Below are 72,089 nucleotides of genomic sequence, written 5' to 3'. Positions count from 1 at the left end.
ATAGTGGTCATTATATTCTCTGCCAATCTGAAATAAAACACCCTAACTGGAGGTCCACCACTGGAGGCTTACCCCCATTCACCAGTGGTGTGGCCTGGCTGAAATGAATGCTGTACTAACCAACATTTGATAAGCCAGATTGATTTATCCATGGAAATTTCTTTCTGAAATGGTGCTTCTCTGTTCATTTGGCACCTCTATTTCTGTGTTTGTTAGCAGACTACAAATACAAGTTGTACTTTTACCAGCACTGTGTGAAAATTTCCGTTGCTCTTTACCTACACAGTTTGTTGAGTCTTTATTTTTAGCTTTATTTCAAGGGATGCACACATGTATATGGCATTGCATTTTTAATTTGCATTTTGCTGATGACAAATGACCTTGAACTTTTCTTATATGTTTACTGATCGTTTGGGTACCATCTACCATGCTTGTATGTTCATGATGCTTGCGTTTTTTTTTTTTTTTTTTGGTATTGGGTTTTTAGTCATATAGACCTATAGAGTTCTTCTTTCCTTTTTTTTTTTACAAAAAGTATATTCTGGATGTTAGCACATTAGTCTTCATGTATCAAAGGTGTTTTCCCTACACATTGGCTTGCCTTTTCACTCTCATCTAGGTTGTTAGGATGAACAGAACTTTAATTTTAATTTCCACCAATATATCAATATTTATTTTGATTAATCCTGCTTCTGTCATGCTTAAAGTATATTTCCTTATCCCAAGGCCATGAGGATATTCTCCTTCCTATATTATGTCTAGGAGCTTTATTGTTTTACTTGTCACATTTAGATATACAATGAACCTGGAACTGATTTATGTTTATAGTTGAATGTTGAATTTTTAAAAAATTGATATTAAATAAAAAGGACTTTTATGGTCTTTTTAGTCTGTAACTTTAGACTACTTGTCTCTGTGTTAATACCATGATATTTTATTTATTATAGTTCTTTAATAAGTTAATATCTGGTAGATATTTTCCACCTAACTTGTTTTCTTTCAGAGTGTGTTGGCTCTTGGCTTTTCATATTTCCATACAAAGATTAGGAGCTCCTTGTTAATTATCATAAAAATATTTTTCTGGGACTTCAGTTGTGAGTGTTTTTTTTGTTTGTTTGTTTTTTGCGGTATTCGGGCCTCCCATTGTTGTGGCCCCTCCTGTTGCGGAGCACAGGCTCCGGATGCACAGGCTCAGCGGCCATGGCTCACGGGCCTAGCCGCTCCGCGGCATGTGGGATCTTCCCAGACTAGGGCACGAACCCGTGTAGCCTGCATCGGCAGGCGGACCCTCAACCACTGCGCCACCAGGGAAGCCCTGTGAGTGTTTTTTTAACCTTTGGACTAATTTGGGGAAAAATTATATTTTCAGGATAGTAAATCTTATAATCCATAAACATGATGTGTCTCTATTAATTTAGGATTTTTCAATTTCTCACTTCAGTGTTTTGTAGTCTTTGGTGTGTAAGTCCTGAACTTTTTTCAATTGATTTATAGCTAGATATTTGATATATTGATGTATTATTAAATTGTACCTTTGAAATTTTTATGTTCCTAATGATTGATTCTAATAAATAGAAAAATTTATTTTTGTAAATTGAAGTTATATCAAGAACACTCCTGAACCCTCTTATAAATAATAATCCTTATTTGGGAGGTATATTACAATATTTCACTGTGATTGTGTTTTGTCTGTAGCTCTTTTATTCAGTCTCTATTTCTTTATACTTTCTGAGGCTGAGTTATTAACAGCATAAGAAGTTAGGATTTTTATAATACACTGGTGAATTAAAACTCTCACCCACCACTCTAAAATATCTCTCTGTATTCTGTGTTTTCTTTGAAGTCTGTTTTATGAAATAGTAATATAGCTACTGCATCTTTCTTTTGGTTAGTTTTTGTCAGTTGTTTTTTCTCATCCTTTTACACTTTACATTTCTCTGCTTTATATTTAAGGTGTATCTCTCCAAAGCAGCATATATTTGGTCTTTTAAAAATTCCAATCTAGCATTCTTAATTGCAATATTTAATTTGTTCTCATTTATTTACATTTAATATAATTATTGATATATTTGGGTTTAAATTTACCATGTTACTATTTTTTCTATTTGTATTGCCTTTTTTTATATTTTCTTTTTTCTTTTCAGCTTTTTGTTTAGACTATGTATTTTTAACAATTTTGTTTTCCCCTTCCATTACCATAGTTATTACATATTTCTTTACCATTTTAATAGTGAGTAGACTACTTGAATCATATTTCATATCCAGTAGCACCTATGCTACTATAGTCATATTATCTTCATTCTGTTTTCAAAATTTTTTTTTAGCTCAAAATTAATGATTATTATAGTCTGGATAGTCAGCATTGATTTATATTTACTCACTTATTTACCATTTTCTTGCTTTTCATTCCTACAAACAGCTCTGCTGGTGCCAGTTATCAATTCCTTGCCTCTCAGCTCCAAATCCATTCATCATTGCCTGTTCTGTGGCCATGGAGGTGGACTTTGTAAATGTGGCTTTGCAGGCTGACGTGATGCTAAACTTTGTCAGCAGAGGGCGCAGAGCAGACAGTGAGGAACAGCTAGTGTTCTCTTCCTGGTTCCAAGGTGCCCTTATCACCAGCATTTGCCTCGTGCAGATCTTCTAGTGCTTGGCTCTTGCAGCAAGCGCAGCTTCTCCCCTAACCCATCTCCCCCAGCACCCCATTGAGTGACGTCACAGGAGAGTGTTGCTGGTGAACACCTCTCTGCTAATGACTCCCCCCCTCTCTGATGGCTTAGCTGTGACACCTCCCTCTGAACAGCTTCCCCCAACATTCCTGAGGGTAGATTTCTAGCCAGTTCCACTAGCACTAAACCACAAAAACTTGACTACCTGTGAGCCAAAGCCTCACCCTCTCTAGTGAGGCTTTGATCTCAGTATGGGGAGGAGGGTCTCTTACTTGCTACTCTATAGTGGCTGCTCCTTATATCTGCTCTGTCTTTTTAATAATTCTCTTTACTTCTTCTTAGCCAACTTCTCGTGTCCCCAATCCCCATTGCCATTAATTATTACCTATATTTAACATTCTCTATTCAAATTATTAAGTAGTTCCTGTGTCTCAGAACTGATTGATAACTGACTTTCTATCTGTGATCTTTCTTTAAAATATTTTTAAAAACAAGAGTTTTGGTTTTTAGAGGAGTTTTAGGTTCACAGCAAAATTGAGCAGTAAGTACAGAGCTTTCCCATGCACTGCCCCCTCCCACACATGCATAGCCTTCCACATTAATCTCCCACACTAGTACATTTGTTACAGTGGATGAACTGACATTGACACATTGTTATCACCTGAAGTCAACAGTTTACATCTGGGTTCACTCTTGATGTTGTACATTCTATGGGTTTTGACAAACACGTGAGGACGTGTATCTAACTCTGTAGAGTCACACAGAATAGTTTAACTGTCCTAAAAATTTCCTGTGCTCTGCCTATTTATTCTTACCTTCCCCCAAATCCCTGGTAACCACTGATCTCTTTACTGTCTCCATAGTTTTGCCTTTTCCAGAATGTCATATAGTTGGAATCATACTGTATGTAGCCTTTTCAGATTGGCTTCTTCCACTTGGCCATATAAATTTAAGATTCCTCCACATCTTTTTGTAGTTTGATAGCTCATTTATTTTTAGTACTAAATACAATTCCATGTCTGGATTTACCATAGTTTATTTATCCTTACCTACTCTCCTATAAACATCTGTATATAGGTTTTTGTGTGAACATAAGTTTTCAGTTCCTTTGTGTAAATACCAAGGAGTATGATTGCTGAATAGTAGGTAAGAGAATGTTTAGTTTTGTAAGATAATGGCAAACTGTGTCTTCCAAAGTGGCAGTACCATTTTTCATTCCCACCAAAAGTTACTGATGGTTTCTCTTGCTCCACATCCTTGCTAACATTTGGTGTCATCAATGTTTTGGATTTTAGCCTTTGTAATAGGTGTGTAGTAGTATCTCGTTGTATTTTGCAAATCCTTGATGACATATGATGTTGAATATCTTTCCATATGCTTATTTGTCATCTGTATTTGGTGAGTTGTCTGTTGAGAACTTTTGCTCATTTTTTAATTGGGTTGTTCTTTTTTTTTTTTTTTTTTTGTGGTACACGGGCCTCTCACTGTTGTGGCCTCTCCCATTGCGGAGCAGAGGCTCAGTGGCCATGGCTCAGGGGCCCAGCTGCTCCATGGCATGTGGGATCTTCCCGCACCGGGGCACGAACCCGTGTCCCCTGCATCAGCAGGCGGACCCTCAACCACTGCGCCACCAGGGAAGCCCTCATTTTTTTATTGTGAGTTATTTGCATGGTTTGGGTAACAATCTTTTATCAGACACGTCTTTTGCAAACATTTCCTCTCAGTCAGTGCCTTTTCTTCTCATTCTTTTGATAGTGCCTTACTGAGCAGAAATTCTAAATTTTAATGAAGTCCAACTTAATTATTTCTTTCATGGATTATGCCTCCGGGGTTCTATCTGAAAGTCATAGCCAATCTTAATATCGTCTAGTTTTTCCCTGTGTTATCTTTTAAGCTTTAATATTTTTGCATTTTATGTTTAATTCTGTGATCCATTTTGATTTACTTTTTGTGAAAGGTATATTTGAGATCATTCTTCATCTCTCTGAAGAATATTTATTAATTTTTGTATTACATTTGATTTGCTACTGTTGGTTTGTCTCAGTTTTTGTTTGCCCAAATATGTTTGTATCTCATTTTTATTCTTGATGGATCTTTTTCCTGAGGATAGCTTTCTATATACAGTTATTTAACGTTAAGACTTTGAGAATATTGCTCCTCTTTAACGTCTGGTTTCCCTTATTTCTGTTTAGTAGTTAGCTGCCAGTTTGATGCTTTACTGAAGGAAATGTGGGGTTTCTTTTCAACATCAATTTTTTTTAGACTTTTTTTTCTTTGTCTTTGATTTTCAACTGTTCTACTATGACACAATTAGATTGACTTCTTAAATGATTCTTGCTTGAGGTGTACAGAACTATCAACTTTTCCTTAGCTTTGGAAAATTCTCAGTTGTTATTGCCTCAAATATTTTGTATCTCCTGCTTTCTCTCTCCCATGCTTTTGGTATTTCAATTAAAATAAGCATTAGAACATGTTACTGTATTCTTTACTCTCAACTTTTAAAAGAAATTTCCATTATTTTTATCTCTTCAACTTTCAATCCGGGTATTTTCTTCTGATTCAACTTTCAGGTTAATAATTTTGTCTTCATCTCTGTTTAATCTGCTGTTAAATCTACCCATGAATGTTCACTTTTTTCCATTTTTTTTCAGTCCTAGAATTTCCATTTGATATCTGTAATTTTCAATTTTCTGCCAATACAGTTTTTTATCTTTTGGAGGATGTTGAATATAATTAGTAAAGTTTGTGTCCAGTATCTTAATTTTCTGTGTCATTTGTTGGTTTATTTCTATTGACTTTTTTTCTGCTACCTGTTGATCCTATTATTATCATAACTTTTCAAGTGTCTAGTTATTTTTAATTGAGTTGTAGAAAGTTTATATCAAAAATTTTCAAGATAATTTGAGAGTTAAATACTGTTTTCTGCTCCTAGGGAGGGTTTATTTTTCCTCTAATCTGAGGCTAAAGAGCTGGTAATTTCAAATGTTCTTAATTCAGTTTCTGGGATTGAGGCATCTAGAAGCTAGGGTTCACTTTATTTCTAGCTCACCCTTACCCCTTACTACTGGGTATATGCCTTCAGAGTGCAAACTGTGAGATTGGTTTATCAAGCATCTCCTCCATTAGTGTCCTACATTCCATTTCTGTCCCTATAGCTCCTTAAAGGTATGACAAATGCTACTTAGTATTTGAGCAAAGCCAGGCTTGAAGTTCAAACAGGAAGAGACCCCAAAATGTCAAATTTCTCTCTCTAGGATTTCTTTTTTTCATGGATCTTAGTCACATAATATTTTACTGCCTTGTAGCCTTTTCCATGACTTCAGGCAGATGATTTCTATACTATTTATATCTTTTCTAAATGTTCTCAGAGGTTTTCTGAATTACCTAGTCCACCATTATTGCATAATGGACCTATTTTTCTTCCTAAGAATAAACAAACAAACAAACAAAAAACTCTAGAAGTAAAAAGAAAAAAAATCAAAATAAGATTGACCTTAGATTTCTGTTTTACAACATTAAAATCCAGCAGATGAGCAAGCAACATCTCCACAGAATTAAATATAAGATTAAATAAATGTAAATAAGCTTATGAAATTTTAAAAGAAAAAAGCTTTAGAAAACATTAAAAGACAGTTATTTTAAAAAAATTTATTTTATTGAAGTCTAGTTGATTTACAATGTTGTATTAATTTCTCCTGTACAGCCAAGTGATTCAGTTATACATATATATATTATATATAGAATATCTATATATATTTATATTTATTATATATTTATATATATTAAATATATAGAATATTTATATATTATATATATAATATTTAATAGAATATAAATATATAGAATATTTAATATTCTATATTAAATATATAGAATATTTATATATATTAAATATATAGAATATTTCATATTCTTTTCCATTATGGTTTATCACAGGATATTGAATATAGTTCCCTATGCTATAGAATGGGACCTTGTTGTTTACCCATTCTATATATAATAGTTTGCGTCTTTTGGCACTTAAATTTATATTGTCTTAATTTTAGCAAATCACTATCATCTAATATAATTAATCGTTTTTAAAATATACTCTTTTGTATAGTTTTATTTGAATGTCAATCATCTCAAAAAAAATCTCATTCTTAAAATTTTATTTTTATTCAAAGACTCTTTTCTAAAATACCATATTACTTAGTGATTATCCATAACTATCAGGAGAGTAGAATCCATACTTCAATATTCAAATGCACTGGCTCTGAGATCAAGTACAGCTTACTGATTTAAATCTAAACGTGGAAAAATTTTCCACTATTATTTTGTTATTTATAAAATTGGCCAAGATCTTAATGAGACAGGATTTTATCATTATGCCTCACTAAAATTTTACACTCAATATTTTACTTGAGTAAGTGGAAATAAACAAGGTTTTCATATTATTTTAGGTGACTAAAAAGCTTGACAGACATATGTTAGATTTATAGGAAAACGAATGTTATTAAAAACGCATATGGGTATCAAATATTGAATATTTACTTCTGCCTTATTTGTACATGTTGATGTTAACTTGTGATGTGATTTACGGCATATTGTATACCCAAAAAAAAGAATTTAAAGATTTTCATTTACAATATGCTTTCAAACCAGAAGAAAAAGTTTTACTGATTCTATGATTTATCTGTAAAGAATAATACAAGATGCTATTGAGAACTGTAAAAGAACACTTTAATACATTTGTTCTTGTGAAAAGTGAAATTGTAAAGACATGAGTTTTTATAAGTATTTTATAAGTTTAATGCACTTTGAATCAATATGCTCTGGATCCATACAGAGCATACATTTCTCACTCCACCTATACACTTGCCTAGTTAATGAGTGTTTGAAAGTTAGTATGTGCAATGTTGTAGCTTCTTTTACCTAGCCTCACAAAACCTTAATCTTCTCAATTTATCATATTAATATCTATCCAACTAGCCACACCAACTCCCAAAGCACAGTCTGTATCTGTTTTGTGTTTCTCACTGTGCCTGCTAAGGAATCACCAAGTTTCACTGTATCTGATTCTAAATTATTCTCCAATGCATCCATTTCTTTCTGTCTCCACTGCCAATACACCATCATTTTTGCTGGATTACTGCTACAGCATTTTGATGATCTCTTTACCTCTTGTCTTATTTTTCTCTGATTTATTTTCTTTAATGCCGGCCTTAATGACCTCTCTAGAAAAAAAAAAGATGATTGTGTCATTCTCCTAGTTCATAAAACTTAATTGTTTTCTTTGAGTGTTAAAATAAAACCCAAAGTTCTTAACATGTTTTGTAAGTCTAGAAATATCTGACCCTTGTTTACATCTCTAGTATAATCACTTAGATACTTCTCCATATAGTCTAGTTTTAACTCTACAGGGTTTTTCTGTTTCTTGGAGGACTAACGCTTTTTCTTGCACCCTATGCTTTGCAATAGTTTCAGTACTTTATTGAGATATAATTCACATATCATACAATTCACCCATTTAAATTGTACAATTCAATGGCTTTTAGTGTATTCACCGAATTGTGCAATCATCAACATAATCAATTTAAGAACACTTTCATCACTCTTAAAAGAAACCCCATAGCCATTAGCAGCCATTCCCTACCTCAATCTGGTCCTCTCCTCTCCTCTCCACCCTACCCTCCTGCAACCCTAGGCAACCACTAATCTACTTCTGTCAACTTAGATTTGCCTCCTGTGGACATGTCATAATGGGATCTTACACTTATGATTTGTGTCTGTGTTCTTTTACCTAACATAATAGTTTCAATACTCAACTGTGTTGTAGCATGAATAAGTACTTCATTTCTTTTTGTTGCCAAATAATAATCCATTGTATGGATATTACAGCACTTTTATTTATCTATTTATCATTTGATGGACTTCTGGATTGTTTCTACTTTTTCACTATTAGAAGTAGTGCTCCTATGAACATTTGTGCATATGTTTTTGTGTGGACATATATTTTCAGGTCTCTTGAATGGATAATTTTCAGTGGAACTACTGAGTCATATGGTAACTCTATTTCACCTTTTAAAAAACTGCCAGGTGCTTTTCCAAAGCCGCTGCACCATTTTACATTTCCACCAGTAGTGTAGAAGTGTTCCAGTTTCTCCATATCCTCGTCAGTACTGATTATTTTTTATCTTTGCAATAGTTTCTTTTTATGTTTTCCTGGAACACATCTCCTTTTACGCTAGTCTCCTTCTCTCCTTACGCTAGTCTCCTTCTCTCTTTTCCAGAGGGCAGTGATGCATCCTTTCATTCTAAGTTTAATGTTACTTCCTCAGGAATTTGTCCCTGAAACCCTCAAACATTAGGTGTTTTTATATTGCTGATTGACATGGCACCATATATTTATCAAAACTTATTATAATTAATAGTCTGATCATCTGTCATGCCAGTCACACTCTAGCCTCTTTGAAGCACCATGACTTTTTTTTGCCATTAATCTGAGCATCTTGAACATACCTAATACCTAATAGAAGCCCCAAATATTTGTTAAATGATTGACGATATGAAAATCTGACTCTAAAATCTATTTTTCAAAAAAACTTTTTTTAACCAAACTTTTAAGCTTTAGTTTATTAAAGAGGATCACAATTCCTTCCCCCAGTTACTAACACCCAGATTGTTTAAAACTCCCTAAAGGGAAGTCCAAAATATCATGCTGTAGAATTTCTTATGCGTTAGCTTCTACAGTATTTTTCTGCAAAGGAGCCAGGATAACCCCAACATTCCTCTCTTCACTCTCGGAGCTATACAAAGTATGCTTTTCAATATATTCTTTTTTTTTTTTTTTTCTTGCGGTATGCAGGCCTCTCACCGTTGTGGCCTCTCCCTTTGCAGAGCACAGGCTCCGGACACGCAGGCCCAGCGGCCATGGCTCACGAGCCCAGCCGCTCCGCGGCATGTGGGATCTTCCCAGACTGGGGCACGAACCCGTGTCCTCTGCATCGGCAGGCAGACTCTCAACCACTGCGCCACCATGGAAGCCCCTCAATATGTTCTCGGACAAGATCTGGTACCAAGTAGCGAATGCTCTGGTCCCTACTGAGGACTTGCTGGATCTTTGTGCTTGAAATGTCATTGGTGATTCATTCCTTTACCAGGTGAATGTTGTTCTGGTGTTTCCACAGCACATTGGCTTCATAGATGAAACCATTGAATCCATTTACAATCTGTCCCTAAGTCCCTTTCCAGCCACATTGTCTTCAAAGCTCCCCTCACAAATTCACATCTCCATCTCCTGCTTCATGTGCCATTATCATCCAAAGTACTAGCTAGCCATTTTCAGAAGAGGAGAAGCACTTTCATACATCTAGACTTTGGCTGTCTTTTCCTTACGTGTCTGAAATTCCCCTTTCAATCTCTCTCATATATTCTGCTCATTATACAAGATGTGTCTCAATGCCACCTTGCTTTTGAAACAGACTTGAAAGGAAATTTCTTATACCTCCAGTATTCAAGCAATGTTGCTGTTGACGGTGTACTGTAATATCCAGAGGCTGTTCAAGATAGATTTTAAAATATCTCTTTGTACAAGCATCTTATAGAGGATTTTCACATTACTGTGTCAAGGATTAGTTGTGATTACCATACTAAAGAGAGATTCCAAGAGCAGATACTGCGAACCTAGAATAAGGAAGGCAGGAGACTTAACGATGATCTGCATCCGCCCACTAATAACTTGCACCTTTATTTTTTGTTGTTGTCACAAAGCCTTATATCCATGATGATTATCTAAAAATGAAGGTAGTAGCCTGTCTTCATCAGTTTTCCTTGACTCTCCTCTGTTATGCATCCTATTATCCTCTCAGTAGTTTTAATTTATAATGGTTTTCCACTTTTACCTTGGTTTGGAAATATTGAAACTTTTATGGCAGAAATAGAATATATAATTGTTCTCAATGAACATAGTAAACAGTAAAAATAGAGAATGATACAAAATAGTCCATAGATGAAAGAAGACAGAAACAAAACAAAGATTGCCACCTCAAATCCTGAAGGCAGATACGGTCCAGCCTTTGTAATATATGCAATACCTTGAGCATGTTTCGTGAATTTTGTTATGACAATAACCTCCTAAGTGCACAGGGCCTATGTTTTATGCATTCTTTGTTTAGTTATTCATATCATATTTTATGGCTAAACTCACTTCCTCTTAGATTAAAAATAAACCTTCTTCAAATGAAAGAGTATTAAATCTTTATTTTTCAGCAGTTTGTACCTATTAGCATATTTGAAATGAAAGAAAACAGTGAGTTCCTGCCTTTGCTGTTGTAAAAGGTAATTAGATTATTTGCTAAGAAATTACTTTTCAGAATTAACTCTCTTCGTGGTTATTATTTTTCCCTTCGGCAGGACTTAAGTGATTTAATGCACTTCCCAATACCTTTGGCAACCATATAAAAATTCCATGGTGGGATGAGTCAATGTTTGCACAAGTAAAACTTTGGAAACTACAGAGACAGAATAGATGAATTTCTGAAAAGTGAAATTCTAGGAAAAATCTTCCTCTTAACTTATCTTTCTTATTCATATAAGAAAGTGCTACAATTTTCTGCTGCAGTGCAACAGGAAGTAGATTTCCATTAGCTTTCTAAACTGCAAGTGTGTTGCCCCGTGTATGGGGACAGTGACAGAACAGTATCGGTGTGTTTGTAGTGAAGCTGAATCAGGGCAGCCACTGTGTGCTGTGCCATCTTGCTCTTCCCCGGCTGCCAAAGTGTGAATATAAAGTATAAAATTTATTCTTATAAAAATCTCAAACTTATATACACTGTGTGTGTGTGTGTGTGTGTGTGTGTGGTTGTTAAAATAAATTGCCACTGGGTCTTTCACATGGAGCCTTTTTGACCCGACCATCTTTTGTCCTTTCTGTCTCCCAGACATATAAGTCCCTTGAAGAGGTGCCAGTGTCATAAGCACTGGCACCTCTTTGTTTGAATCTGACTCCTAATCCCGTTTCAACCACTATCCCCTTAAAGTAGTTAAAACAGGAGTGGATGTTTAAAATAATTTTTAGTGTAAAATTGACTTGAAAAAGTCAATTTCTGTTTTTCAGTTCAGACATTCATTTATTCATTGAAACTTTTTTCAATTTCTACTATGTATAAGACCCTATGTTGGATACAAAGGTAAATAAACCATAGTTAGAATCTTCAATGAGACTCTTATGTAGGGAGGATAACAGAATGTAATATAAACATAAATTTGTGCAGAGGATAATTGCATCAGAATGTGATCTATGTGTTTTTAGAATTTAGAGCATTTCCAACATTCAAGACTTGAAATGTGAAAAGGGGGGAGATCACTTTATTTACCTTGACAAATCTCTAATATTTCTACAAAAGAAAAGAGATTGGGAGGCTCGAAGAGGACTGCACAATTTTCAGTTCAGAGTCAAGGAGTATTTAGCAAAGAGTAGTGTTGAGATGTGGCTGGAAAAGAATTCTGCCAGTACACAGAAAGACAAAAACCAAGAGGTGTTGAGTACGCCAGACAAAAAAATTTTCTTGGCAATAAAATAAAAGAGCCTCCCTGTTCTAAGTAAGTACTATGAACCTTGAGCATAGTGGATTTTAAGCAAATATTGTATTAATTGGATAAATGTCTTATTTCATTTAGTTTCCCAAGCAATTAAATCAATTAAGAATATTCCTCAAAAAACTAAAAAATAGAACTATTATATGACCCAGCAACTCCACTCCTGGGTGTATATTAGAAGAAAACAAAAACAGTAATTCAAAAAGATACATGCACCCCAATGTTCATAACAGCATTATTTACAATTGCCAAGGTATGGAAGCAACCTAAGTGTCCCATCAACAGATGAATGGATAAAGAAGATGTGGTGTGTGTGTGTGTCTGTGTGTGTGTGTGTATACGCACACACAGACACATACACACAATGGAATATTAGCCTTAAAAAAGAATAAAATTTTGCCATTTGCAACAACATGGATGGAATGGGATGGTTTTATGCTTAGTGAAATAAGTCAGACAGAGAAAGACAAATACTCTATGTTATCACCTATATGTTCAATCTAAAAATTGACACCAAGAATGTATCTAACAAAACAGAAACAGACTCACAAATATAGAGAACAAACTAGTGGTTTTCGGTAGGGAGAGGGATGGGAGGAGGAGCAATATAGGGGTAAGGGATTAAGAGGTACAACTACTAGGTATAAAATGAATAAGATACAAGGACATATTGTACAGCACAGGGAGTATAGCCAATATTTTATAATAACTTTAAATGGAGTATAATAATACTAAATCACTATGTTGTATATCTGAAACTAATGTAGTATTATAAATCAACTATGCTTGAATTTTTAAAATCTAAAAAATAAATGAAGTAGGAATACCTATTTTCATTTTACAAATGAGAAGATTTATGAGTAAACAGCAGTTCGCAACTTGGGCAAGTCCACAGGACAGTATGTTTTGGAGCAGAGGTTTTAAGTCAGCTTCACTGTGCTCCAGTTTCTATGCTTATAACCACTCTGCACTCTTGTGTACTCCAGGAAGGTAATTCAAGTGCCATAATACTTACAAGCTCAAAGCCATACTTGTCACTAAAGAACTAAAGTGCAAAGCAGAAAAACCAGTTGAGAGAAATGATGTACCAAAGTCAGCACTGGATCTACTACAAGAATGATTTGGGACTTCCCTGGTGGCACAGTAGTTGTGAAGCCACCTGCCAATTCAGGGGATGCCAGTTTGAGCCCTGGTCTGGGAAGATCCCACATGCCGTGGAGCAGCTAAGCCCATGCACCACAACTACTGAGCCTGCACTCTAGAGCCCACAAGCCACAACTACTGAAGTCTGCACACCTGGAGCCTGTGCTCCGCAACAAGAGAAGCCACTGAAAGGAGAGGGCTGTGCACCACAATGAAGAGTAGCTCCCACTCACTGCAACTAGGGAAAGCCCACGCGTAGCAAAGCAGAAAAATAAATAAACTTAAAAAAATTGTTTTTTAAGAATTAAGAAAAAAATTAATGATTTAATGCAGACTTGGTAACTCACCTGATACATCTAAACTCTGGGGTAGGAACAATAAGCTGGATAGGTAATTAGAGCAGTCATAATTGTTACCAAAAAATTTCAGACTATCTTCATTAAGTGAATTAATTTGTATAGAAATAAAAGTTTGCATTATTATTCTTTCAAGAGTTCCCTTGTCTGCTCTGGTCTAGCTATCCTTAACTGATCTGTTAGAATTCATCTGGTCTAGGTAAATGTATTAATTTATCCTGACTCATGATTCTCAAAAGACAATAAAAGAATAAACTGAGATGGGTGGAATCCACATTTTAAATTAAAAAAAAATAGACACTGCTACTTAAACAGTTAAATATTTACATATAAACACATAAGTATATACCATATATAAAGACATTATAAAAATGAGATGTTCTCATAAACAAATGTACAAGCATCTCAATATAGACATCCTGAGACACCAACCACCCCAATCTGGATGTGGTTCATTTTAACTGAGTTACTAATCACTCAGTACAACATATACGTCATTCTGCTGACATAGTTCAAGTATGTTTTAGGTTAAATAGAAGTATGCATATTTTGTGTTAAACAAGCTACACAATGAACTGTACAACTGGGAAAAGCTCTTTTTAGGTCTAAACACTCAGCTTATGAATGAAGTACTGAAATACAAGCCAACACACCCTATCCTGACATCCCCACCTTCACCGTGTGAAAAAAACTTGATACTTCAGGGCTTCCCTGGTGGCGCAGTGGTTAAGAATCCGCCTGCCAATGCAGGGAACACCGGTTCAAGCCCTGGTCTGGGAAGATCCCACATGCCGCAGAGCAACTAAGCCCGTGTGCCACAACTACTGAACCTGTGCTCTAGAGCCCACGAGCCGCAACTACTGAGCCTGCGTGCCACAACTACTGAAGCCCGCGTGCCTAGAGCCTGTGCTCCGCAACAAGAGAAGCCATCGCAATGAGAAGCCCGTGCACCGCAACGAAGGGTAGCCCCTGCTCTCCACAACTAGAGGAAGCCCACGTGAAGCAACGAAGACCCAACGCAGCCAAAAGTAAATTTAAAAAAAGACAAAACATACTTGATACTTCAGTAAATAATATTTTTTTAATTTCTAAATAAATATATTCTATGTATTCATTCATGCAATTGATATTCACTTAGTGTCAGTGTGAGTCAGGCAGTATGACAGGCTTTTCATGTATATTATATCATTTAAATGTCATTCATTTTAAAATTATAAAATTGAAATTGCAGTATCCCCACACTACCTGTGGCCAGGGAACGCAGCTGATGTGATTAGTCCTTGGGGAGGGTGTCCTTCCAGAAAGGAGGTGGTACTTCTTTGGGACGGAACCCTTTGCACTCTTCCCTTCGTCCTCCTCTTCTTTCGGTTGGGCAAGTAGACATCAGGCCTAGGGTGGAGGCAGTACGTTGCAACCATGGGGACAAAGGCATACGAGAAGAACATCAAGCAAAAAGATAAAAGGAGCCTAGGGCTTCCCTGGTGGTGCAGTGGTTGAGAGTCCGCCTGCCGATGCAGGGGACACGGGTTCGTGCCCCGGTCTGGGAAGATCCCACGTGCCGCGGAGCTGCTGGGCCCGTGAGCCATGGCCGCTGAGCCTGCGCGTCTGGAGCCTGTGCTCCACAATGGGAGAGGCCACAACAGTGAGAGGCCCGCGTACCGCAAAAAAAAAATAAAAAAATAACAAAAAAAAAGGAGCCTAGCCTACAGATGTTCTATTCAGCCTCCAGACCAGCCCTCGCCTGCTTATTAAGACAGAAAAAGGAAGCTGACTTAGCCAGTGCTCATTTTTGACAAATAAGATTACACAGATAGAAGGTGAAAGGCTAGGACAAAACGTAGGTGTGAGCAACTCCCAACACTAGTTATGTTTTTCCATTTTGACAAACTGTGTTCATATCCTTCAGGAACTCAGATTTCATGGAAAAAGAGGCAAGTAAACAGCTAGAGTGATGGTGGCTAGGATATTACTACTAGAATTACTATAAGCAGAGTTTCATAAACACTTTTTTCCGACATATGATTCTTTTCTACAGGCTCCTGGATTTTGCAGAACTAACCTTAGAAGAATTCCTTTACTCTTCCACCATCTCTTAACCCCTTACTCATCCTCCTAGAATGTGTGTCTCATACTGGATGAGACCAAATTTTGGTCACAGGGTAAAGAAAGAAAATGTTCAAAAAGGTCAGAAAAAACATAGGCCTTTACCTGAAAGATATTTGCTTACTAAATTCATGTTTGTTTGTTTGTTTTTTATATTTGTTTTCAGAGATCATAGAATTATTTTAAAAGTTAATAATTTTAGTGTACATTAAGTAGTTGTTCAGAAGTTCAGATAGTATCATGAAGCTGCTTATAAAACAGTTTTTACTATGTGTTAATCTCCAAAGGACAATTACAGTAGATGTTTCTAGAAATGTCCACTGCTTTCTGGTTTAGGTTCATTCCATAGCACCAATAGTAGCTTCTAATTGACATTTTACTTTTCTGCTTCAAGCTAAAGATGGCTGTGTATATGTATGATATGAAAAGCAAGTGTTTTCCCAGTATTCTTTTTCAAATCAAATCAGAGTTGGGTTCCACCCTGAAAAGGTGTGTGTCTATTCTTTATTTGTGGTGGTTTTGTTCTATCTCTAATTGCGACCTGACCTAAAGGTTTTGCATCCTGGAGTCATTAAGCATGGCAGCAGGCAATTGGCAATTGGAATTTCAATATATCTGTCTTGTCTGGAGGCTTATAGGAATTTTTGGTAAAACAATAGTAAAGTGATTAGGTTAGACAGCACTTTACACTGACATCTGTCTTGGGAATTCTAAATGTAAATATTAAAATGAGGGTCACATATAAGATTGTATTTTAATTTACTATACTACTTGAAATTATGAAACCATAATCAACTGTGCGTCTGATGCCTGTTGAAATTATGGTTTAAAAGATACTTATAAAAATGCCCTTTAATATTCATTTCTAGCATTAATCATTGCCTAACAGATTTTAAAACATGGCAGAAGATACTTGATCTGATGAAGTAACTAAAAATTAAGTCTGTTCTTAAATAAATAGGACACTATGGCAATATATTTGGATAAGGGTGATTCTATAGATAAGATCATTAAACTGCATTTTATTAATAGTAACCTTCTTTAGCACTTGCAAAGTATGCTTCCTTCAAGAGGCTTCAAATGCTTTTTAAAAATCTTTGTAGTGTTTCACAGTAACTCTGTGAAAAATGAAACAGATCTCCTCTCTAAAAATGTCATTGCAAAAAAGAATTTTCTCTTTGGGAATAAATGACCTAACATTGAATAAATAGCCCCCAAAAATCTATTGCTTCCTTTGTCTGCAGCAAAGTGTACAGTCAGATCAATGTCCCATTGAACTTTGCACTGGTGTGCAATCATCTGATGTATTTCGTCAATTTGGGGCATAACATTTTAAAAATAAGTAGTCGATCATGTCTAATTTATCAGTTTATGTATCCCCAACACTTCTTATATGTTCATGATATATAATAGTTGTTCAATAAATATTTGATAGCTGGATTAGTATCAGCTGATGACTATATAAATATCATGAAAGGTGTGCACATAAAGGGGTTTAGAGGTTTAAAGACATTTATTCGTGTTTTCATTGTTGTGTAACAAACTACCACAGACTTATCAGTGGGTCTGGATTCTGGGTAGGGTTCACCTGAGTTCTCTGCTCAGGGTCTCATGGCTGAAATCAAGGTATTGGCCTGGTTGTGTAACTACTGGAGTGACTATTCCATCATAGTTTGCTATATAACATAACCCAACCAAGGGAGTGAGTACCCATCATATGCACAGGTTACACCCACATTCAAGGGTTCATGGTTTTATAAGATGTGTACACCAGGGGCAAGAGTCTTGGGGGCCATCTTAGAATTCTGGCTTCCACAGTAAATAAGGGCACACACACATCCACATACACACACCACACACACGGAGGCAAAATCAAGGAAAACAGTCATTTAAATATTACTCTTTCTTCACTGTTATCTGCTTTTAGGAATGGGAGTAAGGAAAGAGGATGGACGGTTCTTTTCTACCTATAGTTCAGCTATTTGGAAATCGACCTGTTTCATGGAACAAGAGCTAACATGTATTGAGTGCTTATTGTGTATCAAACATTTGTCTAAATTCTTTTGATGCATTAGCTCATTTAGTCCTCCAGAAACTGTAAGGGGGGAACATTATTATTGCCTCCTATATAGTTGGAAAACAGTCACAAAGCAGTTGTTTGTCAGAGTCAAAACACCGGTAAGTGGCAAGGATAGACTACTATGCTTAACACATATTATACCCTCAGTAAATGTAGTTAGTGGGACTTCCCTGGCGATCCAGTGGTTAGAACTTCGTGCTTCCACTGCAGGGGGCCCAGGTTTGATCCCTGGTTGGGGAACTAAGATCCCCACAAGCCGCATAGCACAGCCAAAAAAAAAATGTAGTTAGTAATTTGATTATTATTTAGGATTATTAGAGAAGAAAATAGTATAGAAAAACCAAAAGGATGTGAATACATACATTTACTTAACTAGCATTGTTACCGTTTTCTGTTAGAACCTCTTTGGAAGAGTACCCATGCTAGAGAAGTATAAAATCAAATTAGGAAAGAACTTCTCATTCACAGTAGCTTCTGTTTAGCAGTGCTTGCAGTAGTGCTGTCCGACTTCTCAGTATATTGACTAAGAAAACCCAGGAAAGAAAAAAAGACAAAATCTTAAAATGACCATACAAACTAAAACAGAAGCAAACTACCACTGGGTAAAATCTCCACAACAAACTACCAAGAATCTGGACTCCATGTTGGGATTGCTGTCTCAGGTCAGGGTGGCTGTGAAAGAGAGGAAACTTCAGGAGACATAGAGAGATTGTAAGAGGTTTCACACCCAAATGCTCCAGGAAGAAATCTGGGACCAGGATATGCCATGCAATTTGCTTTTTTAAGGCATTATAGCAACTCAGCTCAGCAGAGAAACAGGATCATGTCTCTGAATTAATATTTTGCAGGATCCATCATAAAATTTCAAAAAACTCTCTTACATGCTCAATAGGGTTCAAGAAAAGCAGACTTCCTTATCAAGAAATGTAAAGAGTTATTAGTTATTTTGATTTAAAGGGAAGAGGGTAGGGATCAGTTGATTGACCCTGAGAGAGATCATAATTCTATGACACTTTTATTAAAATAATTTGATTTTTAGATAAACAACAGATCGACAGATGTCTGCCACACTATTGTGAATAAGAGTACAATTTGAATAAGAATCCTGTTCAAATAGATAAACATGGAGCATAGCCAATGAATAAACACGTGTTGGTTGCCATGGTTAAAAAAATGCTAGTGTAAGTTTGGTGAGATGCAAAGAGGTTATCAGCGTAAAGATAAAACTGGCTTAGAATTACTTGACTAGTAGAACGGCACAGAGAATTGTATTAAGAGTTGACAAACTTAGCACTGATAAACATATTCTAAAGCCAATGAACATATGAAGGAGGCAATACAAAGGACTGCTAATTCTAAGAATTTGTTACTCTACAGGATTGTCTCTTTAAAAGTCTCTCAGGATGAGAGTGTGTTAGTTGACATCATCAAAAAAAGTTGGTTGTAATTGTTGAGCTATTTTCTCTGATAATTACTCTTTTAGCCCTGAGGTTGGTTTTAAAAGCTTGAATTAGGAATATTTCATGTTGTATTATTTTCATATTCCTTATGCATACCTCATGCAAATTAACTTTCTTATAGCCTCATACTGACCTTTACCTCATTGAAGGAAATTAAATTGTAAAATGAATCTTCTTAGGAAAATCATTTTCAGAAAGTATTTCTTCCTCTATGTTGTTGAAGTTTGAGATACTTTTAGCATGCCAAGTCATCTATCTTATTATATAATGAAATAAAAATTGAGACAATTGGCAAAAAATTAAAACATTTTGTCTCAGGATGAAAATGAAACAACAACTCTTAAAATATTGGAATATAGTAGAAAAGAAAAAAATGCTGGCAACAATTAGCTCTGAATATTCTCAGAATTTGAGGGTGCTTTTCATACCATATATTGGCATATTTGACATTTTTCTCAGGCTGCTTGAAATCGGTGAAACACATATAAAGACAAAGACATTTTGATTCTGTAAATATCTGAAAATCCTCAATTTGTACTTCTAAAATATATTCACATATTAAGAAACAAAAATACCTTAAATACCTAGAAATGAAAAACGTGCTTTTGCATGTAGTAGTTACGAATAATAAACTATTTTCAGTTTTATCTAAGAGTGCTTTTGGATTAGTTTTTTAATCTCTGATGATTTCTGAGGAAAATAAAACTGCAAGTTGTGTATTTTCTGTACACAAAGTCTCAGTTGCCTCCTAAAATTCACAAATATAACCTTATGATGCCTGGTGGCACTAATGTCTTGTATACTAAAGAAGAAGGAGGAAAAACTTTGGGTTTCCCATGCACCATTTATTTTAAATTCACATTGCGTCTTATTTTCAAACTCTGAAATCATATTACATGGACTTTACTTCCTTTATCTAAACATCCTGATTCAATTTTCAATTTAAAGTGCTTTTGAATGTAATGTCATGCATGGAATCAAAAATAGAAGTATTGGTGTTTTATTTTCGTACCCAGGAATAGTTTTGTTTTTAAGCCAGGTTTAAAGGAAACAGACCTATAAAGAGAGCTTATAGATTTCAGAATAATCTCAATAACCAATTACTTAGTTTAGGAAGATGAAGTCTAGGAGATAAAATAGCCAATCTATAAAACCCCATGAGTCCCAATTTTTTTTTTTTTAGAAATTTTTATTTTAAAAAAGTAGAAGAAAGAATCATAACATATAAAGTAGTAAGATTGTCAAGCTGTTGACCTCAGGGTTTGTAAAACAAAAAATATAAGTAGATTCGATGATTGTTTAATAAAGTCTATGATTCAGTTACATATAACATATTAATACATGTACAGAAGTCTTTCCTATTTGAGAATGTTTTCATGGAGCTTAACTATCTGGTTCTCCCAGAACCTCCTTCTTTCCCATTTCTGTCTAAGCCTACTTTTCCTTCTGTGTGATTCATTGTTTTTCTATGATGTTAAACGTTCCTTTACTTTATGTAACATGATTAGAGGTTTTAAAAGGATATATTCATCAAAAACTTTCAAATGTATGATTGTGATTTTACATTTGGTATCTTGAGACTTTAATTTTTTTTTCTTGTTAATGTGAAGTCTGGTCTGAAGCATCCTTTGAAGAGACTTGAGCAAACAACTCATTTTATATCTTTGCTAAAGACTCAGTCTTATGACATGGAAGAGAAAAATTAATCTCTGTGATCAAAGTTTATAATTTAAATTTTTACTTTGTATACTATTAATTTTAACCAGTAGTAGTCATTCCAGCATTTATTCTATAGATGTATTGGAATCTTGGAAGTAAACCTGCGTGGCATATATAAAGTAGTAAAAAGAAACAATGGACATTTTAAAATAAAACACAAGAATAAACCAGTAGCTCTAATTAGGTTTTATAAAAATTACTCAACCAAATATCTAAAAATTAAGGTAGTTCTATTTAAAAGTGAATTTAAGAGATCAACTCGTTTACTATATGACACATATCCTAAGTATTAAAGCCAAAGACAGAAGTATATAAACTTAATATTTTACATTTGAGTAGTTATTAAATTAAATATGCAATTTTAATATGAAAAATATTATTAAGTATCTCAGTACTTCCAAAAATCAGGAAGTTAAGAAATGACTAGAATTTAAATACTGATAAGAATTATGACTAACAAATTCAGATACTATGCCAATAAACATAATTAATTTACTTCATTTCTTCCATAAAATAAAATTCTTTGAACTTTCATTGCTTTGAAAATTACCATTCAATTAAATTGTAATATCTTTAGCATTTTACAAGTAAAATTAAATAAAAAACAATTGAATTTAATATAGTTTGCATTTCTTTGAACAATTATGGCTGTGTATATATATATTCACTAACACACATATTTATAATATCAGCAAAAATAAATTTGAAGGAAAGAATCTAGTTTCATGTTGAGCTCTGATTAAGGTTTAATTTCCAGTAAAACAAACAAGATGACTTTTCAACAGTTTGTGTTTTATCTGAAGAGAATCCTGATACTTAGGAGGCATTAAGGAATTATTATTGATGAGATGAATAAATAAACAATAATGGTTGATATCTGAGTCATTTTTCACTCAAATTCTTTATTATTGCTCTAAATTATTCTAGAGATGACTTCATTATTCTGACTTTTAAAATGTGAAAGGTTGATGGAACATGATCTCTAAATCTCCTTTCAGCACTAGTGTTCAGTGATGAAGTAAAATGTAAGAAATCTGCTGTCTAAAGCAGGTTCCCAGTAATGAACTGGATTCCCCTTTTCAGAACAATGTCATGCTTGAATAGAAAATTTCAAATCTTGCTAATTTTTTCTTATTCAAGAGCATCCCACAGTGTTTTACTTGTAATAAAATACTGCCTTTTAGGAGCCATTATTACATTCATCATGTCTTTGTCTTAATGCAGGTTAAATGATATCTTTTCTTTTTTTAGGCAGATACTCACAGTTGCTGGAATAAACAATCAGTATTTGCAATATTCAGGGATTAAAAATTCTTCTTTTCACACACTTTTATAAAGACCTCAAATTACTATTTTATTGATTTTTCTCTAATACTTTTTATTTGATGTTTATAACCTTAATTTTCTAATCAAAAACCTTTGCAAAGTGTAAATATTGTCATACTATATTACCCCAAACATTTGCCTAAGGACTTCCTTCAGTGAGGGAAAAATAGTAAAATTGAGTGACAGAGAAAATACACTTAACCCAGTAGACTGAAGAATAATTATAATTATTATTTATCTTTTAAAATATCTTTAAAAGTTTCTTTTAAAAATCAAACTATATGTGTATATATCTATATATGTATACACATATCATCTATCTATCTATCTATCTATCTCACCCTGAAATCTTATTTTACAAATTCTTGGCAAAATAGCCACCTAGAGGAAAAAAACAAACAAAAAACAGAATGGAAGAAAATATACCTGAAATTGGCTAGCAAAAATAAATTAATGGATCAAGTTGCAAAGTTACTGTTTCCTTCATGATGGTATGATTTTTTAGAGAATGTGTATATTACATTTCATAATAGATATGCTTATGAATAATATAGATAAATAAAATTTTATGGATTGAACCATGATTTTTCAATGAATTTACTTCATAGTTCGAGGTATCATGTATCTGGTTTTGGGGTGATATTCATTTATCTGTGTCTTTTAACACTCTGCTTTTCAGTTTTCTACCCAAAATTTACTTCCAAAGACTCTATGTGAAATAATTTTCTGTGAATAATGCCTAAATACATTTCTGGGAGCTCCTACTTAAAGGAAGCCTGTAATGAATCACATTATGATGTGAATGATGCCCATTTATCTGTTCCATGAGATCAGTTCAGGTTTCCAGAGATTGGCATTTTAAAGTAAAGTAAAGCATTTTAAAGTATTTCATTGGAAAGAGCAATTCAGTACCTAACCTTATACCATAAAATATACTCAGACATATTGTGAAAACACAAAGGTATAACTCTGGTATTTTACTACATCATTGTGAAACTGTCTTGCCATTTTTTAGAGATAGGTGAAGCAAGATATATGTGAATGTTTTGCATGTTATCTTGAAATGACTGATTTATGTGTTTGCCTACACAGGAACACCATGGGGTGTAATATCCTCAGTGATAAACTTTATACTGTGTTATTCATCTTTGCCTTCCTACCATACAGTACAGTTACTTGAACCGAGGTGAAGCTGTAGCAAATGTTTATTGAACTGCAGCGGCTCTGCATGATTAAATAAGGATAAATTAGGCATGAGGTATTCCAAACTATGGGTTATTAAATACATGTATCACTGGTATCAGATAAGCCCTCATTTGAGTTCATGTTTAAATATTCCAATTTCTCTGCGGGTCACAAGAGTTTAATGTTCAGAAAATAATTTGGAGATTTCACATACTAATGGCAATCTTTTCAAATGTTTTTATTCAGTTCTTTGCTCTAGTAAATAGAGTCTATGACGCACAATTTTGATATTTTTAGTAGCTCCAAATTTAGCAGTTTTAATCATCATCTTCCCCACAATTATTAGTTATTTCCTCCCAGTAGGTAAATATATCAGAGATGAGACAGTAAACAGACTATCTAAAGATAATGCTGTTGTTTTTATGAAATCTATGATAAAGAATTTCCCTTGGTTATTAATTCTAAAAGTTGCATTTCTACTATAGAACACTTAATTAGAAGGCTAAGTTCCAAATAAATGTGATTTTCTGTAGAATGATTATGTTCTTTAAAATCACAGTTGATACTGTCTTTTAATTTTTGTTTTGTTTTGTTTTTGTTTTTGTTTTTGCGGTACACGGGCCTCTCACTGTTGTGGCCTCTCCTGTTGCGGAGCACAGGCTCCGGACACGCAGGCTCAGCGGCCATGGCTCACGGGCCCAGCCGCTCCGCGGCACGTGGGATCTTCCCAGATCAGGGCATGAACTCGTGTCCCCTGCAACGGCAGGCAGACTCTCAACCACTGCGCCACCAGGGAAGCCCTGTCTTTTAATTTTATTAAATGCAATATTTTACCACTTCTGCTGTTAATTTCTCTCTACTGTTTCTCAAGTGATATTACTTTTTAAAATGTAGCTTACAGTTATGTGGGTTTGTTTTTTTTTATTTAACCATTTGAAGGACCTTTTTTTACTCTTTGGAGGCCCTTTCTACAATTTGTTGACTTATAAGGCAAAAACAATGAAATGAACTTAACAACCAAAAAAACCTTAAATATAATGTGTTTATATGTGTGTGTATGCTTTTGGTTAGTTTTGCCTTCGTTTTATAAGATAAGCAATGTTTGTGCAAGTTAGTGGGTCTACTGTTTTTCTCTTAAATGAGGTTAGCTACTCAACTCCTAGCTTCAAAAGATAAATGATACCTGCATCATCAGTCACAGATGGATTTGCGATTTGGGATAAATTTGAAGGATTTTCTTGTTTAAGCGTGGCTTTCAGCTGCATATTGTAGAATGCAAACTTTATCAGAGAACGTCCAGGAAGAAAGTTTCTTTCTTTCTCCCTGCCTTTCACTCCTGTTTGATTCATGTCTGAATGTCCAACAGCTAACAGTACCAATCAAATACACTGTGTTCAATAAATATTTGTTCATTCAACCAACATGTTACAGAAAATGGGTTTGGATGTGTTATCTTACCTTTTATTTTCATTGTTGAAAAAACTTTAGGTGATGTAGATGAACAAATTTGTCAAATTATCAAGGGTTTTCGGTTTTGTTTTCATTTTAAGACATGATAATTAAAGAGCAAGGCAATCAAATATAAGGCCAGTTAATATGACACAGTGAAAGTAAATTTAATGTGTTTAAATTTAGTTAATGTTATATAGTTAAGTCTGTGAGCATTTCAGGGTTTGTGTATCTTCAATATTCTTTGTCCCCTTTTTTTCTCTTAAAGAAGTGCTACACTGCACATAACCAAAACGTTAAGCTTTTTCAGCTTTGTCTTTAAAAACAATTTAAGCTTTTAATGTTCCAGTATTTTTCATTTAGCTAAAAGTCATTATTTACTTTTGTTTGCAGTGCAAAATTATAAAAGATTTCATGAGAGCAATAGCTGCCTGCATATGTTATTCTGGAAATCTCATTTTTCTCAAAGGATATTTGTTTGATTTGTCACCTAGACATTACTAGAAATTTTATATTATAATTAAAATATGGTACTTAAGGGACTTCCCTGGTGGTGCAGTGGTTAAGAATCTGCCTGCCAGTGCAGGGGACACGGGATCAAGCCCTGGTCCGGGAAGATCCCACATGCCGTGGAGCAACTAAGCCCGTTTGCCACAACTACTGAGCCTGCACTCTAGAGCCTGCGAGCCACAACTACTGAGCCCATGTGTCACAACTACTGAAGCCCGCGTGCCTAAAGCCCGTGCTCCGCAACGAGAAGCCACCGCAACGAGAAGCCCGCACACCGCAATGAAGAGTAGCCCCCGCTTGCTGCAATTAGAGAAAGCCCACGCACAGCAACAAAGACCCAACGCAGCCAAAAATAAATAAATTTATAACAACACCAAAAAAAATCAGAAAAGTATTTTAAAAATAAATAAATAAAATGTGGTACTTAAATACAGGGAATACTTTTCATAATCCTGTCCATGCATTAAAGTAAATTAATCTATACTTGGCACTTCACAAATATTTTAAAATTTAATCATCTTAAGAACACTGTAAATGTTTTATTCCGATATTACAAATGAAAAAGTGAAGTTCAGAATATTTAAGTAACTTTCCCAACATATTGCTTTTGATAAGTGGCAGAGCCAGGATTTAAATAAAAATATGCCACATTGGAAAGCCTTTACCTTTTGCTGAAATATGTACTACTTTCCTCATAGGGCCTCCTATTGCTTCCATTTAATTCCAAGGTCATTTATTGAGCTTCTGTTATGTACAAAATATGACAGTCTGGGTATTGACTTTTGTCTATGGGCTTTATGACACCTCAGATGATTTAATTCAACCCAAATCTCTTTTTAAAGACATTCTGTATTTATACACGTGACTGGCCAAAAAAATGTAAGCTATATTTCCTGTGATTTTTTTTTCCTTTCATGTACTTCTAATTTTTTTATAAAATTGTTCCCTATTCTTAGACCAATATCCCATATTAACTTTTAGTCTGAAGATTTCCTTCACCAACCATAATTATTTGCCTCTTTTTCTTGTTTGGGCATCAACCAAGAGGTGCTTTGGAGAATATCAGGTCAATAAATCAATAGAATCCATAAATGTGAGGACCATAAAGAAAATTAGAAAATTAGAAATCATGAGTCCTTATCTTGAAAAGAATGTGTGGAAGAAGGATGCTTAGAAATTAAATGAATTTCTGAGAATCGGGCATCTGATAAGGAGCCCAGACGTTAAGACTCTCAGGCTTTCATTGTATATTTCTGCAATTCCTTCAGCCAGTGTTCAGTACTGTCTGCACGTTTTTACTTGACTTCTTTCACTTCTACAATTGTTTATTTTGTTTTCTGTATTTGACTACTTATCCCCCCTACAGACACAAACTCCTTGAAGTCAAGGTTTAACTTCATCAAAAAGTCCTGGTATGTTTTTGAAGGGTCTCATGGAATATTTCATAATTTAAACAAGATATTGGATGCTTCTGAAGAGCATTACAAATGAAAAAGCTACATACTAGCTATCTGTGGTCCTAGAAAAATGCTGTTAAAATCAGTCCATGATTTTTTTCTGATGAGATCAGACAGCTTGTATAAAGTCTTAACTCTGTGTAAAAAGCTATCAAACTCTTTGAAAAGAGACTACCACAAAAAAAGAAAATACCAATCAGCCAAAGAAAAAAGAAAAATAATTTTCTTAGTTGATCTTTGAAATGCATAATGCCTTGTTTTCATATTCACAACAATATTGGGAATTGATTTAGCATTAAGATCAGTGACAAAATAACTCGATTAATATGTTCTACTCCAATATCATTCTAAAATAAGAAAATATGTCTTTGTCTAATTTGATGACAGGAAGGATAATCAATAATCGGTGAGAGCATTTAGTGGTCAGATAAACATTAACTGTATGAATGAAGAAATTAAAAAATATTTATTACTATAGGTGATCTACAGTTTTATACTTTACAGTTCAACTAAAATAACATTTGCCAAAGCCAAATGTATGACATTTTAAATACAGACATTTACACATCATGCAACACACATCTAAAAGTAAATATTTCCCTATAGGTAGAGACACACATACTTATTAGCATCATCATATTTGAATAATATAGTATTAAATGATTCAGTGAGATTTGCAATAAGAACATGATCCATGGAGGAACACTATCTGAATATGAGCCAGTGTGGCATGTGCCTGAGTTTCCAGGGCCTTGGACTCCTTGCCTCTTTATTTCCTCTCATTCCAAAAATAAAGGTTCATGACTCTGGGGATAAACCTCCTCTGGTCATCATTCAGATGACTGACTGCCCACTATTTTAGCGGCAAGTTTTTCTCACAGATGAGAAGATGCTCCACTCAGTCCCAGCCTGGAGCTGTTGCAGCATCTGGTCATGTTTCTTTGACCAGCAGAAGTGGTTCCGTATAACGGAGTAAGTCCATGCTCACTTAGGAATGAGCACAAAGGTGGATCCCATTCTAGATTATCAACCTAGGTTCTGTATGACCTGGAAGTTCTGTAGAGATGAATGTGTCCTCCCAGAAGTTCCTGTCGCTGGCTTATAACTAGAAGTGATATATTGCTCTTCTTGAGTCAGGATTCTATACTCTCTATAACTGAGCCAGAGAAGAGCTTCATCATTATAGAAAATGTTGTCCGAATGCATGTCTATCTGAGCATCATATAGTTTACATCTAGAAAAAAAAGTCCAAACTAGATATTTGGCCAAACTGTTGAAATTTTTCAAAAGTTTAACCTTTACAATCTTATACAACATCATTATTACTTCTTTTCTGCCTTTTAATTAAGCAATACGTTTTTCTGACTATGAATGAAATGAAGTCAGATGGAAGCTTTTACAGAATATCTTGGCAGATAGAGTATATATTGTTAGAATAAAAATTTTGGTTTGCATTTTTTAAATCATTTCAAGTGATGCACTTTATTTGAAAAGACTTAACCAATTTGTTAACATAAACACGCTACATCTTAGAAGCAGATATACAAGCTTGCCAGCAAAATGAGCAAAATTAATTTTCTTTATAACCAAATGGCAACATCTGACTTTACATCCTGGAATTCATTGTAGGTAAATGAACGTGATCGTCTTCTAAGATTTGTTGGTCTCTGAGGTCTTCCTTCTATCAAGTCTAAATAGATGTCAGATTTCAGAAAACGTGTGTAACTGTCTTGTTCCATGAGCTGATACACTCTGCTTTGTGCAGTATCAAAACTGTGGAGGGTGGGTTGGGTGATGCTCCTGGTGATGATTTCTTTGGTGTGAAAATCAAGGTTAACCTGGATAATAATAACGATAATAAAAGTGTAATTATCATCAATCTACTTAAGTAAACACCTTTGAGAAACAGAAGTAAAGGACTGACTCCACGTTGGAGGGGGCATAGGGCACTTGGATGCTTGGTGCTTTTCCTGTTGTTGGTCTAGGGATCCAGTGATTCACTCTGGGCTGGCATTTTGCCTGGCTCTTCTCTCCCTGTGCACCCGGTCCTTATCAGTCTCTGCCAGTGAAGGATCATGGAACAATGTAATGTTAGGTGTCCTAGAGACGATTAGATTCAACTCATTTTCAAAGTGGAAACTAAACTTTGTAGAAATTCAATTATTTTGAGTGAGGGCAAGCAGTGTGTTTGGGGTATATTTGGGATTTCAATGTGAGGCTTTTGCTATATCCCAGTGCTCCTTTCATTATATTATGATGTTTTCCTACAAGCAAACGTGTGCTGAAAATGCCTATATGCGTAATACGTGTGTGTGTGTATATATATATAAAGATATAAAATCCTTTAATGCTTTTTATCAAAACATTGATGATATATTCGGTTTTGATGGTGCTAAGTTTTCAGTTTTCAGGTAGGTTTCTTCCTTTTCCTTTGTGGGTAACACCACATAACCAGCTGCCTTTGTTTACTTGTGTGTAAGGGGAAGACAGGATAATACATTGAAACACAAAACAGATTGAGACATACTGAAACAAGGAAAATAATTGTCATTTCATGTGCGACAGTATCTACATAAACAATGCTACCTCGTGGACAACAACAATTTATAGTCAAACAGAACTCTTAACAGTGACAGATTATCAGTTCTACACTTCAGTGAAAAGACTATTTATTGAGCTCGTACTAAAAATACAGAAACTCTAATTCATATTCAAGGATAGTGAAGTAATATTTGCTGGTTTAATAGCCATTTTAGCAATTGTTTCATACAGTTACCTCATACTGAGCTTGCAGTAAAAAAAAAAAATCACAATTGTTTTTTCACTTGAACCATTGCCAAATTAGGTCTTCCTCATCTTTCTATTATGAAATTTTCTTTTAGTCTATCTTAATGTGTAGGGATAATAATTACAGGGCAAATGAAACTTTGTACAGGTAGATGAGCTAACATTAAAATAGTACATAATATAAACTTCTTGATTTCTCTTACCTTCATCACGTATAAAAATCTTTAGTTTCTACAAGCAGTTACTTGTGCTAAGGTGATTAATATGATAAATGAATGAATCTAAATGTTGCAATTAATTGTATTCACTCTTAGTCTAGAATAAAATACCCTGAGGAGTAACTTCAGTTATACCTTTCCTTCCATAGCAATATCTTATAACGCATTCTGTTTGTAAATAGAAATCTATATACAGGCAGACCTCGGAGATATTGCGGGTTCCCTTCCAGACCACATCAGTAAAGGGTATGTCACAATAAAGCGAGTCACTCAAGTTTTTTGGTTTCCCAGTGCATAAAAATGTTACGTTTTACATGATAATCCATTAAGTGTGTGATAGCTTTATGACTAAAAAAACAACGTACACTCCTTAATTAAAAAATACTTCATTGCGAAAAAAGGCTAACCATCATCTGAGCCTTCAGTGAGTCACAGTAGAAACATCAAAGATCACTGATCACAGATCACCATAGCAAGGATAATAATAATGGAAAAAGTAAGAAATATTGTGAGAACTACCTAAATGTTACATAGAGAAATGAAGTGAGGCAATGCTGTTGGAAAAATGGCACCGATAGACTTGTTCAAGGCAGGGCTGTCACAAACCTTCAATTTGTAAAAAACAAAATATATGTGACGTGCAATAAAGTGAAGGGCAATAACATGAGGCATGCTTGTAAATAACCACCGTTTTTGTTTCAACAAAATTCTGACCTTTCTGTTAGAATGTATGGCAGTACCGATTTGATGAAGACATATTCTCTCAAAAAGTTTTCAAACAGATGTAAATTTTTACAATCATCTTTACCTCTTGTGGAGCATCATTCTGTATAAATTTCTCATATATTGCTTTTGCTTTATGAATTATTTGTTGAGGGTCTTTGCTTTTCTTGAAATCTTCACAGGCTATCCAAAATTCAATGTTTTCCTCACTGAATTCAGTTTTAAGAAATCTGGTAAAAGTCTCCAGTCCATCTACCAAGGAAAGAAGTGATATATTTTAACTAAGAAATATTGATGCTGAGAAAATATGCTACTTGATATTAAAGCACAACCGTGAATGTTAGCGGAAGAAGCGTCTTCCCTCTAATTCAGGGCAGTAGTGCACATCTTGCTCATGAGGAACCAAGTTAACAATTAGCTGAAATCTTCACAACTATGAAAGGTAAGTACCTTTCTGTTGAAATGAGGCTGGTATCATACTTAGACCTGAGTAACAGGGACCTTAAATCTGGACCTCACTTTGGGTCTCTCTCAGCTGTGCCTTTCCCTGGGGTGAGTGTGGTAGGGTTATTCTACAGAGCCAAAGAGCCCTTCCAGCTGGAGATCATCTCTCAACCTCTAGACCATGCTTCTTGGACTCAGGACCCTGAAATTCCCTGTAAAAGGCTTTGTGTTTCCAGGATTGGCACAGTCCTCTTCCCCAAATACATCCACCAAAGGCACCTATCTCAGTGGAATGCACACCCTAAGGCTTGAATGTGGACAGGACTTGAATTTGCACACTGGAGTGTCCACCCAAATGTGCAAAGAGGCTTCTCACAGTGTGGAACCAAACCATGGGTGGCAAGTGAAGGGAGGTGGGCTATGCTTATAGGGTAGAACTGGGAACAGTCTGAGAATTTTATATTCAAACATAATCTACCAAGTGTCACAATAGAAGGATAAAATGTCTATTTTTTTTTTTTTTTTTTGCGGTACATGGGCCTCTCACTGTTGTGGCCTCTCCCGTTGCTTAGCACAGGCTCCAGACGCGCAGGCTCAGCAGCCATGGCTCACGGGCCCAGCTGCTCTGCGGCATGTGGGATCTTCCCGGACCGGGGCACAAACCCGTGTCCCCTGCATCGGCAGGCGGACTCTCAACCACTGCGCCACCAGGGAAGCCCAAAATGTCTATTTTTAACAGTGTGTTAGCCTGATCTATAACTCTTAAGCATTTAGAAATATAGTATGGGGCCTCCATTTTTACTTTTTTCCTGAGCCCCATGAATGTTAGGGGCAGGCATCAAGTCTTATGGAAGACTGCCAGGGTTCAAGTTCTTGTTCAGCTAGTTACTTTGTGGTCCTGAGTGAATTACTTTTCCTTTCTGTGTCTCAGTTTCTCAATACTTAAAATTAAGATAATGATAAAACCGACCTGATAGAGCTGTTTAGAGAATTAAATGTGCCAAAATGTGCAGGATGCTTAAAACAGAAACTGGCATATAGCAAGTACTCTATCTGGGTTTTGATGGGGGGTGGTGGTGATGGTTATGATGATGTTGATGACTATCATTTTTTTTAGGCTCAGTTAGGTGAAGTTTCATAGCTAAAACTGTGGCAGACTCAGGATTCAACACTAAGACAATCTGACTTTAATACTAGGGTTCTTTCAACTATTTATGATATTCTACTTTTTTGGCTAATAGGTTTTTTTTTTTTCATTTATTTTTGGTTGCGTTGGGTCTTTGTTGCCACGCTTGGGTTTTCTCTAGTTGTGCGAGTGGGGGCTACTGTTTGTTGCGGTGCGCAGGCTTCTCATTGTGGTGGCTTCTATTGTTGTGCAGCACCGGCTCTAGGCACGCGGGCTGCAGTAGTTGTGGCTCGAGGGCTCTAGAGCCCAGGCTCAGTAGTTGTAGCGCATGGGCTTAGTTGCTCCGCGGCATGTGGGATCTTCCCGGACCAGGGCTCAAACCCGTGTCCTCTGCATTGGCAGGCAGATTCTTAACCACTGTGCCACCAGGGAAGCCCCAGTATTTTAAAATAATTAAACTTCTTTGAGAAAGTAGTTGTAGGAAATAACAGAGACAGAGCCCATGTACCCTTTATCCAGTTTCCACCAATATAACATCTTGTAAAACTGTAGTAAAAATATCACAAATAGGATAATGATATTGATATAGTTAAGATACAGAATATTTCCATGATTACAAGGATATCTCATGTTGCCTTTTTACTGCTATACTCACATTTTTCCCACACCCAACCCCTCCTTAAATGTTAGGAACCAATAGTCTGTTCTCCATTGCTGTAATTTGGTCAATTCAAGAATATGATATAAGTGGAATCATGTAGTATATATTGTTTGGGGTGGATTTTTTCATCTACCATGATTCATTGGAGATTCATCAGTGTATCAGTAACTTGTTCCTTTTCATTGCCTTGTTGTATTCCATGGTATGGATTTGTTTAACCATTCCCGTTGAAGGTTTTGGGGGGCTATTATCAATAAGGATGCTATAAACATATATGTATAGACTTTTTTGTGTGTGTAGATGTAAGTTTTCATTTCTGTGAGATAAGAGAAGTGAAGCTGTTCAGTCATATGGTATTTGAAATAGAGAAGAGAGCATTATAGAAGCATTGAGAAAAGGTAAAAATGTTCCTTCTAGATTTTTTAGATAAATTTTCTCAGGAACTTCCCTGGTGGTCCAGTGGTTAAGACTCTGTGCTCCTAATGCAGGGGGCACATGTTCGACCCCTGGTCGGGGAACTAAGATCTCACATGCTGCACAGCACCGCCAATAAATAAATAAATAAATAGATAGATAGATAGATAAATAAATAAATAATCAATCTCAGAGAAATTCACATTTGAGTTGGATACAAACGATTTTTAGCCATCTTTCTTTACATTTGTTGTCTACTCATAGTTATGACCCATTTCTCTTTCTGCTATCACAGGTGAGTTATTAACATGAGGAAATTTCATGAGTCCTGTCTGGATTTCTCACCTGGCTGCATTTGATAATAATGATCCCCTCCTTTTTGAAATATTCTTCTTCCTAGGATTCTAGGACACCATACCTCCTAATTTATACCATCCAATTACTTTAAGCCTGGCTTAACGTCTTCTGTTCCCTGGTTAAATGTGATGTTCGCTGGGGTTCTTTTCTTTACATTCTTCTCCTTTTCTCGCCTCTTCTACCTCCCTTTTCTTTCTCTATCCTCCTGTATCCTCGTCTTCTAACATTTTTTCTGAAACTCTCTTCCCCCTTACTTCCCTCTGTACTTTATGCATACTGCTGGCACCTACAGGCAAAATAGGGCATTACAAACAATCTTGCAAAAAAATAAAGTTTCTCTGAGTTAAATTTTGATCTAATTAAAAGATTTTAATCTCATTACAAGAAGTCATTAGAAGAAAATTTTTCTCTTCACCTCAGATGTTCCTCCAGCTACTGATCTATATCTTTCTCCTTACAAAGTCTTTTGAGTAAGCTTTCTGCAGTTGGTCTCTTAATGCCCTCCACTCATTTACCTCCCCATACACTAAAATGTGGTTTCTACTCAACGCTTGACTTAAATAATTTTTACCAAAATGACTTACTGTTATATTCCATGGAAAAAAATTTTTTCCAATCCATATATTACTTCATCTCTCTATGACAGCAGGCGAAGATGAGATATGTCTGTAATTCTTTTCTATGGCACATACACTCTTGAGTTTCTTCTTATATCTCTGACTACTGCTTTTCTAAATACTTCTCAGTTTATCCTTCTTCCTTCTTCCCTTTAATTCCAATTCCAGGGCAATCATTTCAACACTTTAACACAATGAATATGCTCATGATTTTCAGAAATGATCTCTGGCTCAGATCTCTTTCCTGAGCTCCAAGCTCATATCACCCAACATTTCATAAATATCTCCATTGAATTTCCCACCAAAATAATCACATCACAGCTGAATTCAATATCTTCTCCCAAAAGCTTCCCAGAATGTTTCCCACGCAATGACACCATCCACTCAACAACTTAACCCACAACCCTGGCATCCTTAGGGATCCCCAATTTTCTTCTCAACTCAATTGATAATCAAATCTTCTCAACTTTATCTCCTTTATGTATTATGCATCTGTCTTTTTATTTTTATTCAATCTGGAATTACCCTTATTCAGACCAGGATCATATTTTACATAGATTATTATAAAAACCTTCTAAATGGTGACTCTGATTCCAGGCTTCCCTTGCTTCCTTCCCCTGCTAAACTACCCCCCCCCCCACTTTCCAAGTTTATTATTCACATTCAAGTCAGTAATATCTTTCTAGAGTACAAATTTAATTATGTTTCTTCACTGTTGAAAATTTTCCAACAATGCCCTTAATCTCTTTCCACTCTCTTTCTCACACTCTAAGCTCCAAGCACAGTGAAATAACTTAGAGTTCCATTCATGTGCCATGCTCCCACATGTCTTTAGCTTCTATTAGAAACATTTTCTCTTCCTACTCCAATGTTATCAATCTAATTTCATCAGGCTAATCTGTATCACCCATTGAAGTTTAAATTAGAGATCACTTTATCTGGAAAGATTTCACTGATCTCTCAAGAATAAGTTGGGTATCCTTCATATATGACTTCCTACACTGGGGAACATTTAAACTATTGTGCTGCAGTTGCTTCCTTATTTTTGTTTCTCATGCTATATTGTGAGATTCATGAGATGAAGGCCCTTGTCTAATTTGCCACAAAAATCCCCAGCATGAAGAAATCACTCAATATTTACTCACTGAAAGAAATAAGTAATGATTGAACACATGAGAAAAAGTACAAATTTTCATTAAAAATACAAAAGTTCTAGCAAAAAAATCTTGTTGAGGAGGCAGAGATGAGTTTGGGGATCATGATATGTTTGGAATTTGTGGGTCAGGGTACAGAGGAAAAAAAAAAAGGAGAAAGAAACATGCAGAGGGTGCCTGGAAGTCTACATGCAGGTTGCCTGTAGATCCTTGGCTGAGGGTAAGGCTGTACACGGGCAGGGCAAACTCTGTGAAGCCCAGAAGAGTATAGCTGTGGTGGTGCTGAGAGGTAAATGGAGATCAGGGAGTTTGCATGGGTCTGGGAGACTTTGGCTTTCTGGCCCAGCTATAGTGGAGATACCCAAGAAAGGCTATATTTTTGGTATAAATAATACAGGCAAGGTCTTTGTCCTCAAACTAAGATAAATTGGAAAGAGATTGGTTTTAAATATCAAACTGATCAGAAAGAATCAAGAGGATCCACCCGTGATTTAACTGACTGCCAGAAAAATAATTAATGCTGTTTAAAGGAAGACAGCATAATCTAGACTCCTATATCTTCCTCCTTGCACACATACAATAAAAATTTATTAGGCATGCAAGAAATGTCTAATGTGACCCATTATCAATAACAAAAGCGGTCAATAGAAGCACACCACAAGATATCTGAAATGTTGGAAATAGCACACAGGATATTATAAAAGCTATTATTTATATGTTGAAGAATGAAAAGGTTAAAAAAGACATAAGGAGTGACTAGATGCAAAAACTCAGAACAGAAGTTGAAACTATAGAAAACAATCAAATGGAAATTCTAGAACTAAAATGGAAAATACCTGAAGCAAAAAAAATTCATTGGATCAGCATGACAGCAGATTAACAACTGCCTAAGAAAAGATGAGTAGACTAGAAGACGGGAAGATAGAAATTATTTAATTTAGGATAGTAGAGGACTTCCCTGGTGGCATAGTAGTTAAGAATCTGCCTGCCAATGCAGGGGACATGGGTTTGAGCCCTGGTCTGGGAAGATCCCAAATGCCACAGAGCAACTAAACCCATGTGCCACAACTACTGAACCTGCGCTCTAGAGCCCACAAGCCACAAATACTGAGCCCACCGTGTGCCACATCTACTGAAGCCCGTGTACCTAGAGCCTATGCTTGGCAACAGGAGAAGCCACCACAATGAGAAGCCCGCACACTGCAACAAAGAGTAGCCCCCACTCACAACTAGAGAAATCCTGCGCGCAGCAATGAAGACATAACACAGCCAAAATTTTTTTTTAATTAAAAAAAAAAGGATAGCAGGAAATGAGGGGGAAAATTTCACAGTTATACTTCCAGATTTTAATTCTGTTCACTCATACATTTATAGAACAAATAGAATGTCAATCAGAATATGTAAAACTTGAATATTCTCAACTAAATCGACCTAATTGAAAATTATATGACATTCTACCAAATACATCTTTTCAAGTGCACAAGCAATATTATCCAAGATGGACCACATGCTAGGATGTAAAATGAATATAAATAAATGTCAAAAGATTGAAGTCTTACACAGTATGTCCTTTGCCCATAAGGGTTTTAATCAAAAATCAGCTAGTCATTTTCACAATGTTGATTCTTCCAATCCAAGAACATGGTCTCCACCTGTTTGTATCTTTAATTTCTTTTATCAGTATCTTATAGTTTTCTGCATACAGGTCTTTTGTCTCCTTAGGTAGGTTTATTCCTAGATATTTTTTCTTTTTGTTGCAATGGTAAATGGGAGTGATTCCTTAATTTGTCTTTTAGATTTTTCATCATTAGTGTATAGGAATGCAAGAGATTTCTGTGCATTAATTTTGTATCCTGCTACTTTACCAAATTAATTGCTTAGCTCTACTAGTTTTCTGGTAGTGTCTTTAGGATTCTCTATGTATAGTATCATATCATCTGCAAACAGTGCCAGCTTTACTTCTTCTTTTCCAATTTGGATTCCTTTTTTTTTTTTTTTATTAGTTTCTGCTTTATAACAAAGTGAATCAGTCATACATATACATCTGTTCCCACATCCCTTCCCTCATGCATCTCCCTCCCTCCCACCCTCCCCATCCCACCCCTCCAGGGGGTCACAAAGCACCGAGCTGATCTCCCTGTGCTCTGCGGCTGCTTCCCACTATCTATCTACCTTACGTTTGGTAGTGTATATATGTCCATGCCTCTCTTTCCCTTTGTCACAGCTTACCCTTCCCCCTCCCCATATCCTCAAGTCCATTCTCAAGTAGGTCTGTGTCTTTCTTCCCATTTTACCCCTAGGTTCTTCATGACATTTTTTTTTTTAATTCCATATATATGTGTTAGCATACGGTATTTGTCTTTCTCTTTCTGACTTACTTCACTCTGTATGACAGACTCTAGGTCTATCCACCTCATTACAAATAGCTCAGTTTTGTTTCTTTTTATGGCTGAGTAATATTCCATTGTATATATGTGCCACATCTTCTTTATCCATTCATCCGGTGATGGACACTTAGGTTGTTTCCAGCTCCGGGCTATTGTGAATAGAGCTGCAATGAACATTTTGGTACATGTCTCTTTTTGAATTATGGTTTTCTCAGGGTATATGCCTAGTAGTGGGATTGCTGGGTCATATGGTAGTTCTATTTTTAGTTTTTTAAGGAACCTCATACTGTTCTCCATACTGGCTGTACCAATTCACATTCCCACCAGCAGTGCAAGAGTGTTCCCTTTTCTCCACACCCTCTCCAGCATTTATTGTTTCTAGATTTCTTGATGATGGCCATTCTGACTGGTGTGAGATGATATCTCATTATAGTTTTGATTTGCATTTCTCTAATGATTAATGATGTTGAGCATTCTTTCATGTGTTTGTTGGCAGTCTGTATATCTTCTTTGGAGAAATGCCTATTTAAGTCTTCTGCCCATTTTTGGATTGGGTTGTTTGTTTTTTTGCTATTGAGCTACTTGAGCTGTTTATAAATTTTGGAGATTAATCCTTTGTCAGTTGCTTCATTTGCAAATATTTTCTCCCATTCTGAGGGTTGTCTTTTGGTCTTGTTTATGGTTTCCTTTGCTGTGCAAAAGCTTTGAAGTTTCATTAGGTCCCATTTGGTTATCTTTGTTTTTATTTCCATTTCTCTAGGAGGTGGGTCCAAAAGGATCTTGCTGTGATTTATGTCATAGAGTGTTCTGCCTATGTTTTCCTCCAAGAGTTTGATAGTTTCTGGCCTTACATTTAGGTCTTTAATCCATTTTGAGCTTATTTTTGTGTATGGTGTTAGGGAATGATCTAATCTCATACTTTTACATGTCCCTGTCCAGTTTTCCCAGCACCACATATTGAAGAGGCTGTCCTTTCTCCACTGTACATTCCTGCCTCCTTTATCAGAGATAAGTTGACCATATGTGCGTGGGTTTATCTCTGGGCTTTCTATCCTGTTCCATTGATCTATATTTCTGTTTTTCTGCCAGTACCATACTGTCTTGATTACTGTAGCTTTGTAGTATAGTCTGAAGTCAGGGAGCCTGATTCCTCCAGCTCCATTTTTCGTTCTCAAGATTGCTTTGGCTATTCGGGGTCTTTTGTTTTTCCAAAGAAATTTTGAAATTTTTTGTTCTAGTTCTGTGAAAAATGCCAGTGGTAGTTTGATAGGGATTGCATTGAATCTGTAGATTGCTTCGGGTAGCAGAGTCATTTTCACAATATTGATTCTTCCAATCCAGGACCATGGTATATCTCTCCATCTACTTGTATCATCTTTAATTTCTTTCATCAGTGTCTTATAATTTTCTGCATACAGGTCTTTTGTCTCCTTAGGTAGGTTTATTCCTAGATATTTTATTCTTTTTGTTGCAATGGTAAATGGGAGTGTTTTCTTGATTTCATTTTCAGATTTTTCATCATTAGTGTACAGGAATGCCAGAGATTTCTGTGCATTAATTTTGTATCCTGCTACTTTACCAAATTCATTGATTAGCTCTAGTAGTTTTTCGGTAGCATCTTTAGGATTCTCTATGTATAGTATCATGTCATCTGCAAACAGTGACAGCTTTACTTCTTCTTTTCCAATTTGGATTCCTTTTATTTCCTTTTCTCCTCTGATTGCTGTGGCTAAAACTTCCAAAACTAGGTTGAATAAGAGTGGTGAGAGTGGACAACCTTGTCTTGTTCCTGATCTTAGAGGAAGTGGTTTCACTTTTTCACCATTGAGAACGATGCTGGCTGTGAGTTTGTCATATATGGCCTTTATTATGTTGAGATAAATTCCCCCTGTGCCTATTTTCTGGAGGGTTTTTATCATAAATCAGTGTTGAATTTTTTCAAAAGCTTTCTCTGCATCTATTGAGATGATCATATGGTTTTTCTCCTTCAATTTGTTAATATGGTGCCTCACACTGATTTGCGTATATTGAAGAATCCTTGCATTCCTGGGATAAACCCCACTTAATCGTGGTATATGATCCTTTTAATGTGCTGTTGGATTCTGTTTGCTAGTATTTTGTTGAGGATTTTTACATCTATGTCCATCAGTGATATTGGCCTGTAGTTTTCTTTCTTTGTGACATATTTGTCTGGTTTTGGTATCAGGGTGATGGTGGCCTCATAGAATGAGTTTGGGAGTGTTCCTCCCTCTGCTATATCTTGGAAGAGTTTGAGAAGGATAGGTGTTAGCTCTTCTCTAAGTGTTTGATACAATTTGCCTGTGAAGCCATGTGGTCCTGGGCTTTTGTTTGTTGGAAGATTTTTAATCACAGCCTCAATTTCAGTGTTTGTGACTGGTCAGTTTATATTTTCTATTTCTTCCTGGTTAGTCTTAGAAGGTTGTGCTTTTCTAAGAATTTGTCCATTTTTTCCAGGTTGTCCTTTTTTTTTTTTTTTTTTTTGGTACGCGGGCCTCTCACTGTTGTGGCCTCTCCCGTTGCGGAGCACAGGCTCCGGATACGCAGGCTCAGCGGCCATGGCTCACGGGCCCAGCCGCTCCACGGCACGTGGGATCTTCCCGGACCGGGGCATGAACCCATATCCCCTGCATCGGCAGGCGGACTCTCAACCACTGCGCCACCAGGGAAGCCCCAGGTTGTCCATTTTATTATCATATAGTTGCTTGTAATAATCTCTCATGATCCTTTGTATTTCTGCAGTGTCAGCTGTTACTTCTCCTTTTTCATTTCTAATTCTATTGATTTGAGTCTTGTCCCTTTTTTTCTTGATGTGTCTGGCTAATGGTTTATCAATTTTGTTTATCTTCTCAAAGAACCAGCTTTTAGTTTTATTGATCTTTGCTATTGTTTCCTTCATTTCTTTTTCATGTATTTCTGATCTGATCTTTATGATATCTTTCCTTCTCCTAACATTGGGGTTTTTTTTGTTTTTCTTTGTCTAATTGCTTTAGGTGTAAGGTTAGGTTGGTTATTTGAGATGTTTCTTGTTTCTTGAGGTAAGATTGTACTGCTGTAAACTTCCCTCTTAGAACTGCTTTTGCTGCATCCCACAGGTTTTGATTTCCTCTTTGATTTCTTCAGTGATCTCATGGTTATTAAGTAGTGTATTGTTTAGCCTCCATGTATTTGTATTTTTTTACAGATTTTTTCCTGTAATTGATATCTAGTCTCATAGCATTGTGGTCAGAAAACGTACTTGATATGATTTCAATTTTCTTAAATTTACCAAGGCTTGATTTGTGCCCCAAGATATGAACTATACTACCCAAAGCAATATACAGTTTCAATGCAATCCCTATCAAACTACCAATGGCATTTTTCACAGAACTAGAACAAAAAATTGCAGAGTTTCTATGGAAACACAAAAGACCCTGAATAGCCAAAGTAATCTTGAGAAAGAAAAATGGAGCTGGAGGAATCAGGCTCCCGGACTTCAGATGATACTACAAAGCTACAGTCATCGAGACAGTATGGTACTGGCACAAAAATAGAAATATAGATCAATGGAACAGGATAGAAAGCCCAGAGACAAACCCACGCACATATGGTCACCTTATCTTTGATAAAGGAGGCAAGAGTATACAATGGAGAAAAGAAGGCCTCTTCAGTAAGTGATGCTGGGAAAGCTGGACACCTACATGTAAAAGAATGAAATTAGAACACTTCCTAACACCATACACAAAAATAAACTCAAAATGGATTAAAGACCTAAATGTAAGGCCAAACACTATAAAATTCTTAGAGGAAAACATAGGCAGAACACTCTATGACATAAATCACAGCAAGATCCTTTTTGCCCAATGGAAATAAAAACAAAAATAAACAAATGGGACCTAATGAAACTTAAGAGGTTTTCACAGCAAAGGAAGCCATAAACAAGATGAAAAGACAACCCTCAGAATGGGAGAAAATATTCGCAAATGAAGCAACTGACAAAGGATTAATCTCCAAAATATACAAGCAGCTCATTCAGCTGAATATCAAAAAACAAACAACCCAATCTAATAATGGACAAAAGACCTAAATAGACATTTCTCCAAAGAAGATATACAGGTAGATAACAAACACATGAAAGAATGCTCAACATCACTAATCATTAGAGTAATGCAAATCAAAACTACAATGAGGTATCACCTCACACCAGTCAGAATGGCCATCATCAAAAAATCTACAAACAATAAATGCTGGAGAGGGTGTGGAGAAAAGGGAACCCTCTTGCATTGTTGGTGGGAATGTAAATTGATACAGCCAGTATGGAGAACAATATGGGGGTTCCTTAAAAAACTAAAAATAGAGCTAACATATGACCCAGCAATCCCACTTCTGGGGATATACCCTGAGAAAAACATAATTCAAAAAGAGACAGGTACCACAATGTTCATTGCAGCTCTGTTTACAAGAGCCAGGATATGGAAGTAACCTGAGTCCATCGACAGATTAATGGATAAAGAAGATGTGGCACATATATACAGTGGAATATTACTCAGCCATATAAGGAAACGAAATTGAGTTATTTGTAGTGAGGTGGATGGACCTAGAGTCTGTCTTACAGAGTGAAGTAAGTCAGAAAAACAAATACCGTATGCTAATACAAATATATGGAATCTAAAAAAAAGGTTCTGAAGAACCTAGGGGCAGGACATGAATAAAGACACAGACATAGAGAATGGACTTGAGGACACGGGGAGGGGGAAGGGTAAGCTGGGACAAAGTGAGAGAATGGCATGGACTTATATATACTACCAAATGTAAAATAGCTAGTCGGAAGCAGCTGCATAGCACAGGGAGATCAGCTCCGTGCTTTGTGACCATCTAGAGGGGTGGGATAGGGTGGGTGGGAGGGAGATGCAATAGGGAGGAGATATAGGGATATATGTATATGCATAGCTGATTCACTTTGTTCTAAAGCAGAAACTAACACACCATTGTAAAGCAATTATACTCCAATAAAGGTGTTAAAAAAAATCAACTAGTAACATAGCTTTAAAGGCCCCCAAATATTTGGAAATAAAACAACACATATAAATAATTTATTGATCAAAGAAGGAATCAAAAGAGAAATTAGAAAATATTTACAATTGAATTATAATAAAAATACAGCACATCAAATTTTGTAGGATGCAGTTTAAACCGCATTTAGAGGGAAATTTACCACATGAAATGCTATACTAGTAAAAAATAAAATCCAAGTTTGTATTTTAAGAAGCTTTAAAAACAAGATAAAATGAAAGCCACAGTAAGTTGAAGGGAAAAAAAATTATAAAAGAAGTCCATGTAAAAGAAAACAAACCATAGAGAAAATTTACAAAGCCAAAAGTTGGTTCTTCGAAAACATTAATAAAATAGAACTCCTAGTGAGGCTGTTTCATAGTAGCAGGAAGCAAATCAGTGATATTTCCACAGATCTTAGACATATTACAAAGATAGTAAATATTATGAATGATTTTATGCCAATAAATATAATTTAAGTAAAATGGGAAAATTGTTTATAGAAAGCCTACCCAAACTGACACTAAAGTGAAAAATCTGAAACTATTAACTTAATAGATTTTTATAATAAAAATACCACCCCCCAAAAAAAAAACCTTGGGCCCAGATTTGGTGAATTTCATCAAACGTTTAAGAAAAAAGTGTTCTAAAATTATACAACTTACAGAAAACAGTGGAGGGATGAATAATTTCCTTCTCATTTTAAGAGGCTAGGATAACTCTAATACCAAAACCTGACAAATGTAACACCAACAGCACCCCCAGAACTAATGATTAAGAAAGGAAAAGGAAAAGAAAATTATAGACCAATGATCACAGATGTAAAGATTCTGAACAAAATATTAGAGACTTAAATTCAGGAATTTAAAGAGGGAGAAGCATACATTCTAGCATTAAGGCAAAAAATTGTGAAGTAAATGATAGCTTTCTTTGGCTACTCAACTTATTTTCACTTATATTCATTTCTTCCATTCACTGTTCTCTAGAACTATTCCTCATGGTCCATGATTATTTGTAATATAATAAGTTCCATATAGAATGAAGCAAAAAGAATGAATATGGTAGAATTATGGTGATAACTAAGAGGGTTTGCATTTTTAACATGTTTAAAGGTTTTGAGGGCTAAGTGCTGTTCATACACATTACTACATTTAATACTACAACATATGTCTGGAATATGTCCTATATTCATTTTCGTAGCTGAGAAAACTGAGGTTCATATAAATTCAATTGTCCCAGATCTCACTTTTCAAACAAACAAATTGTAGAAGTATATCGTTCTCAAGAAGGCAGCACTTTCTGTCATAGGTAGAGTAACAGTCCTCCGAAGATGTCCATGCCCTAATCCTTAGAACCTGTGACTACATTACCTGACATGGAGCAAAAGCTTTGCTGATGTGATTAAGGTTAAGAACCTTGAGAGGGGCAAATTAACCTGGATTATCCAGGTGGACCCAATCTCATCACATGAGTGCTTAAAAGTGGAGGAGGAAGGCAGAGAAGTGGGTCCGGGGAAGGCAATGTGAGAAGCACTGTTGCTGCCCTTCAAGATGGAAGAAGATGGTCAAGAGCCAAAGAGTGTGGTGGCTTCCAGAGGGTGAGAGTGGCCTTAGTTTAGAGCCAGCAAGAGAATGGAGACCTTGGCCCAAAAGTGCAAAGAGCTGACTTCTGCCAAGACCCCAAATGGGTAGGAAAGGGATTCTCCCCAAGACCTTCCACAGAGGACAACAGCCTGCTGACACCTTGATTTTTTTTCCAGTGAGATCCATGCTACACTTCTGACCTACAGAACTGTAAGATAATATATTTGTGTTGTAAGTCCCTAAAGTTATCATAGTTTGTTACACAGCCACAGGAAACTACTATAGTCCTCCAATCATGTGTTACATGTCACCATTTATTTCTCCTATATCTAGAACTTGTCCTGAAGTTCTGTTGTCCTGTTTATCATATCGAGAACTTGTCCTGAAGTTCTCTTGTCCTGTTTGTCATGAAGCATTGTGTTTTCATTTTTGTTTTTAATGCTGAAAGCAACTGTTTGATTATATTAGAGATCCAGGAACTTAACGTAAGAAAACAACAGCCAGAAATGGCATAACCTACAGACATTCCCTAAGTGTTAGGTATGGGATCTCTCCAAACACTACCACGATAGAGGAGCCCTGTGGGCCTCTTCTCCCCTGCTCCTTCCATTGGTGCTTTCATTGGGGTGAGGGGAGAGTCTGCCATTTCTTTTCCTTGGTAAATTGATCCTGAGCACCAGATGTTAGTGGTTAAACCTTAGCGAAGAAACTAGGAAGACAAGCAAAGGTCAGTCTCAACAAGAATTTGAGAAGGCATCATAGGACTGACATGCAACCCAGAACTTGTCCACAGTGATTAGATGCTGGTAAGATAATTCCTAGTCAAACACAGCTGTCTTAAGGAAGCCTTAGTTCTAAGCGCTTCCTGCTTAAGTCAACAAATTCTAGTCTCTGAGGAGAAGGAAGAATGATCAATGTGAGTGATATTGAACCACTCTTGTTCTTATTTCTCTAGCACAGTTAGTGTTTGATTTTCAAGATTTATTTCTCACGCTGTGTAGTGTGCTTTGCTCAGAATGTAGCAGAAAAATATAAATGGATCATGATTCTTTGAAGCATTTTGATAGATAGAAGATTTTCCCCAAATACCTAAAAATGTATATATTCTCAGAGTAAAGTTAATGATCTATCTCTGTTTTTATTATTTTTAAGCCAGAATAGCTACCAAAGTGAAAAACAGGGAGTCAGACAAGTGGGTTTTACCCTGACTTGTTAACCCACCAGCACTCTTAGGGATTACTGTTCCTTAGTGCGGTCTGTTTGACTTTCCTTTCCACAACTCTTTTACCCTCTGTAGCTCAGTACCTGAACTTGTAAAAAAGCAGTTTGAGTCATTACTATTGTCGAAGATTACATTCCTTTAATTTTTGAAAACTATGTCGCAGCAGCAACCTTTCAGACTTCAGGTAAAGCTGGAGCCCCAGGCTGATGACTTTAGAAAATAGGCTGAATAAGCATCATTTGGCTACTGATTGGCAACAGCTTGAAAACTTCTTCCTTTTCCATTTATGCGACTAGAAACATCGTTTTGTTGCATAATCTCTGGTTTTACTTTTTGTCTTTTTTTCCCCTTCTTCTTCTGTAATGATCCCAGAAGGAAACAAGGAGACTAAGGCAAAACATGCCTTTCAACCCCTAAATCAAAATTGAAGTAGAATTTGAAATGTGGGCAATGTTTAGGTGTGTGAAAGAAAAACCACAACAAAAACAACCATCTGTAGACCAATTGGCTTAAGCCAAACTTTAGGTAGTTACGTAGTCATGCCCCAGCCTCTGACCAGAACTTAAAAAAAATATATTGAGAATTCCCCCTTGATGAATTTTTAGTGTAATCAAAAACCGCTGCTTAGCACCCATACTTCCTTCCTCTTTAAGATTTCTAAAATGTTTGCCTTTTTTTCCTCCAATTAATATCCACTTTTTGCTGTATTGAATCCTAAATATATGTATATTCTCTTAATTTATCTCATAATTATCTTCACAACTGATAGATTCTTTGTATTTTTCAATAGAATTCTGAAATTTCTTATTTGCTTGGTAGCTGCTATAAAGTAGATTTCTGAGGATTCCTTGACTAGATATTAGGAAGCAGTTGGAAGCAAGACAGCAAAATGATTGTGAGAACATCTTCATGTAATCCTAATTAAAAAAGCAAAAGTGGTCGTATGGAAATGTGCACTTTGATATTGAAAATCCTGTCATTGAGTGGTATTGCCCTGTGTGTTCATGATGTGGGTCCTGCCTCTTCCCCTCCCACAATGAGAGACATTTGCCTTGTTCTTACTTGCTCCTCTGTTGCTATTTAAATGGAAATTAAAGCAAAGTTAGCAAATAAAATGCCTGCTATCTTACAACAGAACAGTCTGCTCCAGGTCAGACCTAGATTGGAAAGAGGAAATTAAGAATATGTTTTATTGGGCTTATGAATAAAGTTACTTTGACCCCAGTGAAGGGAAATGCTTTTTGGATTTCATTTTATTCTATCTATATGTCATATATAAGCACGATTGATCAGTTTTTAAATACCAAATTATTCCTAAAGCAAGTTGATAAATTACTGTGACAATTTTAGGAGGATATGGTCATCACTTTTCCTATTAATAAATCTCAATTATAAGAAACTTTTTGTATTGACACCTAGAAGGGATCATCTATATGCCAGACAACTGAACTTGTTACTTATTAAAAATAACTTCCTTCGTCTATCTTTTAATTATTTGTGAAACACCTAGTATGAACCTGAGGACTGTATTATACACTGAAAATGCAATGATATTAATTACAGTAGTTAGAAGTTTTGAGTCTTTGCTAAGGCCTTGGCACACTGCTATATGCCTTTTATTGGGGCAGTTCCATTTAATTTTCACATCAGCCCTAAGGAGTTAAGTTCTGTTCTACCCATTTATACAGATGAAGAAGCTGAGGTTCAGAGTTGAGTTGCCCTGAATCTTACCGCTGGGAAAAGATAGCACAGGGGTTTGAATCCAGGTTTATTCTGTTTATAATTATAGAACGTTTGTCTTTCAACTGCCATGAAACAGCAAAGTCTTTACTGTTGAGGAATATGGAGATTAATAGGCAAGACAGGCACGTATAGACCAAGGACTAAGGAATGAGAATTGCAGGGGTGACTGATTCTGTTTGGAGCAGCAGAGAAAAATCAGCTTACTTAAGATGACTATAGAAGCCTTCCAGAAAATAACATGAATGCTACTTAAATAGTCCTTCACTAATTCACAAAGCATGAGTGAGTGTCAGCTCTGTACCAGCCATTGGGCTTTGGAGTATCATGCAAAAGCCCCTTGTTACCGTGCTTAGTCTTGAATTTGATACAGACATTCAAAATGAAGTCACAGCATTAATGTAAGGAAAAGCGCTGTGTGTTAAAAGTGCTCGTGGTGAGTTAAAGTGAATGGATCTTGTTGCCATAATATAATAGGGGAGAATAAATACTGATTCAAAAAACAAATTAATGATGAATGAGAAGGTAGTTCATCTATTTAAAAGTTTAAGTAAATGACTTAAAAAAAATAATACGTAATATCATGCAGGATTATCCCAGCACACTAGTTACTTCCTGTTTGTCTTACTCACTTGGGGCAGCTGCATGAAGTCAGGTCACAATGGAACCATTTCTCATACAGAGGCAGTAACTTACTAAACAGTCCTTTAGAAGGAAGCAGTGGTGAAGACACCTGCCAAAAACGCTGGATAGAACCCGGGATTAGAATTCACACTGGAAGAAGCTGGCTCAATGTGTCGTACAAATATGAAATGCTTGTAATTGCATGTTTCTAAATTGAAACTCTGACATCTGTTGGAGTATTTTTCTGATGCCAAGAAACCAAATGAAACAAAAAGTCAAGGAACTCAGAAGTTGGAAACCCAAATAGAGTGTGGTATCTTAAGTACTAGGTTGCCTTGCTTCTCCTTTGATATTTGACTTTGGACCTGCCACAGAATGTGGAATAATGATTTGTTTGTGTGGCCCATTTATAATCTAGATTGGATTTTACTTACTTTTATTTTTTAGATAGATAAAGTAATTGCATGTTTGTTATGGGTCAGCTTGATTCAGAAAGTTAAATTTGCAGAATCCTGGAATCCCTTATCTTGCAGAAAACTGGTAACTGAAAATTGGAAAGGGCAACTTAAAAAGCCACAAGGTGGAAAGTGTAAGGAGAAGTGCTAATGTCCTTCCCCTAAAGAGAAGTATGCACTTCCTTGCAGCCTTTCCTCAAAGTCAGTAATATGTTCTTCCCACAGTATCATCAGTTCATGTTTTTAAATCAAGGGGGTGAAATGACTTACATATTCTTTTTATCCTACCTTATCATGAACTAATCTCAAAATTAAGCTTAGTATATATAATCACAATTTAAGGTGCAAAAAGTCCAGGCGAATAGTTGTTAATAAACAGACTAAAAATATTGGAATTATTTGCAGTGACTGGAAAAAAGGATGTACAGGAAAATAAACAGGTAGTAGTTGGAAGTATTTTTTTTATTGACAGAGACTCCCTTCATAGGAAATAATCTTCTCTTTCAAATCTTTACTTATCAAGTATGTGAGATGGTTAGAAAATCTTTCTATAATCAATCATGCTTCCATATTCTAGGTGTGTACCTATAAAACCCTGCAAAACTGCTGATAAAGTTTACCAGCAACTAAAAAAGTTCAAAGTCTCACCTGTTATCTTCTCCAAATCTTTTTTTTCCACCTCTATTTCGATCTATAAAAGGCACTCTTACCTTCCTATTAATATGGAACAAAATCTAGAGATCTTTGGCTCCTTTTTCTTCATCTCCTATTTCTTCACCATCTCACTTTACAACATAAGTACACATTCAGTCAGTCACCAAGTTCTTCCATTTTCTTTCCAAAATAGCCCTTATGTTGAGGTTAACTTTGATATTTGTAACAACCTTGTAGGTAGTCCTATTATATGCATAGAATTCTACCTTTCTATCCATCAGAGTTAGCTTTCTAACAAACAAACTCGTCTTGAGTTTGTCCCCAACTTGGTTTTCCAATGTGATTTTTCACTACTCTTTACCTCAGTGGACGGGACCTGCTTGCTTTCCTAGGTTATAAGTCCAGTAAGCCCAAATCGCTTATTTCTCTAGCCATTTTCCTGTCTTTTTCTCTACTCAGGAATAACCTTTTCCTCTGCCTGTTGAAATCTTGCACACATTGATATAATTTCATGTAATGATTTTCTAAAGCCTAAATGAAACATTGCAAGTTCTACAGGCATTTTTTAAAACTATTTAGCCAATTGTTTTCAAAAGTATTATCAGCAGCATTGTTTTACTTTAAAAGCTGTCTTACACAGAACCATATAAATATATGCATACAAACACTCACAAATATGTAAGTGTAATATACATATATATGTAATTTTATTGGAATTAATTGATTTGCTAAGTTCATATTGGTAACATTTATTTTCATAAAGTCAATTGGTAAGGAGACTGATAACTAAATTTGAAATTGTTGATTATGAATGACAGTCTGATACTGGTTTTTGGTTTATTCTTTTTGTTTTTCTTAACATTTAGAAATTATTGTTATATATGATTTTAAATCATAGATTTTTATGACTCATTTTGCAGTTTCAGGCAAATTTGTCAATAAACAGGGGAGGCAGGAAAAAAATTACCCTAATATCTGCAGAGAAACAGATGAGGAACGGAGGTTAAATTATTGATGGACTGCAGTGTATTAAATTTACTGTATAACATATTTGAGTTCATTTTTAAAAATTACCTTTACTTTTAGAATAGATTAGATTTACAGAAGTTATGAAGACAGGACAGAGCTTCCACACACCCCACACCTCCACATCCCTGCTATTATTAACATCTTACATTGATAAGGTACATATGTTATAATTTTTATATATAAATTTATTTATTAATTTGTTTATTTTTGGCTGCATTGAGTCTTCGTTGCTTCACGCAGGCTTTCTCTAGTTGCAGCGAGCGGGGGCTACTCTTCGTTGTGGTGCGTGGGCTTCTCATTGCAGTGGCTTCTTTTGTTGCGGAGCACAGGCTCTAGGCGTGTGGGCTTCAGTAGTTGTGGCATGTGGGCTCAGTAGCTGTGGCACGCGGGCTTAGTTGCTCCGCGGCATGTGGGATCTTCCCGGGCCAGGGCTCGAACCCGTGTCCCCTGCATTGGCAGGCAGATTCTTAACCACTGCACCACCAGGGAAGCCTCTACATATGTTATAATTAATAAACAAATACTGATACATTATTATTAACTAAAGTCCCTACTTTGGTTATATTTCCTTGGATTTTACCTTCTGTGCTTTTTTTAATTTTAAAAGAGTTAAGCTACATTTTAGGAATGAAATTTGAATATAACAGTGGAATTATCAAAACACTCCATGGATTCTTTGGTTTCTGAGGAACACAGCAAAAACACTGTTCTTTCTGCTTAAGTTTCATCTATTACCTGTTACCCTAAGCCACGCTTTTTCAAATTATGTTTCGCAATAAAGAATTACTTTCTCTCTAGTTCGCTAAATAAATTGCACTGTTTAATGCCCCATGCCTATGTTGGCTTTCTGCTTGGATGATCTCTTTCTCTCCTTGTCCAGCTAGTGAATTTTTGATTAATCCCCTAAAATCTAGCATAAGAACCATCTACTCTGCTCCTTTCCTAAAGACTCTAATAATTATTCTTCAGTGGTTTTAGTATCAGGCATTTTTTTGTCAAATAAATACTCAAATTTCTGATGTATTTTGTTTGACTTATCACTTCACTTCCCATTTGAATAAATTTAATACATTTTCCATTTCCTTTATATAGATATGGCATACAGAATTTGAGAAACTTACACATTTAACTAAAGGGAAATTCTATAAAATCTGATAGAGCAAGGTCTTGAAGTGTGTGTGTTTGTGTGTGCATGAGTATAGGAACTTTCCTTTTTTGTTCTTTTTGGCCTACAGTCAAGTCAATAGAAATGAGCTGAATTTGACCATTGCAACCATGAGACTTTCTTAGGTGATTATTTTAAGCTTTATAATTTAATATTACAATAAGATTTGCAATTTAGAGTAACTGAATTTTGGGGATTAATTAAAAGAATACCATTAACATAATTTTTTGTGAATCCAATATAATTTAATTAGCACTTTGATCATGAGCGATGATAATAATGTCTAAGTGGGTCAGTGCTAATTTCTGTTATTCATGCTACCTCCTCTAGGTTCAAACTGCTGCTATTTTACAGAACTTTAATATTTCCACCAGTAGAGAACAGAGAGGAGATTTTTTTCCATTTGGTTTTTTCTTTTGTTTTTTTTTTTTGGTACGCGGGCCTCTCACTGTTGTGGCCTCTCCCGTTGCGGAGCACAGACTCCAGACACGCCGGCTCAGCGGCCATGGCTCACGGGCCCAGCCCCTCCGCGGCATGTGGGGTCTTCCCGGACCGGGGCACGAACCCGTGTCCCCTGCATCGGCAGGTGGACTCTCAACCACTGCGCCACCAGGGAAGCCCTCCATTTGGTTTTGACTACTTGTAAAGCAACATGATTATAGAATGCCAGGGGAGGATTTTCTGTAGGACTAATTGCCTAGAGAGAATCTTTATTCTCTCTAATGGGTCGTGAGAGTATGATGAAATTATTATATACCAATTTATTAAGTTAAAGAAGTCCAGCTTATATATTTCTTTTCATTGAAATTTAACCCTGTAAGTGATGTTTATACAGCTGGGAGCAGTTTGCAAAACAGAAAAAGATTATTAAATTTATTGTTGATAATTATTTTTCATGATAGCAGAAACCATTTACATTTGTGTAGTGTCAAACAGTTATTGGCTCCTTGCAACCTAAGTGTCCATCGACAGATGAATGGATAAAGAAGATGTGGCACATATATGCAATGGAATATTACTCAGCCATAAAAGGAAATGAAATTGAGTTATTTGTAGTGAGGTGGATGGACCTAGAGTCTGTCATACATAGTGAAGTAAGTCAGGAAGAGAAAAATAAGTACGTATGCTAACACATATGTATGGAATCTAAAAATAATAATAATAATAATAATGGTTCTGAAGAAGCTAGGGGCAGGACAGGCATAAAGACTCAGATGTAGAGCATGGACTTGAGGACATGGGGAGGGGGAAGGGTAAGCTGGGATGAAGTGAGAGAGTGACATGGACATATATACACTACCAAATGTAAAATAGATAGCTAGTGGGAAGCGGCCACATAGCACAGGGAGATCAGCTCGGTGCTTTGTGAACACCTAGAGGTGTAAGATAGGGAGGGAGGGAGGGAGACGCAAGAGGGAAGAGATATGGGAACATATGTATATGTATGGCTGATTCACTTTGTTACAAAGCAGAAACTAACACACCATTGTAAAGCAATTATAGTCCAATAAAGATGTGAAAAAAAAAAAGAAACAGAAAACAGTTATTGGCTTCTTATTCATCATCTCATTTAATCCTGACAGAAATTTATTTCTATTGGAGCTAAAGACGTTGTGATCTCCATTTACAGTTGAGGAAGCTGAATATGACAGTGATTAGGAAAGTGATTGTGAGGCAGAAGAGAACCAGAACTCAAATCTCGAAGGGGACGCAGGACTAAGTTTTGCCTAGCAACAAATTTGGTTATATTATTTGAACACTTAATATTTACCAGGTGATGTGCTGGGTTTGGAGATCCACAGATGAAAAGACATGCTTCCTTATAAGAAACATTCAAACTGGAAAAAAAAAAATGAATTCCACTTCTTTTTTTCCTTGCTCTGACTAGTGAAGAGGCTCAAGGACTGAGTTGTGCCCAAATGGTGGAAATAATAGGAGATTAAAAGAAGAAATAAGTTTGGGGGGCATGAATTCGGGAGGAAAGTTTTACACAGGTTGTAATTAGATAAATACCTGAACCAAGACAGTGACAGAGGAGATAATGAGAATGGGAGATAAGTTTTACATATATTTGGCAAGAATTTTAACAAAAGTCAAGAAATGGGTGGATATTGGGAATGAAGAAAAGTTGATGAAAGCTGTCCACATTATTTTTCTCCAAAATAGGGAGTGATAGAGCGTTAAGGTGAAATGAGGGTGGAGTAACACATTACATTTCTTTCAGCATGAACTTCCTTTCTTACCACTACCCTCCATTTTCACTACATCCTTGCCTAAATTTAAGTCTTGATTTCTCTACCTATGCTTTTCTTTCTCTGAGTCAATATTACAATTCAGAGGCAGAATCTGTTTTCATTGGAAGAGGGAAGGTCTTCAGGGACAGTCTGCAGAAATAGGATTCTCTGTCGGTAAATCCAGGGGAACATGAACTGGTCACGAAAACCTTATAGGTGGATGGACAATTAGGAGAAAATTACAGGACATGAAGACAGATTAGAAAAGTTGGTTTCATCAAAGAGTGCACAGTACTTGAGGCTGAATTGCAAGTACTGCACTCCCAGCAACAGGAGCTCCTGCTTCCAGTAGACACCTTAGGATGAGAAGACCACTGGCAATGCTGTAAACAGCAGTTAGCCTTGGCTAACTCAAAGAAATGCGGTAAGGAATAGAAGAACTTGGAGATACAAATAAAAGCTGTGGGCTAGAGGAAGTGTGTGGCTATTTGGTAGTGATAAAGTGTTGCTTCCTAAGCAGACTCTGCCTGGTTTAATGTGGAAAGCAATGAACCCTGTGGTTGCTTAGCCTCATTGCCTACTCAGTTCAGTCTGTCAGTTTTGCTCCCTGGAAGAAACTGTGGACTGAATAAAGGCCAGAAAAAAATGCTTACTCAGCTGTTTCCTTATGCAATTGACTCTAAGGATTAGCAATCCAGGCAGCCTGTCCTCTGACCCATGCTTGGACAAACTCAGTATTTGTCCTCACTTTCCATCTCATCTACAAAGCTCCACCTTAAATGCCCACCTGATTCTCAGCTACTCTGCAAAATTCTGATGACTGATGGGAAGAGTGAAGCATTTATAAAATTAAAACAATATATATTTTCATGAAGGTTTCCTAAATGTCCATGAAAAGAACTACTTTAGATTTTTGATCACTTAACAGTAAAAATAACACAGATAATCTGGGATTTAATAAAACCAAGTGTCTCATTCACAAACTAAAAACACTGAAAATGTGAAACTGTTCATCCAGCACCAAGAAATATTTCATCCACCATAGTAATTTTTAATAAAATAAGAGTATTTTTAAAATATTCTTATTAGTTGACTATTCTATTATTTAGGTATTTCTGTGGATCAAAAACTCATATTGCTGTAAATTATCAATCAGACTAAATTTTTATGACAGACTGTTTTGTATAGTTACATACATATTTTGTATACTTTTCCATTAAAGAATAAAGTATTTAGGAAAAGTAGCACTAACCTTTATGGGAAAGCAGTTTGTCAAATGATTCACCCCATATCACTGCTTCTTCAGGAGAGATTCTGTTCAAGAAACAAAATGTTTTATAATGGAGTGTGCAGAAACTCTACTTACGAATCTGCTCTAACATGTGCTATCATACTGCTCTTTTCAGTCATATTTCACAGGATTTCTCCTTTGATTATTATACAATGGAAATTGTATTTATATTGGAAAGTTCAAAAACATTGGTCAACTTTCTTTTGGTTTTTGCCTATAAAACCATGTGTTAAAATAACATTATTTTCTCATGAATTATTTTATTTTCTAGGGAAAAATAATCATGTGTTAGGTTAAAAACAAAGAAATCAGGTCAATTATCTTTCTTAATTTGGCAAATAGAAGAACCTAATCTAACAGTGTCTTTCAGTCAAACTTTTTTAAAACTGCAATTTCCTTGAAACTCTTACCAAAATATGCAACAATTTTTTTTTAACAGATACAGGAAGTTTGACTAATGAAGTTTTAAAGGGGTAAGAAATAGGAAACATTTTTAATACAACAAATATTTTAGAAATGTTGATAATTGAGAATTGAATATATTTGTCTTGGATCTTTTATTGGTCATATTTCATATTTGGAAAAATTTATATTATCCTAGTGTATAAGGTTATTCCATTTTCTGTTTGAACTAAAGAAATGGCTAAAAGTTACAAAACATCCCTTTTTGTGCTTTACTTGATACTGTACCTAGGGCATTTTTTCCAAACTACTGAAGAAAGAGATGAATAGCACTTCTCAATGACATTGTGCAAACTCTTAAATTAATGAGTATTTCATCAGTTTAAAATACAAAGTGATGAAGGAGAAAAATATATCATTTAAAATTGACAGGCATATAATTTTTAAAAAGCATCTTTAAATTTTTATGAGATTACTTAATTCAAGCTATTAAAATGGTTTAATTTTATGGAATATTTCTAGTTTTTTTGAAATGAGATCGCTAACCCTTCCTTATATTACTGTGTAATCCAGTAAAATCCAATAAAATGGTAATCCCTAATTTCCTCTTTCTTAAATTTTTAATGATACAATCAGCAAAATGTCCCCCCAAATAATTACAAGTTATTCACCTTGTTTCATTGGCCAATTGCCCAGATCTGCTGGAAAGAGTATCTTCGTGAAGCTCAGGTTTCTGCACAAGAAGACTTAGCCTATTTCTTTTTTCCTTAGCTCTGTAATGAAAAGGCATTAGCTTCAGGACAACTTGGATGAAAATTGAAATCTCTCCTTCTGACTGTCAAACAGATTTGGGATTGGTAATCACCTGAACATCCCTTCTCACCCACCTCCCTCACTCTGGACACACTCAGTGGTTTTCTTAAGAATTTCATTTAAATGCTGTTTATGGAGGAATTAGGATAGCATATGTGAAATATGCTTGTTTTTTTTCCCCTCAGTGACTTTAAAGTATTTGAGATTATATTTCAATAAATATTATTACAAGTTCTCCTGTGTGGTTAAAACTGTTGCACTTAAAAAAAAAAAAACACACTTTCAGATTTAACAGTTATTTATTCCTAATAAATAGATTTTTTTCAGTTGTAATATTACAATCAATATATTTTCAACCAGATATTTTAAAAACAAGTGCTAACAAATATTCAATGTCAATCATGTTTTTAAAAGTATAAGGCTGACTTAAAAAATTACGATTTTTACCTGATTTTGGCTTCTTTGCTTGTTTCTTCTTTTCCTGAACCATATATTAACTTGAAAAAAGTTTTTTCTTTTGGTTCACACATATTTAATTGAGAAAAGAAAATCAATGATGTTTCCATCTTCTCTCTCTAAAATGTAGAGATGTCTAATTTATTACATCTTTCACTTGTTAATGCTATTCCATGGTTATACATGATGGAGTAAAAAGTTATCTCAACCCGTCAGCAACACTTTAAAAAAAAAAATCAAGAGCTTGTGTTTCTGCCTCTGCAAAAATATAGAACTGAGGAACTAAAGTACAATTCAGTCCGGAGTTGTTTAGGGAAATGATACTACAAATTTGCAAAATGACTCTTGGTCTCTGAGATAAAGACTAGTATTACCACAGCGCAACTTCTCTTTCTAGTCTGTGCAACCAGAATAATGCTAGACCCAAATGACAATGTCATTTCCCACAGGAACTTTTTAAAAAGGTCTTTAAGGTGTGTAGTACGCGTTAAAATGTGTGTGGCAAAGTGCTACACCAATCATATTTTCCCTTGTTCTTAAAATTAAGTATTTTTACTTATTTAAATACATTGAATTAGGTAAATTACATTTAACTGACATAATGCTATGTAATGTTAATCACGTTTGCTTAATATATTGTATCAAAATAAGAAGATAGATGCTAAACATTTTGAATTTTGTGATGTTAAATATCAGGACTTTATTAGTCTTCATTTAATGACGATAGAGTTGGTGTTGGTCAGGCAGTTATCTGAGTATCAGGTTTGTCCATAAAGACTTTTATTTAAACTTTGTTATGGTGAGCCTAGAATAGCCTTAATTACTAAGATACAAAGATTCTTAAATTTCTAATGAATTCTCAGAGTGTTCATTAAAGCTTTGCTATGCTGGATGTTAAGTACTTGAATGTCCCGTAGCCCTGTGTAAGCTCTGAAGATTAATTTGTATCTTACGGTAGGTATCCTCTGTCAATGCTTGTGGAGTTTTATCCTGCATGAGAGCTGCTTGGCGTTCAGCCAGACTCAAAGGTACCCTCGTACAAATTTCTTGAGCTCTTTCTAGTACTTTGTCTTGCAAATTTCAGCCCTCTTGCTCTCACTGAATGCAGATCACTATTTCCTCAACCTAAAATAGTACTTTTTGCTCTGTTTAAGGAGTACGCCTGTAAACTTCTCAGTCTCTAAATGAGCCTTACATTTCTTCCCTGCACTGAAGTCTTCAAAGAAGGCAGTTGAAGTTGTACGGCTCACTTCATCTGTCTCTCTTCTGTTAAGTATCACATGTCTATGTTGCCTATTTTCAGTGTCTGAAAACAGTTGTATTATATATTTCTTATATGTGTTATATCGGTTAAACCATCATGATCATGGCCGTCTTTTACCACACACATACACACACACACACACACACACACACATATATCCTGTTACCTTAATGAATTCCATTACTGCTATTATTGCTCATGGAATTACTTATAGCTTTTCAATTAGTTTTCTTAAGTTTCTCAAGAAACAGATACTTTATAAATATTATTAGTTTCAACAACCCATTCCAATCGTTACACTGTCATTTATTTTCTAGCCTAATATTATTGTTTTATAACTTCAGTACAGAAAGTTGATAGTTGGAATCTTTGTCGTCTTTTCCTTGGCATTAGGAGAAATTAAGACCTACTAAAATGAGGCTTAGTTTCACACTTATCTTTTGTGAATGTGTGCATTTATATGATTATGTTGCTTGTTCTCTTCTTTTCTTATGATAACTTTGCATGGAATTTGAGTTTGATACATTTCTGTTGTTTATTTTCACATGAAATTAGTTTTCTAATACTTTTTGAATGAGCCAGGATTCAAGAAAGCTTTCCTAGCTTTAATTTCAATAATTACATTGGTGGTAGTATTAGTATTCTGAGAATAATTTTCAAAATGAATAATTAGTGGATATTCTTATTTATCATCTCCTGTGTCCTTGAGAAGCAGAATTTTTAGGGTGGAATAAGGGACATATAGATGCAATGAGGAAGCGTTTAATTTAAACCTCCTTAGTCTTGAAGTTTGATTGTATCAGGATAAATTTGGGAAGTTGTTACTGGGTTGGTTATTGTTTCTAGTCTTTTATGTTGGATGGAGCTAGGCTGTATATTTTTCCTACTTATAAATATTCCCTACCTCTTTCCACTATTAAGACCTAGATACAATGACTAATGCTTTAGTGATGAGACTCATAGTGGTCTTGAAGTGTCACTTCTCACCAAAAGCGACCTAGGTTTAGTGGAGAGATTGCTGAGGTCTGAGACAGGAAATGCACGAGCTGAGCCTAGCAAATCTTGCCATATCGGTTAGAAGGGAAGCTATCAAAGACTAATGGAGTCAATTCAAATTATTCAAGGGCCAAGTTACTAGTCTTCCACTAACCACAACGGGACGATCAGACTTTCAGTACCTTTAATAATGTTCTATGTTATTGTTTAAATTAATTTGTCTGGTACTGTGTTGGGGGGCATGGGGCATTGTTTGTATATTTAGAGGATTTTATTAATATTGTGTCTAATTTTTAAATTAAAAGTTAAAGTCTCTATATATATTTAAGTTTTGCCCTAGATGTGTTTTACAAATTTTTGTCACTTTGTTACATTTTCAAAGGGTGGAAATAAGGATCTAGGATATTTTTCTTGCAGATCATCCCTAAATAGGAATGTTAGAAATTGTATCACAGTGGTAATGCATGTATTCAGTATTATACATCAAAAATGAATTGTGGCTTCTAGTTTCAGACCAAACATGTAAAGAGCTTGGAAGTCATAACTCCCATCTTTACGATAAGAAAAAACTGGACAATGACATCTTGGACCCATCAGAGAACTAGGTTACAGGGTAAACCAGCAACCCAACATCTAGAGAGATAAATGCACCCAGAGAGATACAGCAATAGAAGCTGTTGGAACCATAAACTGGTAGTAACACTTAAGTGGTAATTTTGGTGAATTCTTGGAGGTTGAGTGGAGACTAGTGTGAGGGTGAAAAACTGCTGGGAACCACAACCTTAGACCCCACATTTTTATGGGCTTTCCTTCCAGGAACCCCATCACGTGTCTATGGTGAAAGTCCAAGAAAGATCCCCTCTTGGCTCCGGCAGGGGGAAGGGAAGAGAAACCATTTAGAAACATGTTCAGAGCCTTTTCCATATCAGAGGTCTACTTTCCGGTAGAAGGGACTTCTCCCAATTCTTAAACTTTATCCAGATGAAAGAAGAGAACTCACTTCAGCCTTCCTGTCTCACTTAAGGGGTGTAAAAACAGGCATCTAGAATCAGGGCTTCAAAGAAATCGATTTGGGAATGTTGCAGCCAGAGAAAGGCATAGGAGGCTAAAGGTAAAAAGGCTGGATTAACACTTATGAAGGTCATACCTCCGAGACACAGGCACATCAAATGATTGAGATTTAATCAGAAGATCATAGAATGTTCTTCTTCCCCCCCCCCCACCTTACCACCACATCGACAGAGCTCAGGTACAATAAAAGTGGATTATAGCTGAAATACAGATTCTATGAGCAGGGATACTTAGTGAAGCCCAAAGCCAAGTGAGGACACCAAAACAAGGACACTGGAAAAACTTCAATTAGAATATCCCATTGTCTCCTTGTGTGAGAAGCTGCATGTGCCTTTCTCCTCTACAGAATAAAAGCTCTTGGTGGGTAGAGGCCACATTGTATCATATTGGCATAGTCTGCTTTGGTAATGAACAGGTTGTCAGCAAGGTTTTTCAAGTGAAGACATGGGTAAACAAAACAAGCATGTTTTCATGTTATGAAATGGCTACTGCTGGCTACTCCGTCCAGACTCATGCTGCACACCCAGCAGTATTTCTTCCACGTCGCCATTATAAACAGAAACAGAGTGTGGCACAACGCTGTTGTTCCCATTATTGCTCAAGTGTAATTCCACCCAAGAGCCATGCAACCTCTCCTCCTGCAGTGCGAGCGGCTTACTCTGAGACACGGCGCTTGGGCGACGGTGCTGCGGGAGGCGAGTCGGCGTCGGGGTCGACGTGGGGTCAACGTAGGCGGCGGCGTCAACGTAGGCGGCGTCTGGGTCGACGTGGGGTCAACGTAGGCGGTGTCGGGGTCGACGTGGGGTCAGCAGGCTCTCTGAGGCGGGAGTGCGAGCAGGGGCGTCAGCGTCGGGCCCAGCGGCTGGAGGCCAGACTTACCACACACACCGCTCTCTTTTGAAAGGTAATGGCAGCCACTATTTGGGTAATGTGTTTACATTTCTTTTGTGGTCTTGACTGACCAAGCTGATGTTTAGCAGTGATTACCTCTGACCCGCGTTTACTTCTGCGTTGGAGGAGCTCATCATTGCTCGCAACTGTGTGAAAGAAATGACCTCTGAGAAACAGTCTCAGTGAAAACCTTCTTTGGTCATAGTTGTACTCTGCTCTTTGAATCCAGCAGCATTCATACCCATATTCCCTGAGCGTCGGTCAAAAAAGGTGGTTGGTTTGGTTTATTTTGTTAAATACTGGAATACAGATGCTAAAATGAGGTATGTCTAGGATTTAGTGTTGATGGAAAAATTGGGAAGGAAACTAATAATAAACAAAATACCTCTGTATCTAGGGGTCGACAGAGAAAGTGAGAGAGACTGTCTTCAGAAATCCAATTTAAGATACTGCTTATTGGATTCCTAATGAAGGAAGGAGACCCTTACATTCTAGGTGACCAGGTTTTAACCTTAGGATAGAAATAAAACTAGAAATAATACGTATAATACATAAATTATGTATCTTGTATTTTCAATCACTTTTTCTTAACGTGTTTAAATATGGTTCACGTGAAGTTCATAAACATGATTTAAATACCAGCATTTGACATTTTTCTTCCAGCTTTGTCCAAGTCCAAGAATCTGAGAGAAATAGTATTTCAAGTGACATTAGTGTTCAGCTCACTGGAAAGTTAGGTTTTTGAACAAGGATGGTTCATCAGGCTTTTTCATTGACCGGATAAAATATTCTTTCAGGCCTTCTAAAGCCTTTGCTCTTTTTCTTTGCCCATCTCGCAAACTCGGGCTCTTAAGCACCTCGGTTGCCTTGACCCTGAGAATGAGGTGCTCTTGACGGAAGACACAGGGAGGAAGTGCCCTGGTTTTGAGCACATAAACTGTATTCCTGTTTTATTATCAGTCTCTCTTAAGTTTGATTGTAAAAGTCCATCCTCTAGGGTCCGACCTACTGGGACTGTACTGTCAGACTTGGGCTCCTGGCAAAATGGGTATCAGACCTGAGACTAAAGTTTCCCTGTCACCCTGAGAGGTTCTCTTTCAGAGTGACCAGCTAACCTCCCTCTGAGCTGGCTCTTTTTTTCACAACAGGGGTTTCTTTTGTGTTTTTGTCCTCCTTGATTAATCCATTAAGAGAGACAAATTCAAATGTAGATCAAATGACTAGCCCTTGAGTGTGTATATTTTTTGGTCTAACCTTGAGTGTGTGGATTTTTTTAAAAATTATTTTTAAATTTTTTATTGTAGTATAGTTGATGTACAATGTTGTGTTACTTTCAGGTGTACAGCAAAGCGAATCAGTTATACTATACATATATCCACTCTTTTGTTAGATTCTTTTCCCGTATAAGCCATTACAGAGTATTGAATAGAGTTTCCCTGTGCTATACAGTAGGTCCTTATTAGTTATCTATTTTATATATCGTAGTGTGTACATGTCAATCCCAGTCTCCCAATTCACCCCTCCTCCCCTTATCCCCCAGTAACCATAAGTTTGTTTTCTATATCTGTGACTGGGTCTTTTGAATAGCAAAATTATATTTGCTTAGAGCTTCTCCTGCCTTTCCCAGAATAAATTCTTCATTTCCTTTCTAACATTACACCATCCCCCAGGCATTTCTTCTCCCACAGAGTCCCCAAATCTCCTATGGGTTACTCACACTTGCTCATGAGTCATGTGGTCTCATTAGTTGCTCTGCCCACCTCTGCAGAATCAGTGCTGCGATGAGCAAGTTAGAGACCAGGTGGTCCTGAAATGGCCTGGGCTGAACCCTCTTGGCCCAGTGCTTTGCTCACCACCATCGGTCTGATGCGCCTGTCCAGATTTCTGCCTCATCCCTGCTGGAGCAAATGTTCTCTCCTAAGGAAAAGCAGGAATCTCTTCCCATTATATCACGTTTAGCTCCACAGGAAAAGTCGTTTTACTTCAGCAGTTATGTTGGGAAAGGGCTAACCTAATTCATCGTTACTTCACTTGAATTCTTTCGGTGTTCATGAAAATTTACATAGTCATCAAGTGCATACACCTTAGCAAACTCAGTTTCCTATTGCTGCTGTACCAAATTACCACAAACTTAGTGGCTTAAATCAACACACATTTATTCTCTTACAGTTCTGGAGGTCAGAAGTCCAGGATGTGTCTCACTGGTTAAAATTAGTGTCAGCAGCTTCCTTTCTGGAAGCTCTAGGGATAAGTACATTTTCTTGCTTTTTTCAGCTTCTAGAAGCTGCTCATGGTCCCCCTCCAAAACCTGCAATGTCTGGTTGAGTTTTTCTCCCATGGTATCACTTTAACACTGACTTTTCTGCCTCCCTTTCGTGTTTAAGGACCCTTGTGATTACATTGGTCCCACCTGGATAATCCATATTACTCTCCCTATTTTGAGGTCAGTTGACTAGTAATTTTAATTCCTTCTGTTATTAATTCCTCTTTGCTATGTAACATAGTATACCCACAAGTTCTGGAGAACAGGGCCTGGATATCTTTGAAAGGCCATTGTTCTGCCTACCACATATACGTTCATAACAACTAAAGTCCAGAAAACAGGATGAGGGGAAAATTAAATTACCCTGATAGTTGAGAGTTTGGTTCAATGACAGTATGTAATTTTGAAGGTAAATGTCATTTGAGTTCACATATATTTAATGTTCAAATAGTTTGCTTCTAGGTCTCTCTGATGCCTAAATTTTAGAGTTCAGATCTTTAATAAAAATGTAAATGTGGAAAGAAGCGGATTTTTTGGCCTCTACAATCCATTCATGTCCTTCATCTCCTCACTTCTTGTAAAAAAAAAAAAAAAGTGGTTCTTTCAATATAATGACATATTATTTTCTAAGTCACAGTTAAAATGAATGGTAAATACTCTGAATTGAAAATATAAATAATTTTCCCTTTAGTAGCAAGCCTTCCAAACAGTGTTTTCCAAGTATTTTCAACACAAAGGTTTTTTTATGATATCAATAGAATCTGACACAAGCTAGTTGTGATACTTTCAGCATCTGTGGATTGAGAAATATAACAAAAACTACTGTGACTCTACTAATGTTTAAAATAAGTATGCACATTATTCTTTATGACACACAGATATGTTTCTGACAATGGCACATATAAGTGTATGATATTGTACATATTTATTTTATATGTACGGCTTTGTACACATAGATAATCAGTTCACAGGCCCCTTGTAGTAACTCTGAACTTCAGAAATCTATGGTAAACCCAGATTGCAAACATTTCCTAAAAGTCAAAAAACCTCTCAAATCTATCTTCTTAATCTCCATCAAGAACACAATTTTTTTTCAAATATTTCAGAGCAGTGCAAAATGCAGTTACCTCATTTTTGAACAAACAACTTAAAAAAAAAAAAGAACCTAGAGTCTACAAGGAAACGTGTTGAAAATTCTGAAACAGAAATGTGCAAATAAATAGATTTTTTATCCCTGTCTCTAGCAGTTGTCTAGTATAAAACATGTAATTTAAAGTCACTTAATTTACAGAATTGGTATGCTCATTAAATACCACTTGATAATTTAACCCACAGTCTCTCAGAACAGATTCTAAGAACTCTTGAGCCAAATGCATATTCAAATTTTACTTCTGATTTAAGACTTTAAGAAATAAGATGCCTGTATATGATAAACCCACTTTCATACAAGTGAAGAATATTTTGTAGGCATTTATAGTAATATTAAGCTCTCTACCTAAAACCTGAAGTACATTGTTTCATTGAGTAGTTGTCTGTGCTGGAGAGACCACTGTGTTTTATGGAAACATAATTGGAAAGTAACTTTTAGAAAAATGAAAAGAAAACATTTGATGAGATACATAAATACTATTTACTAGAATATTTATTAGAAAAAAAAGAGAAGTCTAAAATTTTAAACAATCATTACATTTTAAAAAATTCCCTGTTTGCTTATTGAGAATTATTAGAATAATGTGGAGAATAAGTCACGTACCCAAAATAATGGCTTAAATGAGATTGTGGAAAATTTAGGTTAGTAAAATGAAAAGGTCAGTGTTAAATTATATGGTTTGGCTACCAAAATAAATCTCTTCATCTTGTCCCATTCATTTTATTAGATAATGTCTTTAGAAGTTTTATCTCTCAGTTAAGTTTTGGCCAAGGACTCCTAAATTTTTAAATAGTTCTCCAAGTTTACTTAGGTGATGCATTTAAAGTTGTTTTTAATGGAATATATATTGGATGTTTACTGTAGTCTTTTCTGTTCAGATGACTGGGGTATGAATTTACTCTAAAATAATTCTTGATCTGGATTTAAGATTATCAGGAGCCTAACAATGCAGAAATGACATTAAAAATTTATAATTCCATGCTAGTTAAAATTTCCTCAAATCTGATGGAGAAGAGGGATTATATAAGAGCAAATTACTGGCATATTTCCATTGCTAAAGGCTAAGGACACAGAACATTTACAGATTCAAAAGGGCATAAATTTTAGTTTATGTGCCCATTATAGCCACTGTTGACAGGAAACAGGACGAACACAGTGTGAAATGTGACTTGCAGAGTCACTTGAGGCTGGTTCTCTGAAATTTACCAAGTCTACTGCCATTAACAGCCTGTGTAAGTAGGACCCTAGACAGTGTATTTTGGTTTTATTTACATAGCTAAAGAATGTATTAAGAATTGATCATTTATCATTCACTTTTTATAAATAATCTTTGACTCTTCTCAAAAGAGTATTAATTTCTAAAAACTGGTACTACCTAGGCTGAGCATATTATTTTCCATGGGGTGTTAAATAAATTTTTAAAGTAAATTTCTGGTACATAAGGAAATCTACATTGGTAAGTTAGAAATCATATGATATTTAGGAATGCTGTGATGGAAATATTTTTTTTTACTGTTGCTTTTGTAAATGATATTGTTGGAGAGAGACTTTTAAGCTCTTCCTTCGAAAACTAGGTATAGACAAGAACATGGGTTAGCGTAGATTAGATATCAAGGTCTGTAACAAAATGATAACAAATCGTGTTTTCTATTGGTTAGATGTTACTGTTTGATATTTAATTCAAAAGAAGCAATGATGGGTAGCTGTAAAGAACATAGATTATAGTCTAAATCTCTCTGGGCTCACTCATTGCTAGCTGTGTCACCTGCAGGTCAGTCAGTTCACCTCACTCTGCTTCAGTTTGCTCATTTTATAAATGATGGGAATAATAGTACATACCTCAAGAGGTTGTCTTGAGGATTAAATGGGTTAATACAGGTAAAGCACTTAAAACATTTCCTGACATCTTCTAAGTGTTTTTTGAAAAAAAGGTATTTACTCATTTATTATTATAAGTGCTTGTACATACCAGGCCCTGTGCTGGAGTCTCGAAGGGAAGTAAGTTGTGGGCCCTGTTCTCAAAGAGCTTATGAGTCTTAACACAGATCATCTCCATGTAATGTGTTCCGGTTTATATGTGAAATACATGTCGATTGCTATGGCAGAAGCTTGACTCAGGGTTTTTCAAACAGAATATCTGAGCTGATTCTTGAAGATAAGAAATTGTGCAAGTGAAGAAGCTGGGGAAGGGCATTTCGTTTAGAAAATAGCATGAAAGCAGACACAGAATGGTGAAATAAAATGAATATGCAGGGAGCTTCTAGTAATTCAGTATCAGAAAGCTTAAGTCACAGGAGCCTACGCCTCTGGATGTCCCTCTCCCCCTGCTTTGGTTTATTCAAAAGGAATCAAATGTTTTTACGTTGGTCATAGATTCTGCAGATCAGCACAGTGCTTACCACTCCTTTTACGTTAAGCAGACCTGGCAACAAGTATTTTACTTGAGAAATGATCCCAGGAAGCACAAATGAAAAAGTGCTGAAAAAGAAACAAAGAAAGAAATGCAAATGAGATGTGTGTTAATAAGTGGGTTTCAATTTTGGGCAACTGGGCCTCAGTCCTACTGGTGATCCTTTGAGAAAACATGTAGAACACATTTCTGTATTGTTCCAGGGGAAGATGGAGAGACTGGACTGTTTATTCACCCACTTTCACCCCTGCACACATACCATTGGTTGAAGGTTTCACCTTGAAGCAGTCACTCCCCTGATCTTCAGTTGCTCCTGCCTTTAGTCAGCAAGCTCTTTTGGGGCTAGAATTAGCTCTCATGCAGTGAAGGAGAGAGATGCAATGTTTAGAGTAGAATGCTATCAACATACCAAAAACTGTCTTCTACAGCTGCAGGTGCGTTCAGAGGGAGACTTAGAAGTTAGGGAGGAGGGAGCGACTGAGGGCACAGATTCAGGTGAGCTGTCAGGCCTCCGAAGACCTGATTCTGTGGCCTCTGGTAAGAAGAATGAGGCAGGGGCTCACTGGAGACTTGAGATAAGGCTGGAGAAATAGGGAGAGGAAAAATCATTCAGCATCTCACAGACCATGTAATGCTGGCAATTTATCTTTTATTATTAAGTCCTTTAAAATGGTTTTCATAGAATGTGAAATATTTCAATTTGCATTTTGGATCATTGTCTTAGACTGTAAACATTATCCTTAACTGGAAAATAACATAAATTTAGCTAGTTTGTTGAACATGGTTTAAAAATGGGTCTTGGCCCACACATGGAGATTTGGGATTTAGCAAAAGAAAAATCAGTTAGATTCTGTAGTATAATTTAATTCAAACTAAACTTACTTTTGAACATGTTTTAAATTGGTGAAAGACTAAGTAAATCACAGTATTTTTTATAGTACAAGTTTAGAGTAAAATGTACGTATTTTTACATATTTACAGAATTTTATCAGTCTCTATAATGATATCACATACTGGATAAGAATGTAAAGATGCATCACCATATTAAGGAATGTTATGCATAATAACTGATGAATGCAAGCAATTTACCTTTTAAATTTTATTATGACCATATGCTATTTTATTTATGTTTTTCCAGCTTTATTGAAATAAAATTGACATATAACATTGTGTAAGTGTAAGATGTACAACGTATTGATGTAACACACTTATATGCCGTGAAATGAATACCACTGTTGCATTAACTAACATTTCCATCACCTCATAAAATTACCATTTCTTTTCCGTGGTAAGAACGTTTAAGATCTACTGTCTTGGCAACTTTCAAGTGTATAATACAGTATTGTTAACTATAATCACCCTGCTGTACGTTAGATACCCACAACTTATTCATCTTATAACTGAATGTTTGTACCATTTGACCAACATCTCTCCATTTCCCCAACCCCCTAGCCCTTGCTAACCACCATTCTACTCTGCTTCTATGAGTTTAGCTTTTTTTAGATTCCACATATAAGTGATATCATACAGTATTTGTCTTTCTCTGTGTAACTTATCTCACTTAGCGTGGTGCCTTGAGGGTCCATCCATGTTGTTGCAAACAGCAGGATTCCTTCTTTCTCGTGGTTGAATAATATTCCATTGTATATATACGCTGCGTCTTCTTTCTCCATTCATCCATTGACAGACACTGCTGTTGTTTCCCTATCTTTGCTGTTGCGAGTAACGCTGCAGTGAACATAGGAGTGCAGCTATTTCTTCAAGATACTGATTTTGTTTTCTTTGGCTATATACCCAGAAGTGGGATTACTGGATCATAACCATATGCTATTTTAGGTTTAAGTATTAGGATCAGACAGTTCCATAATATTCATTCTAGGTGTATTACTGTTTGTCTCCACTCAGTGGGCACACTCCAGAGAAATGAGTGAGAGAATATAAATTCCTTATTTCTAGATAGTATAGCATCAGTTACAGAATTTAATATTGATTTATGCTAACAATTTTGTAGAATTAATGAATAATTGCTTTGAAAATGATTTTTAAACGCAGGAATAATTTGTAGAGTATGACCAAGTTACTTTAATTCAGTATTCTGAACTTCTGTTGACAGTCCCTTTAACAACATTATATTGTGACTATTTCATGAAAGTTCTGATAATGCTTTGTGATCTTAAATGCAAATCCTTTGACAGAGATCACTTTCTCTGTATTTCCCATCAGCATTTTTTAACGTGCACATTAACCACGTTGAATAATTTTGTAGGGTGGGGATAATTTCCATGGGGAATTCATACATAAATCAGTTAGTCCGAGGCTGAACATGTTTGCTAAAATATGTTTAGCTATATCAGAATGGTTATCTATTTGATTATATTATGTTTAATATCTAAAATAGCTGCTGTTGACTTCCTAGAAAAAATGTTAGTACACTTAAATGTGCATGTGCGGTGTGTGTACACGTATGCTTTTGGAGTACTTGTTAAGGTGTATATCTACAGAGAGATACACGCTATTATTACTTTGGAAGATACTTCACTTTTTGGCTACTTCTCATAGTTTTAAAAAATTCCAAGTAGATATTATTTTCACTGATTAATTCTTGAGAGCCAGGTAATATTAGACTTTGTGCAGGAAAGACATACATTTTCTAAATTCCTATAATGTGGAGGAAGAAGCTGCTATCTGAGTCTGCCAACGTAGACACACTCCATGTTGCTAAGGTGTAGAATGGAGAACTGCCAAAATGTCAGGACCCAGGTAGCTTAGCATGGTCTCGGATGTAGTTTTTACGGGAAGGAAAAGGAGCTTCCATATAAAGATTCCTTTTTCAGGAATCTCAGGGCAATTAACCACATAGGCAAAGTTCAAGTATAGTTTCTTTACACATATAAAATAATGTAAAGGCCTTTGTTACTCAAACAGCACACAGATACAAGTACAGATTGCAATGGCAGTGTGTTATGTGAAGTTTAAAAAAAAGGAATCTCACTAAGCTGTAGTGTTTCCCAGGCATGTAATTTATCATCTGAACAGTGCTACCCTGATGACAAACAAAAGCATCTTACCTACCTTAAATTGTTCGAGTACTTGTTCAGGTATTGTTTTTTTAAACAATACAACTGCTTGTCTATACTTTGTCATTGTTGAACAAGTTAAAACGATATGGAGCAGAAATTTTCTATAATATATTCCTTAGTGTTTACACTTGGATTCAAAGAGGAAAACTACTGCACAACCAATGATTCTATTCCACTCCGTTTTCTCTGACTCGTTCAGGCTTTCTTAATTATTTTTGCAAGAGGCCTTACTGGTTTTAGTCTGATATTCTAGTAGAAGTAATTTGTACTTTTAGTGGGAAGTTGGGAGCCTATGAAGATTTCACTTGTGTGTATTCTGTGTCTACTTTCACTCTGATCAATATTTATAGAGCTTGCTTTGTTCTGTTCATCTTCCTGCAGTAAAACCATCCAAACCATTCAGAAAAGTCCTTTTATCCATTAAATGTTCAAGATGTATCTCACCTATCTTCTAATTGATTATATGAAATATACTCTATATATACACCTTTATCCATATACTTTTTTTTCTATAATTCCTGACACCCAGGATTATCTTTTTCTCAGAGCAGGGTGCCACCATGTTACCTTCTAGCCATGGCCCAATCCATCTGGGAGAGCAGAAGGGAGCATCTGGGATGGTTGGAAAAGGAAAACAGGGACTCTTGTTAGCATATTCACATACCAAAGTTAACACTAAATGATAGACCATCTCGGATGTGTTGAGATGTGTTTACCTTGTAGTTGTTACATTTTAAGGTTGCACAGGGAGGAGATCATCTTTGTTCCTTCCTCTCCCACCTGGAATTTTTAAAGCTCTTTGCACCCTTCCAGTACCTGATGGAACCTAACTGACCTAGGCCTGCGGCTGAGAAACAAAACAAGTCAGATCCTGGGGGGAGGTGAGAGGAGTTAAGAGACTTAGGGTATCCTGAAGAAAGTGGAAAGTTGAGAGAGGGAGAGACATACACTGGGTTCTCTTTTACATCAGTTGAAAAGACAGATAAAAAAACTGATAGGCAAAGATTTGTACATGTGGCATATGTGTATATTATTTTATTTAAAAAAGTAGAGATCAAGGAGATGTTGCATCTGTTGTGCATCAACGATATGCCAGTCATTTTGCATATATTTTCACATTTAATCTTCAAATAAATTTGAAAGAAAAACACTACCGTCAGCTCCAGTTTGCAGATGAGCAGTGGGCTGGGAGAGGTTATGTAACGCACCCTATGTGGGCTCTTCACTAAAGGAGTGAGAATTCCCACACCAGTCTCTCCAGCTTAACTAATTGCTTGAATTCAAACTCTTAGAAATTTTTTGGTAGATAAAGTTATTAAAATTTTCTTATGTTATAAAAGTGTTATTTTCCTAAAGGCAATAATTTTAATTTTCTTCCTTTTCCCCAAATCCCAGTCCATTCAGACCTGTTTTATTTGTACCAATGAAATTACCAGTATGATTTTGCTAGACTAGCATGTTTAAATGCAAGGTAAATGACTTGGAATTAAAAGATATTCATGAGCATTTCCTGAGGTATTTTAAAATTGCATAAACTTTCAGTTCTTTATGGATTTGTGAGAAGGTATCATATTCACCAAGCTGTGCTGTTTTAGGAAAACAAAAATCTCTTCCCTTTCACCTTCTGCTCACAAAAAAAAAAAAAAAAAAAAAAAAAGCAGCACTCCTTAAAGACTACCATTGTCAGGTTGTGTCCTGCCTTTACAAAGATTTTGTGAAAAATACTGAAGAAAGCAAGAATGATACTTGGGCAAATCCTATATGTAATGAATAAGTGTAAAATTGTTCAGTTGCTTCTTACCCACAAGATCCAAGGGCTGCTTCTAATTGCCATCTTCTGATGGTCACAAATCCTGACATAGAAAAAATCATGCTCAAATAACCCATCCAATTCAAGAAATTCTACTTTATTTCCTGATTTGTTATTTAAATCTTATTATGTAAAAGAGTTTTTTATAGCAGGAATTAATTAAAGCAAAGTTAATCAAAACAAAGCTAATTCAAAACAAAGTTAATCATAAATGTGCACACATCTTTGATACTTGGCTGTATACAAATCTTAAGCAATAACATTTACTTTCCCAGACAACCAAACTTTCCTTTTTCAAACTAAACTTCCCAGTCTCTTTCAAACTAATACTCACTTTACTCAGTACCCAAATAGGCATTTTGCTCTATTTGTAACGTGTATATTTGACATCAAATGAATTAGTCTTTTGGGGTTGGTGGTGTGACTTTTTCCAACTCATCCCAGAACAATAAAGATTCCAAGTTATAACATACTGTAAGCAGGATCAACTATGAAATTAGTGGAGCCCAGTGC

General features: G+C 35.8%; 1 protein-coding gene across 1 annotated transcript; it reads right to left on the bottom strand.

Annotated features, from left to right (window-relative positions):
- Positions 1-28,616: 28,616 nt before the first annotated feature.
- On the bottom strand, positions 28,617-56,751 carry RGS18 (regulator of G protein signaling 18; the record flags this gene model as incomplete). The annotated part of the gene is made up of 5 exons (XM_079728504.1): positions 28,617-28,874; positions 30,850-31,016; positions 54,932-54,993; positions 56,044-56,145; positions 56,633-56,751. The coding sequence occupies 5 exons, from the start codon at positions 56,749-56,751 to the stop codon at positions 28,617-28,619; spliced, it is 708 nt and encodes a 235-aa protein (XP_079584630.1).
- Positions 56,752-72,089: the final 15,338 nt, after the last annotated feature.

The sequence above is a fragment of the Hyperoodon ampullatus genome (genome assembly GCF_949752795.1).
Source record: "Hyperoodon ampullatus genome assembly, chromosome: 2".
NCBI lineage: Eukaryota > Metazoa > Chordata > Mammalia > Artiodactyla > Ziphiidae > Hyperoodon > Hyperoodon ampullatus.
This window is presented reverse-complemented; position numbering and strand designations above follow the sequence as displayed.